At 47.9% G+C, this 72,089-nt stretch overlaps 5 protein-coding genes across 7 annotated transcripts in view; 3 read left to right on the plus strand and 2 right to left on the minus strand.

Moving 5' to 3' along the window:
- LOC109941094 (protein FAR1-RELATED SEQUENCE 3-like) overlaps positions 1-1,498 on the plus strand; it is a 2,038-nt gene extending 540 nt beyond the window's left edge. The window contains exons 2-6 of the mRNA XM_020541585.2: positions 1-146; positions 245-310; positions 407-487; positions 591-662; positions 1,442-1,498. The exon at positions 1-146 is cut by the window's left edge and continues 189 nt beyond it. Of these exons, the coding sequence (XP_020397174.1) occupies positions 1-146; positions 245-310; positions 407-487; positions 591-662; positions 1,442-1,498 (422 nt within the window). The remainder of the gene's footprint in view (positions 147-244; positions 311-406; positions 488-590; positions 663-1,441) is intronic.
- A 9,476-nt stretch (positions 1,499-10,974) lies between these two features.
- LOC103634637 (uncharacterized) lies at positions 10,975-13,835 on the plus strand. The gene is given in 6 exon segments (NM_001301593.1): positions 10,975-11,054; positions 11,201-11,237; positions 11,388-11,598; positions 11,720-11,881; positions 13,054-13,173; positions 13,280-13,835. Coding segments are annotated over 6 exon segments (954 nt in total). The 5' UTR covers positions 10,975-11,020; the 3' UTR covers positions 13,670-13,835.
- A 20,276-nt stretch (positions 13,836-34,111) lies between these two features.
- Positions 34,112-35,033, minus strand: LOC107521950 (uncharacterized). Its single transcript, NM_001321718.1, is given in 2 exon segments — positions 34,112-34,611; positions 34,754-35,033. Coding segments are annotated over 2 exon segments (546 nt in total). The 5' UTR covers positions 34,947-35,033; the 3' UTR covers positions 34,112-34,258.
- Positions 35,034-38,775: 3,742 nt separating this feature from the next.
- Positions 38,776-41,404, plus strand: LOC100278758 (uncharacterized). 3 transcript variants are annotated; one of them, NM_001152038.2, is made up of 2 exons: positions 38,776-38,998; positions 40,841-41,366. In NM_001152038.2, exon 2 carries the CDS (start codon positions 40,853-40,855, stop codon positions 41,129-41,131), a length of 279 nt encoding a protein of 92 aa, NP_001145510.2. In that variant the 5' UTR covers positions 38,776-38,998; positions 40,841-40,852; the 3' UTR covers positions 41,132-41,366. The 3 variants fall into 3 exon arrangements, with proteins under 3 accessions (NP_001145510.2, XP_020405330.1, XP_020405331.1); XM_020549741.3 differs by having other exon boundaries at positions 38,779-39,071; positions 40,841-41,404; XM_020549742.2 differs by lacking the exon at positions 38,776-38,998 and adding an exon at positions 39,083-39,760 and having other exon boundaries at positions 40,841-41,404.
- Positions 41,405-68,736: 27,332 nt separating this feature from the next.
- On the minus strand, positions 68,737-69,753 carry LOC103634644 (phylloplanin). The gene is made up of 2 exons (XM_008657244.2): positions 69,455-69,753; positions 68,737-69,318 (listed from the first exon to the last, which is right to left on the minus strand). The coding sequence occupies exons 1-2, from the start codon at positions 69,651-69,653 to the stop codon at positions 68,978-68,980; spliced, it is 540 nt and encodes a 179-aa protein (XP_008655466.1). The 5' UTR covers positions 69,654-69,753; the 3' UTR covers positions 68,737-68,977.
- Positions 69,754-72,089: the final 2,336 nt, after the last annotated feature.

Consider the following 72,089-nt stretch of genomic DNA (forward strand, 5'->3'; position numbering starts at 1 on the left):
CAATGAAAGTAGTACATCATGCAAGTCTTTCAAAGGCTGGATATGATAGAGCCCTGGAGATGATGGATGAACTGCTTTTGCTACTTTCACGGTTGGAGCCAGATATAGAAGGTGATGATAGTACTAGTGATGGCGAAGGAATACAGGTATTTAATATATTAATTGAAATAGACGTGTATTTTAATTGATATACTAAGTTTTAAGTTTTGGTGAATGGGAAATATGAGAAACTTGCCTGATACAGGGCGACAGGAATGATGTAAGAGACATGATGGGAGATAATCTAACGACAAGAAGGGCGCAGGCTGGTGTATGTGTAATATGTTATATGATATTTACTATGCATAATGGTGTGAACTGTTTGTCATAAACACAACTATTTACTGTCAATTGTATGATTTGTCAGGTAATTCAATTGGTGCCTACTTTACAAGAAGGTGGTGTGTGCGATACCCAATGTGCTATGCCACAACAAATATTGGAACAGGTAATACATGATTATAAAAGAGGAAAAGTTGTTATAATACAAAATAGTAACGATTGGACCTTGATGCTGATTATGAATGATTATCAATGGTATATGTGTGCAGCACGATTATGGACAATTGACCACTAGCACACCACTGATTGATGTGTGTGCTACAGATATGACGATTAAAAAGGTAATGGTGCTATTACAAACACTTGTGCATGGATATTATTTAAAATTACATACAAATAATTGGATTTAAGTACTAATATTTAAAAAATATCATATTTTTTTCTTAATTGTAGAAGCTAGATTTTAATGTGAGTGGAGTAAGCTTGAGAAGACCAGATAACGCGAAGCCAAAGGGTAGAACAATCAGTGATAACGAAAAAAGAGTTATTAAGTTGGGGGCAAAAGGAGACAAGAAAAAGAACAGAAAATGTCAAAGGTGTGGAATTGCTGATGGTCACAATAGTCGCACTTGTCTATCTGTGGAGGAGAATAGGCTTCGGTTGGCCAGCCTTACTGGTCGAAAGAGAGGGCGGCCCATAGGTTCTAGGAACAAGGGTTCATCTAGCGCTCCAAACTGGAATGAGGCATGTACTTCAAAAAAAACATCAAGGAGGTGTCACAGACAATGATTCATCTAGTGGGGAGTAGATGATTTCATATTTTATGACAAATGTAATGTAGTGCCATACTTGTTATTACAACTATGGGTGAATTTATAAATGCTGGAACCAGTCGATATTCACAAAGTATAAGTAATAATGATGTACTGCATGAATTGAAATGTTTTGTAAACTGTATACAAAATATGCGTAAATGTGTTATGAAAACAGCGTAATTCGACGCTGTACAAATCTTGGTGGCAAAAACTGACTAAAAATGTCTTTGTGAAGAAAACAAATGACACAATAAATTGTGATTTAATGTAGTAACATAATTTTTATTACACATGTGTGCGAGTAGACAAATCTGATACCAGTAGTTATTGACAAAAGAATAAGGTTGTACAGATTTGCGTAATTGAGCTAACAAAATAGCGTAATTCGTCTGTAATTAAAATTATTGTAAACTGGGCACAAATTTGCGTAATTGTGCTAACAAAACAGCGTAATTCGTATTAAACAGAAGAATTCGTGACACATACTGGTGAATAATAGATTTGTGAAGAAATCAGAGAATAGCAATAACTAGTGAGTAAATCACTGATAGAAATATGAGCAAATAGTCGAAGTTTGAACTGAATAGCGCATTATACAAGAGATGTTTCATAACTTGTTTAATACACATAGGTCAAATTTTTATCTAAGAACTGCATTAAACATGAGTGTCTTGATAGCTTGGGTGAAAAACATAGAAAGTTTCAATACAGTTACATAGACATGCAACAGGTAGTTTGGCTTCACAAAATTTTGTTCCGTAACAAGGAAGCCACAAAATGATTGTTCCATATCAAACAGTTGCGATTCACAAAAGGTTGATCCAGCGACACAACTAGCGTCCAAACTTGAATCTTTGAATTTCTGGAGGCAACGGGAGGCACTTGTTCTTGCTATGGAAGGTGAGGTAATATAGAGCCAGAGATCGTAGGTCGCCAGAGTTTTCCTGCATAATACACATTATCCCGAGGTGAATATGTTATATCTGAAATGTTGAATGTATAAATACAAACTGCATAACCATAAAATGACTTACTCGTTGTATATATTGCTTGATAGAACCATCCATATAGTCATAGTACTGGATGTATCTCATGACAAAGAAGCCACAGTCATTAGATCCAGCTATCATGGTGGGACACATAGGTGGCATGTCAATTGGGAAATTTCCAAATTTAGGGATGCGTGAATTGGGCCGGACTTGTTGCAAAGATTTGTTCAATCTGTTTATTATAACCCTAGCCCATGGCAGTTTCCTGGAGCATATGTCCTTTTGGGAGTAATGAAACATCTTCCATGAAGTACCACCCAACTCCGGACCATATGGATTTGAATCTAAAATGTGAATACATCGAAACTGGATATTGATGACATACAATGTCCAATGTCCCATATGAAGTATAGGGACCATAATCTGTCAAATATCAGGAGTTAGAGAAACAAAATGATAACATTAGTGTGTAGCTGAGCGATGAATATAATTGCATAACAGGAAAGCGTTGATACAAAGATAAATATTTATACCGTTTTGTAGTCAACAAAGTTGTCCAGCTGGGGCAGTGTCTTGTCCAGATAAGCATCAAGGACAGTTTGATCAAAAATCTAAGGAGAATTACTGTAGCGTTCATGCTCCTCAAAATTGAGGAGAGTCTGCATAATCATAAATACTGTGTCATATAAAATTGTATGTAAACAATTGCAAAAATAGGTAGGTATTAATGAATTGTACATACACCAACATTGACATCCAGTACAAGTCTGTTTTTGTTGATGGACGAGCAATTATTGATCTCGTCATCGCGAAAACACATGATGAAACACTGCATGAACACATTATCCAGACACATCCCGTCTGCAAATGATTGTTGAATATCGAGACAATTTCCAATACATTCAACGAATTCTATGATCTTCCTATATAATAATGAAAAAATGATATGTTATTCATTATATATGTAAGCAACAACCTACATGTTATTTTGACTTAATAGTTAAAGAAAAACCTGTTTGGGTCGGGTTTTGAGGAGCACAAAAAATCACGAAGCGACCGAGCACAGTCCAATTCTGTTAAACGTGGCAGAGAGTGGTCATGTGTAGTGTGCAAGCTATGTGTTTCCTCACCATATGCAACCTGAAACACAATGCAGGTAGAGAGTATAGTAAATTATGAATGAGTTATGAGAAGCAAGCATGCAATAAATGTATAACTGGATTACTTACATGACCACTATGTGTCTGATCAAAAAGGGGGCCCGTGTAAGTTGGAGTGTCATGAGATGCACCAATGTCTCCTCCCTGACCCAAAGAAACAATGATACTATGTTTTAAGCCTCATTCATGTGTCAATTAAATTTAATCCATAATTGAGATTACAATGGAGAAAACAAAGATGAAACATATACATGTTTTTGCGGTGTGGCGTCAAACAACGGCAAGTGGGAAGACGGATATGAGCTCATAGGATTGCAGTCTGGTACATGTCGATGAGACATGTTTATGTCGCTCGGCATATTATTGCCAACATTAAAATGGAAATCATGTATACATTAATATGGTTTTGTCTAATATTTTGGATGAAAATTGGAAATTAACATGTAATGTAGCCATGATGAGACTGCATAAAATACCTGCTTTTCCGCATTTGGGTTTGTGTTCGTCTCCAAATCGTCAGGGCAGCCCTCAAATGCACGACGCATTTGTTGTTGCTTTTCGTGTATTTCTTCAAACTGGGTACCTGTCAACTCCGTATTCGGTTGTGAATATGGCATAGTCAGGTCCTGGGTATTTTGGGTACCCTTATGGATGTGTGCCTCTGTAATTAAAAAGTTGTAGTATTTAAACAGCAAGAACTGATAAATGCATAGAGTTAAGTACATGAATTGAATAAATGACAATGAGGGAAGGTAACCTGACGACATATGCTGAGATATATCTGGAGGTTTATCTGTTTGAGGCGCTTCTGCAACATTGTCTGGGTCGCCAGACTCCGCGCGAAGGACATCATCAATTAACTCAGCAAATGTGTCCGCTAGTTCATACTGCTTCACAACCATCTTGGTAAGAGTACTTATTATGATGGAACACGCTTTGCCAACTTCAGAATCATACTCAACAAACTTTTCAATGAATTTTGGTCGGTCACGTGGTTGGAGCTGCTTGATCTTACTTGAAAGCATATCCTTGATCAATGGGAGCTGGATATGAATAGTATGATGACCACAAGGATCGGGACGAGGGACATCAAAAATGTTTGTCCTGTCCCTATGCTGTGATGTAATGAATGATAATGCATCATAATTAATTCTTAGAAACATATGGATATAATATTACATAAAACATCTGTAATGTACATATGGTATTTATGCACACATATGGCATGTATGTTTTGCCATAGACTGACCTCTGATTGAAACTGCACACTAGGGACAGCAGAATAGCAAGTTTCAGAAAAGCTTCGGAACTGAAAAAAACATTTGTAATATAATTAAATACATGAAAGATAACCATAAATAAATTGTGTTACCCACTGAAAAATGAAGTATATGGTGTCTATTACGAGTTTATTCGGAATGGTACGAAAACTAATAGAGATGCTACATGCATAAACATTCACATAATAACAGAAAATGCATATTTATGCAAGGTAATGCATTCCTATTGTTTTATGTACAGATGACATACCTCACAATGGCCAAAAGGTTCACCGCTTTGGCGTGTCTTCCTCTTATCAGCTTTTGTCAGAGCTTGGATAATATTTTTATCAAAGAATTTTATGCGGGGTGTGCCACGTTTATTGGGGGGCTGCAGCATCATGCAAGTGGTCCAAATAGTACAACTACAAAAAACAATAATTAATTTATACTATCATGGATGGTAATTGAGCAAGTAAAATAGATTCCATTCGATATGAAAAAAATGAACAGTCCAATGTTATTTACTTACTAGTATGACAACTGAGCATCCATATATCGTCGTGGACACATTAGAAGTGCTTCTTGTATGCCACTTTTGTGCAGCTTCACATAGGTCGTTAAAAATTAAGTGGCACCAGTCTGTCACATGGAAACGGTCCATTTCTTCCGTCAATAACACTTCATGGTTAGATATGCCCCAGCTAGAAGTGGGGAACAACAATCTATTGAACAATATCAAAAAGAAGCATCTGATAGAGAGGTCATCATCGTTTCCTTTTCACAATCGGTCCTGAAGAGATGCAACAACGAACTCATCCTTATACAATCCAAGTTCAGCCCTCAAGTTATTGCCCGCCACTGCTTCATCGATTCCTAGTGGCTTACCACCGCCAGCATTCGGAAGGCCTAGTATAAGGTGGACAGTTTCTTTCGTAATCTTTAGTTCCTTGCCAACTCCAGGGCGAATAGTCATATCCTTGTGGTCCAACTTATCCATCAACCAACGAAGATGAGAACGGCTACCCAGTGCATCAAGTGTCATGTCAAGAATATTAGAAAATCCTTTTCTAGCAACGGCTTGTCGTTGCCTCTCATTCAATATCTTAATAGTTATAATCACATCCTGAGGGTTGCATCTAACATTGAGTTTCTGAAATAATGTATGTTAAATGTTATGAAAACAATGAAATAAATGTGGCATGAGCCATAAAATTAGCACTCATAATGTAAGGGGTGCAACTAAAATAACATAATACCTAGTTAAATAAACTAAACTGCATTGTCTGTACACAATAAAAAAGTGGCCAAAGGTTGTAAAATAAATATGATATTATAAATGCAATTCAGAACTTGGAACCTAACGTGAAATTTCGAGTGAAATTTCGACTAGATTCATCCTTACTGTATACTACTAAATAATATCTAATATGTTGTATCAGCTCATGACTATTGTATACTAATTAGTATTTAATATATATGAAAACATAAGTATAACATATAACCTGACGTGGAGTTTCTACTACTTTCGGCCTCTTTGTGCATGTCTTCCGTAAGATATTCATATGACTTCCAGCAGCATTACGCTTCTTTGTAGGTGTCATGAAGTCATCGTCGTCATCGCCAGATCCAGTTTGTTCATTGGCTTCATAAATAACAGATGGTTTCTCGACAGGTGCAGGACGATGATCAGAATGCTTTGTGTTTGGAGGAACTCCAATAGAGGCCGGACGTGGTATCTCAACACTAAAGAATTCTTGGCTTGACTCAATGGTTATGCGTTTGGGATTAGCGGGAGGACGATCAACAGACTTCATTTTTTGGGGTAGAACACACTAAGTAAATGAAAAAGAACATCAGGAAATAATACTATACCATACATAATAATTGAATAAATATAACATTATGAAACTGTTGGGGTATGTATAGTGTGTATATTGTGCATAACAACAGATGTAGACAACGTAAATGAGAAGAAGGAATGCATAACAACAGATATGTGAAAACTCACATTTAAATAAAACAGTACATAGTGTGCATAAACAAATTATGCAATATAATTCATAAAATTATATGTAGTATAACTATCAGAAACAACAATAATAACACAGTACAATAACATCACTAATCTATTGATTGCTACTGTAAAAAAAATATATTATGTTTATAAACAACACTCAGTACCTATATAAAAATGAACAGAATGTAACAAATATGCAATTGAAAAAATTGGAAGCCATTATCGGATACTACATATAATGAGGCGATTCAATTAATTTCGAATCAATTAAAGGGATGTAGAAGGGGCGGGGCGAACCTGATGGACATTAGCGACAGAACTATGTAAAAGAATGGGGGGAACTCGAAAGAATGAGAGGGGAAACAAACCAGGGAAGGAGAACGACGGCGGTGAATCGATGAAGCGCGGAGATTACGACGGTGGAAGAGGTGGGGGCGGTCGTCGATGGCGATCGCAGGAGCGAATGACGGCGACGGGGAGGAACTGATTATTTTAGGGTTTGGGTGGACCCGAGCTGAATTAATTGAAAGGGGTATGATTTGTCTGGCTCGTTGACCATATTAGCTCGGTTGGCCCGCGGGGGAGCGGCGAGGGACTGTGGGTCCACTAGTCAGCGCACAGTCAGTGTGAAGGTTTGGTTACTGCGTGTTCATAATAAGCATAAATAGCTGTGCAAAGTATCGTAAACAGTTTACAAAAAAGAATTAATCAAGACCCACGCCAAAGTACGTAATATAATAAATCCCAATTGATATGTAGTTGTTAACATCGAATTATACAATGATAAATCCCAAATACTACACCACACCGACCAGGCCGCATCGACGTGTCAATTTATGTAACCGTTGGAGTCATAATATGCAAGTATAAACGCGGTCAATTCCAACGCGGGACGTGACCACGACTCCGGAGAACCCGCGTGGAACGAGCAGACTCACCGTGGTAGTTACGCGTTTATGCATACAGAATTCGAGTGAAACGGATGCATAAATGGTAATAGAGGGTGCGCACGTACGACCCACCTTCACTCGGTACATGTGCGCGGTACTCCGACCACCTGCCACGTCGACCCGCGCCCGGCACACCTAGCCTGGCAGGGGCTCCCTGCATTGATGGAAGCCCAGGGCTCCTAATACTATAACTATATATATATATTGTATATTAGGAGCCATGGGCTTCCAATAACTAAAGGAAGCCCGGGCCAGACAGTGCAATCCGGTTGAGCCGGACCACATCCGGACGTCTATAAAACAGGACCCGGAGTGCTAGGGTTCAGTTTTTCACGCCCCATCTCGATTCATTAGCGACGGCGGTTGCCCGATAGCGCGCGCGACGGTGGACCCCGGCCAGTGGCTGCGGTGGCCGTGGCTCCCCGACCTCGACATGCGGTGGCGGCGGTTCCCAGACTGGCGGTGGCGGCCCCCGATCTAGAGGGCGAGCGGCGGCGGCGGATCCCAGGTCGGTGGCCGCAACTCCATTACCTCGACGCGCGGTGGCGGAGGTTCCTCGATCCGCAGCGAGGCCCTTGTGCGGGCAAGCGGCGGCGTCCCCGAAGCCCCGAGGAGGCGGCACTTCCAAGGCCGACGAGCAAGCGACGCCCGTCGACGTGCGAGTAGCGACGGCGACGCATGAGGCGCGATGTTCGAGCGAGCGACGTCACGGAAGGGGCGAGATGCGCGCAGCGATGATCGCGCGTGACATCCTCCGATCCGACGCATTTTTCTTTTCGTTTATTGTGTTTTATGCCTACCACATGTATTATTTACGCTAAAAATTGTACGATATTATGCTTTAACACAGAGTTCGTATATCAGTTTACTGCATGCACATTGGAAAGACAATTCCTTGATTTATGCTGTTTGTAATTTGCACGCATGCAATGAAAACTCCCACGATTTTGCCATAATTTTTGGATCTGTATAAAAATAGAAACCGCATGCATGCGGCTGCCATGTTTTTCGGATCTGTCATAAAAATAGGATCGTAATAACAACCTACTAAAGCTATCAACCTCTAATTGACTCGGTATTTACGCTTATAATTGAGGGATTTTATGCTCAAAACTTAAGGTTTTTACGCTCCACCCGGAGATGCGTCCACCAGTGAACAACATGCCAGATTTTTTACGCAGTGTAAGGAATTGCATAAATATCTACACCGTGTAGTATAGTTTGTTTCAGTATACATCATAAACTAGTTCTAATGCGTTTAGCTGCATGGCTGTTGGAGGGATCCTATATTTATGAAGGAAATAAAATATTAAATGCGATTTTTTGTTTCTATGCATGCAATTTATTTCCTTTCATTGCATATTCTTTCCATCATAAATTTGTGTGCATGCAGCTGGTAGCAGAATTTTACGCAGTATACCGAATTGCATAATTATCTACACAGTGTAGCATATTTAGTATCAGTATATAGCATAAAATGGTCATTACGAGTTTTAGTTGCATGTCTGTTGCAGCGATCCTAAATTTATGGAGGAAATAAAGCATTTAAAATAGAAACCGCCACACATATCTTTCCAAAATTTACGCGCATGCAAGGGAACATGTTTGACTCATGCATGCATTTTGCCATAATTTTAGGATCTGTATAAAAATATAAACTGCATTCATGCAGCTGCCATATTTTTCGAATCTGCCATAAAAATAGGATCGTAATAACAACCTACCAGAGCTATCAACCTCTCACATTGGCCAGGTATTTACACTTATAATTGAGAGATTTTATGTTTAAAACTTAAGGTTTTTACGCTCCAACCTGGAGATGCGTCCACCAGTGAACAACATGCTAGATTTTTTTACGCAGTGTACCGAATTGCATAAATACCTACACCGTGTAGTATAATTAGTATAAGTATAAATCATAAACTAGTTCTAATGTGTTTAGCTACATGGTTGTTGGAGGGATACTATATTTATGAAGCAAAATAATCATTAAATACGATTTTTTTCTATGCATGCAATTCATTTCCTTTCATTGCACATTATTTTCATCATAAATTCGTGCGCATGCAGCTGGTAACAGATTTTTACGCAGTATACCAAATTGCATAATTATCTACACAGTGTAGCATATTTAGTCTCAGTATATATCATAAAATGGTCCTTACGTGTCTAGCTGCATGGCTGTTGCAGCGATCCTAAATTTATGGAGGAAATAAAGCATTTAAAAATAGAAACTGCCACACATTTTTTCCTAAATTTACGCGCATGCATTGGATCGTGTTTGACTCGTGCATGCATTCCTTTTTTTTGCGCTAACAGATGTGGGGCAGGTGACGCACCCGACAGGCTGGTTGGGCGCTTGGGTTGAACCAGTTTGTAGGAGTAGTCGGCCTGGGCTTCCTTTAACTATTGAAAGCCCAGGGCTCCGTTAAACCTACTATATATATATATATATATATATATATATATATATATATATATATATATATATATATATATATATATATATATATATATATATATATGTGAATGAGTGCGATCGATTAAGAACGACTAGACACATTTCAATCGAAACAATTTAATTTCTTTACTATTTCTGTCCTAACTCCTAGTTGTAGCTTTTTGCTAATCGACTGTATGTCGTCTAGATATATACCTTATCCACCTCCGCATCTAATGACGTGGGATGGATGTTGGCTCACATCATCTCGCTTTCTTCCCGATCTCCGGAATATATCTGGTTCTTTATGCGCGCTGCCGGCAGCACGCGGACTCGCGTCCGACCATCCGCGTCACCCCAGCGCCGCGACGTGTCAGGCTCTAGAACGTTTCGTCATGGGGGCCGGACCTGCATGTCCTTTTGTCCCCCTCACTTCCCACGCGCCCGCCGGACGTCAGCGTAAACCTTCCACTGCCTTTCGGTGAGCTTCCGCGCGCCGTTCAACTCGCGGCCTCACTAGTCTTTGGATTCTACTGCCCATCCACCGCGGAGAGCGGACTATCTCGGACGACGCACCCCCTGCTACCTGCTACCTGCTCCTGCTGAACCGGAGCAAGTAGTGGTTGGTGCGCCATCAGCTGCTGGTGCTGACACGTATACCCATGTCGCCAATGAACGAGCGCGCGGCCGTGATTCCCCGGTTTGCTACGCTTACCACGCGCAACGGAATTTTGTAGCATATATAGAGTGGGGTATCAAGCAAGGTGTTCGAGACGGGTTTCGCCGCGTGCTCTGTATGTAGCGCGCACGCGCACGCGCACCGCGCGGCCGGTGACCGGCCGGCCGTGTGCTCTGGTTCGTCCATTGTGTAATAGGTAGATAGACAGATAGGTAGAATCTGGGCCTGATGAGGCGTGCGTGCGCTCGTGTTTCCCAGAAACGATACAGCAGCACTAGCCAATGCAAACACCTTTTTCCCTGCGCTTATATATAGCGCTCTCCAGTCCTAGTGTCCGCGTCCTCGTAATCTCTCCTGCGTCCATCCTCTCCTCGCGGCGGGGGAAGAATGGCCGACCCGAGCTTCCTCGTCGGGATCGTAGGTCAGTCAGTGTTCTGTTCATCCTGGCCGGAGGCGGCTATCCATGCATGTCTCCTTGCCCCTTTTTCCCCCCTTGTTATTATCTTGGCATCATCAGCCAACCAACCAGTTCCCCGCTTGATGATCTGATCCTCTGCCTCACGCCAGGGAACGTAATCTCCATCCTCGTCTTCGCGTCGCCGATGTGAGTTCCATTCCATCCTCGTCTTTCACGCAGTATATATATCTCAGTTGTACGTAGTATGCAGCTTTAGAGAGAGAGAGAGAGAGAGAGAGAGAGAGAGAGGCACAGAGCTCTCTGCTTTTTGTTTAATTTCCATGGAACCCGGCCCAGAGCGACGTTCCGGCGCATCGTGAGGAGCAGGAGCACGGAGGACTTCAGGTGGCTGCCGTACGTCACCACCCTGCTCAGCACCAGCCTCTGGACCTTCTACGGCCTCCTCAAGCCCGGCGGCCTCCTCGTCGTCACCGTCAACGGCGCCGGCGCCGCGCTCGAGGCCGCCTACGTCGCGCTCTACCTCGTCTACGCGCCAAGGGAGACCAAGGTTCGAGTTACAGTAAACATATCCCCGCTCGCTTGGTCGACTGATGGCGACCGACTGCATGCAAGATGCATCGATCGGCAACGGAGTCCTGATCCGATCGAGTGCTTGCTGTGGTCCTCAGGCGAAGATGGCCAAGGTGGTGGTGGCCGTGAACGTCGCCTTCCTTGCCGCGGTCGTCGCGGTGGCGCTGCTGGCGCTGCACGGCGGCGCCCGCCTGTTCGCGGTGGGCCTGCTGTGCGCCGCGCTCACGGTCGGGATGTACGCGGCACCGCTCGGCGCGATGGTCAGTATACTCTATACTCCCCAGTAGGCAGTATCTCACTTCCTGTGCTAGCTGTGGCCGTTCTTCAGGGAACAAAACCTAGTTTCTGGCTCACGAACACGCCCGGCCAGTGCTAGCTGCTGCACGTACGTATGGATTTTGTTTCGCACTTTTGGTAGTAACTTGCTTCGGTGTCTCTGTTTCTCTGGCGTGTGGCGAGACACCATACGCTCCTTTTTCTAGAGTGTGCCTACCTGGCTACACCTTATAATGCTAAGAGCAAAAAAACCGCTCGCATCTACTCTACTGACCGGTCATTGAGTGTTTGGTCTGATGTCATTTTCTCGGACTTATAGCGCACCACAAGCGTTAATGCATGTCTGTCTAGCACGAACTCAGATGCCTATGAAGGTTTAATTTGTACTCCCTCCGTTTCTTTTTAGTTGTCGTTAGATAGTTCAATTTTGCACTATTCAGCGACAACTAAAACGAAACGGAGGGAATACCTAATAACCACACTTACTTAAATCTCTTCATATAGTAGAGGGCTAATTTGTTGTAGCTCTCACTCTCCGGTCGGTCACACCGAAGCAATGTACATATCAGACACCGAGATACCCCGTTAAAATCCATCTTTTTTGTTAGGCTACGAGGAGATTTTAGGGGCTGTTTCGTTCGTGACTAAATGTGTCACACTTTGTCTAAGGTTAGTCGTTCGAATTGAAGAACTAACCTTAGTCATAAAAGTTAGGCAAAGTGTGGCAAGTTAGCCATCAAACCAAACAGGCCCTTAGTCTTCACCAGTATAGATTAAGGAAAATTCTTCCCCGTTGGATATGGTAGGTGCGGACATGGGGAAGCAGAATCCGAACTCATTTATCCATGTGTAATATTCACTTAATAAAATTAGATGTGTACCGTCTTTAGCAGTTCACCTATATATTCACCTAAAACTTTGTTTTGCACTGTATATATTGTACGTAGAATAAAGATTGAATATAGTGATGTGGGTAGAAAAGCTGCTCGAGATAGTAGGCTGAGTAGTATACTTAAAATAATGCATTATATATATATTGTCTATGTACCACAGATTAATTCTAGTTGGTATAAAAATATATATGACCAGCAACTGACATTTACAATAGAGCACTAGTAATCTGGGGTGATACATACATCAAACTCCATGCATGCAGCGGACGGTGGTGAAGACCCGGAGCGTGGAGTACATGCCCTTCTCCCTCTCCTTCTTCCTCTTCCTCAACGGCGGCGTCTGGAGCATCTACTCCCTGCTCGTCAAGGACTACTTCATCGGGGTGCGTACAGCGTCCGCGTTGCTTCACACCCTCTCCATTTCCTGATCTACTCGCAAGCACACACACATATCACATATGTACACGTATAATACCACCACGCACACAGGTCCCCAACGCCATCGGCCTCGTCCTGGGCACGGCGCAGCTGCTGCTGTACCTGGCGTACCGGAAGGCGCCGGCGAGCAAGGACGACGACGAGGAGGCGGCCGCTGCTGCGTCGGGGGACGACGGCGACGACGAGGAGGAGGAGGAAGGGCTGACGCACCTGATGGGGCAGCAGGTGGAGATGGCGCAGCGCGGCCGCCTGCGCCTGCACAAGGGGCAGAGCCTGCCCAAGCCGCCGCCGGGCGGGCCGCTGTCGTCGCCGCGCCACGGGTTCGGGAGCATCATCAAGTCCCTGTCCGCCACCCCCGTCGAGCTGCACTCCGTCCTGTACCAGCACGCCCGGTTCCAGCCCGTCAAGAAGGACGACGACGACGTGGAGGCCAACGACTGACTGATATGATGCATTAATTGATGCTGCTATTGTTCGACCGACGTGGTAGCGGTACAGAGGCGCCCTTTTAGTATTCAGGCCAGGGTAGCGTTCCAATGGACAGGGTTTGAGTGTGTTCTTCACATATTTGCAGGTTCGAAACCCAGATGAATTAATATGTTTGAGTTAGATCGATAGGTGAAAATTTGTCCACCAACTGCGTTTGTTTTTCTCTCTCCGAATTGCACAAGGCAGTGAAGGCACACACATAAATCTTACGTACACCTATAATCATAATGTTGTTAAATTCTAAAATATTTGCTTTTATAAAAAACAATAAACAAGGCTAAGATTTAAAAATACTTGTTATAAGAGTAAGTATAATAAGGTTGACTAGGCGGAGTCCAAATAGTTCCATGTCATCAAAAAATCCTACTCGACAATATTGGAACACACGAGAGAGAAGAAAGTAGTGCTTCGTGAGGAGTCCGGTCTCAGCGCATTCTATAAGAATAAAGTGCCTGCTTGTAGCCTGCCGTGGAAGGACTGACTCTTTGTTTTTCTAGTCGATCTAATTCATCTCTTTCCAAACATTTAATGTTTTCAACTTTAATTCAATCAACTGAGAGTAATCTAAAAATAAGTTTACTATATGTATTGATTTTATTGTTGATTCTTAGGGGTGTTTGAGATGGCTTCAGATTCTAGCTTTATTGTGTAGTTGTAGTTTATAATATCAATTTAAATATTTTTAAAAATATTTTAAATCTAAATAATAAACAAAATGACTTATCTAAATGTCTTCTAAAAGTTTACAACTTCAGCTACACGATTTTCTAGAGTATCTAATGACCTGTTTCATTAACTCTACCAAATTTTCTGGAGCTAAAGTTATCTCAAAGACTTAGGGCCCGTTTGGCACAGCTCCAGCTCCTGATTCTAAGCGAGGATCTGGAGGAGCCGTGCCAAACAGGTATTTTTTTAAACTGATTCTCGTGAGGAGCCGAAAGATTGAGAGTCGTTTTTGTGAAGAAAGGTGGGATCTAAAAAACCTGCTCCACCCTCCCTTAAAACAGCTCCTCAACCAACCAAATATGGACCTCCCTTAAAGTTTGATCGAAATTACCCGCAATTGCCATTGGACAAAAACATAACGAGTCAATTTATGGATTAAACATTTGAGACCATTTTATACACTACTATGATGGGAATATTTTATATGTTATTGTTTCATAATTTTTTTTCGTATATGCATCCTACTTATTGGTTTGTAATAAAGTTGAGCCGCAAAGAGTAAAACAGACAATCGTCATAGACCACTAACTCTCAGCAGACAAGAATCAGTTTACTTGCCAAACGGTTTTAAAAATGATTCTGATTCTTTAGGAGAATCAGGAGGATCAGCTCCTCACGAGGATCAAGATCTGGAGCTAAAGAAGCAAGAGCTGGAGCTTTGCCAAACGGGCCCTTAGGGGGTGTTTGGTTTGTAGGGACTAATGTTTAGTCCCTAGATTTTATTCCATTTTAGTGTATAAATTGCTAAATATAGAAACTAAAATAAAGTTTTAGTTTCTATATTTGACAATTTTGAAACTAAAATGAAATAAAATCTAGGGACTAAACATTAGTCCCTAGAAACCAAACACCCCCTTAGTCGGTTGTTTTATAAGGGCATGTACAGTGGTGTTTAATGTGGGGGCTCTTAAGGTGTTTTAGGGGGTTATTTGCAAAAAAATCTTAGAGCCGTCTCTCCGTGAAGAGACGCCTCTGGCTCGTAAACCAAGTAACAACAGACGCCTCACTTCCCACTGTACGAATTTGTCGTCTGTTCTACGATCTGATGCTATACAAATACATTTAATTCTGTATTTATTAATAGACTATGTTTATAGACACTCCATTGTACAATAGAGTCTCTTAGTTGTCTCCTGTGCTTGGAGAACCGTTTTAGTGTCTCTCCACTGTACATGCCCTACGCCTCGCTCTAACCATCAAGATACGCACTATTTGGCAGCTGCATTTGTTTTGGGACTTTTGGCGGCTGTCGGCTCATGAAGTCGATCGGCCGCTCCCTGTTGGCCTTGCCCCCTCTTCGTATATTACTCGCGCGGTTGGCCAGGCGTCAGGCCGCGCGTTGCTCCGTTCCGGCCTTTGGAACGTCGTAGCCCGAAAGCCCAGGAGTGGGGCGCTGATTGACAGGCCGTTGCGTGTATTGAGGCCTTCAGTCCACGGAGAGGTGCTCAAAAATCATTTCGGCACGACCTGTCAAGACAGGATTGGAAGGAAATTTTAATGGGCAGTTGGACAATAACCAACAGGAAAATAGTACTCGCATAACAGGATGATGATATAAACACTTCACATTTCCTCCACAAGGAGGGTGTTGGGGCGAAGGCAAAGACGCTACCCTTCGCTCGAGGCCTTCGCTGCAGTTGCTGGTCTGACAGAGACAAAACGGGTAGGGACACCCTTCGCTCGATTCGGCACCAGACGAAGGCCTGCGACGGCGTCATCCCACAGAGCAGCCTCGCCCAGCTCAGAGGCCCACGTGCGATCCGGCCCATTGTAGCGGGCCCTGCGTGGCCGCCGCGTGTTACAGGCCTAATTTGTAAAGGCATCCCTGTAATTACAGTCTGTAACCCTGCTTTAGGGGAATATTCTGGGGGTAACCTAGGTAGCTGAGGGCACATGCGTCCTTAACACAAGGCGCTGGGCACTCAGGTACCTATAAATACCCCCGCACAGTGCCCGTGAGAGGTCAGATTAATAGAGCTATTGCCCACACGCGCGAGAGCACTGCTTACGTCATTGTTCACCCTTGTTGGATCCCCTTGCAACTGAGAGCGAGTTCCAACAGAGGACCTAGCTTGATCCAAGTGACGATTCTCAGACACCTCTTAGATTCAGTTCCTTGATATAAATGTCATCTCTAGTGAAATAGGATTATTCTTTTCAAATTGTTTGGTTGGCTGGCAGGATCTTTGATTCCTGGAATGGTGGCGAAAATCATTGTTTTAGTGCTAGTTTGGAAACCTCATTTTCTAATAGATTTTCATTTTCTCAAGTGAAATTAATTCATTTTTCCTTAGAAAATAGAAATCTCTTAAGCAAATAGAGTTTCTAAACTAGTCCTTACATGAAAATTCATAAGCATACACAGATTTTGCAAAAGCAAGGTGCATAACACTTCAGAAGTAGCCCACATTTTTAACTAGATTTACTTGCTGAGGCAATGTAAACATTTCTAGGTTAGGAAGGAGGTTGGAATGCAAGAATCAAAATTAATAGAAAACTGTCATTAGAGGTGCATCCTTATCTCTAGTATAAAAAGTAGAACCAATAGAAACGTTTATAGCTACAACCGGTCGTGCCTTTAACCGTTTGACAGGTTTCTATAGTGGTCCTAAAGAGAATTCAAACCAATTCACATATTCAAAACGTGCCCTTAACTGCACAAACATTGTGGATAGGTATCAGTATTCAGTGGCAGTGGGTAAACCCAAATTAGGAGAGGCAAATTGGAAAATCTATCATTGTAGCTTTATCTTTTCTCTGCCTCCCTCCACCAAATCTAAGCCAGAGCCTTTTAAGTTGTTGAGATTTTGGCGTGTCGGTGCATGCTCAAGGTATGCCACACACGATGCTGCTTTGAGAAGAGCTACTGCTTTGATAAATTAGCATGTGGATGCAACAGGTAACACATGGGACTACGGTTATTATACATCACAACAACTTGAATTAGAGGAAGGGGCGAAGGCCTAGTTTCTCCTCCATGAGCATCCACATTATTGGAAATTGACTTGTTTGCCGAGTGCACTAGGCACATGGCAAAGGACTAATCACACTCGGTAACGGCTTTGTCGAGTGAAAGCGCCACACTCGTTAAATAGTCTCCGTGAAACAAACATCGACACTGGTCTCTTTGCCGAGTACTTTCTGTCGGCACTTGACAAAGTGTCAACATGTACTCGGCAAAGAAAAGGTGTCGTGACGGTGGACATCGCGGTGACGAAGTCTTTGTCGAGTGCCTCGTCCATGTCACTCGGCAAAGAAAGGTTCTGGGGTCAGGCAATTCATGTGCCGAGTGTCTGGGGATGGGCACTCGCAAATCCGTTGGATTTGCCAAGCATTGTGGCCAAGACACTTGTCAAATCCACCAACTTTGCTGAGTGTAGTGGCCATAGCACCCAACAATACCAGTTTTTTCAGGTGGCCAAGTATGGTGCCTTTGTCGAGTGTAATGGTTATAGCACTCGACAAAGTTGCAAAAAACTGTATTTTTAATTTATTTTTTGAATTCCGTCCAAACAAACACAATATATATTACCAACATCATATATACATCACAGAACCATCACATGTATTACCAACACCACATATCTCACAAGTTTCTTCACAGACATCTCAAAAGTCACATGTCTCACAAAATAGTTCACAAAACTCACAAGTAGTCTCATAAATAAGTTCTCAAACATCAATGTATGTTACAAACATGTCTCATTAATAAGTTCATAAGAGCATCAACAAAGTAGCCAATTAGATTGATTCGATAAAGGATTGGGCGGGGGAGAAGCGAGAGCTAGGGTTGCTCGCACAGGGAGCGACGGGAAGCGGTTTCCACCTGCGCACGATAGGAAATGCAGGGAATGGGAAAAAAGGCAGAATATCAGAATAGGAAATGACAATCTACCCCTTAACTTCTTCATAGTAGTAGAGATTTTTGCTAAATTGTACAGGCAGCAATTATTTCTAAATCTGAAAAACAAAATAAAATTACTGTGGATCGGGAGTAGGAAGTGGTCCCACTCTCTGCCATCTAAAATGTGGCACTGTACTGCCAGTCGTTTTTATTAAGTTGCATGCACCAACCAGTTCAACCCAAAAGCTTAAACTGATAGAAGGAGGTGGACAATTCACTTATATTATATTCTAACACTCCCCCCTCACGTCGAGCCTTTTTTGGGTCTCTGACGTGTAATATAGGAGCGAGCAACAATTATTTTATTTAATTGTGCTAATTAGAATTCGAACTCGAAACCTCTGGCTCTGATACCATATTAAGTTGCATGCATCAACCAGTTCAACCCAAAAGATTAAGTTGATAGAAGGAGTTATGCAATTCACTTATATTATATTCTAACAATTTTCATATTCTTTCATCCACGATGTTCCGAGAGACGACCGTGATTCCTGCCAAGCACACGATGCATCCAGCACCGGTAGAGTGGAGAGCTCAATCGCTAGCCGGTGAATACAATGCATAGCGATGCATGGAGCTCCGCAGTCCACAGTTCCACACCGACCCATCCACCTGTGAAACGATGCAAGTTGCCGGATCCTGGAGGCCTGCCCTCGTCTCGACCCATCGCTTTCTCGTTCGTTTTTTTCTCGTCCGAAACAGCCGCGCGCATGCATCGGGAGGCCCAGATGGTCCATGCATCCACAATATCGTCACAGTTCAGAGGCGAAAGCGAGCGCCTTGTCTGTATTTTCATGGCAGTGGCGCGGCACCCCATCACAACTCACAAGCTGCCGAGATCGGTTAGCTATAGCTCGCATGCCTGCGCGGCCGGGGAGTGGAACGAACCACCAGCCCATCTCACCCACGGCCAGTCGTCCATGTCTGTGCATGCGTGCGCTGCCGTGCTTCGTGCCACTCGCGCATGTATCACGGGCGAGCACACCAGCGTCACGCATGGAGGGCGTCTTTATTAATTTGTCCCCGCCTGCGGCAGTGCACATGCATATTTGCAACAGTATACAGGCTGCGGGAGTGGTGTTCGTACCGGTTGGTTCAAGTCGCGCCATATCAGCTATCAACAGTACTACTACCGATCTTCTTGCTATCGATTTTCGCCATCCCTTATCTAACCAGCGCTCTAATACATAATCTTTAGCTTTAGTCTATACCCATCTTAACATCACATTAGTTTTTTTAGACTTTTAGTTGACAAGAAACATGCGATTTTACTAAAATAAAAAAGTATCCAATTACATAATTAAGCAAATAAAACTATATAACTTAAACATGAAAACAAAAAGTACATAATTCATAAATATAACTAATAAACTACCGCTCTTACTCCATCTTCCTCTACCACCTCTTTGATCGTTTCTCCCTTCTCTAATTTAAGCTGCTTTGTCAACTTTTTCAAGGCTAATTTGTAGGTTCTTTTTGTGTCTTCGTCCATATCGGCAAGTGAAACGATCCAACAATTTATTAAATTACTTAAATAATTTAGTTTGAGCATTTATCTCACTAGACTTGTAGTGCTTCTTCTCTACATTCCTTCTACGTAGATGAAGACTCGTTACTACTTGTTGTTGGGCCATTCTCTTTCCATTGAGCTCTTGTCCTATCGTCATCAATAGGATGTGGTGAGTCTACACTTTTATGTGACACTAGGCTATGATCACCGTCCATTTTGAGACAAGATCTTTTCCTTAGATTACTTGTCATCGCTATCGTGCTTCACACATCACTTAAGCTGATAGCGAAGAGCGCGTCACATGTGCTCGAGCTTGAACTCAGATTTTTAGGCTTGTTGAAGAAACTATATTTGGCCGCTTTAAGTAGCATAGCATCATCTGCTCCACTCGACCAGGTCATGTACAAGTGGTTGTAGATGCAGTTAAGGAGGATGATCTTTCGGTTGCTCGTCGACCACCATTTTTTCAATTGCTTGGGGTACGATGGTGAGAAGCTTCTGTGAAGGAGTTGTATCTATTGACTATTTGCCCCTGGAATGATGATCCCTCCTTATCATTGCCATCAATGGGATCCACCAATTATAGTAGCCACACATGCATCTAAAAAATATGAACCTAAAAACTATTATGGACCTAAAACATATGTGGACTTTCAAAAATATGTGTACTTACCAGCCTTTCATTCTTCACTCTTTGTGCAATCCCTTCATAGCTAAAATTATGGAGTGCCAGAGTAAGCATACTAGTTCAAAGCGACATCACTGCATATGTTTGGTGACATTGTCGTGGCTATTGGAGGACGAGCACTGTACGAAGTAGGAGCACCAAACGAGAGAGGGAATTGCGGATGAGAACCATATGGAATAACATATGTAGGAGGAGCCCCATAATCCATATGGAGGAGCACAATATGGATATCCATATGGATATGGAGGATGGTATGGGTAAGGAAATTGTGGTGGCTGCTCCATATGTTATCGATTGGTCAGTACCAATCCAGATCGACCATGTGTAACCGGTCGGTCAGTACCAATCCGACCGTCCAACGGACCGATTGTTATTATAGGTCGATACCAAACAAAACATGGTCTGTACTGATCCGACCGTCCAACAGAACGATTGTTATTATAGGTCGATACCAAACTAAACATGGTTTGTACTGATAAGACTGACCGGTCGATAGCCCCACCAGCCATTTAGCTGAACCAATCGGCGCCGAGGCCGACACGGTCGGTACCAGTACCCACTGCGCCCCGGTTGGAACCATATTTGTGTGTACTTGTGGACAGTACCAAATTCTTCATGCGTGCTTCAACTATACTGCGGTAGTTTGCTAGAAGGCCTCCATTGATCTGTTATGGCTGCAGCCCAAGGTTGTACAGTGTCTGAAGAACATAAAGATTGAACAAGCTATCGTTGAAGAAAATGAGCGGCCACTATAGTCCATCTAACAATAGTCCGACAATAGATCTCATATATTGAGAGAAGATCGAGCGTTTGCGCCTATGGGCCACAGTAGGCTCTGCTTGATCCTAGGTCATAGTTGTAGTTGTGCTGTCGGACATTCTCCTGGTTTGGCCAATATAAATCAAGAGAAAACATGACGTGGTGTAGAGCGAACGTCATGTAAACATTTCGAAAAAGCCATGCGGACTTTGATGGGGATCAAATGCATGTTCACCTACCTTTATCCTTGGAAGCTCAGGCAGAAGCCCGTTTACTTATGTTTTCTCATATGAATCTCCTGTCTCCCGCTACTGGAGATATTATTTGCGTGCCAACCCAAGAAATACTTATCGGACTTTATGTATTAACGATTGGAACCGTCTAGGTATTTTTGCAAATAGATATAACACTTGTGGAAACCATCCAAATAAAAAAGTAAGCTACAATAATTATTATTATTATAAGTATATGAAAGATAAAAAAAACCCATTTTTCTAGTTCCTATGATGCACTGGGAGCTTATAGACAAAAATGAATCGATTTAAACAGTCCATTGTGGCTCCGATGGAAACTAGATCAATATATCGTTGGGTCAAGAGAAGTCCCGATTGAAGTTTAATATGAATCTTTTGGGACTTATCATGAGATATATGGCCACTATATAGTAGTGGGAAATAAAAAAATAATATGTTCTATATACATTCGATCCACTCTTGATCATATTTATTTTTATAGAGAAATAGAGGAAGCCATACAAGGATTTAGTCGGGCATATTCATACAATATCTAAACAAGGAAGTTAGATTCAACGATGCCGCTTTAGGGGGCATTCCGATTTTGCTAGTACCATCTTTTTGCAGATTGAGATTGAGGAAAGGGAGTAAATTAAGTTTTTGAATCATTGACTTAGACCCATTGTCGAATCCTACTCAGCCAAAAAAGGGGGTACTTATGAATGGCAGAACGGGCCAACCTGGTCTCTCATAATAAAGAGATAAACGGAACTGCTAAGAAATGACTTATTAGTAGATTCATAGATCATTTCGGAATGTGATATACATCCCATATACTGGACCAAATAAAGACTCTAGGCTTCCATCAAGCCACTACTACATCGATTTCTTTAGGAATTGAGGATCTTTTAACAATACACTCTAAAGGATGGTTAGTCCAAGACACGGAACAACAAAGTTTTCTTTTTGGAGAAACACTATTATTATGGAGCTATACACACGGTAGAAAAATTACGCATATCCGTTGAGATATGGTATGCTACAACTGAATATTTGAAACAAGAAATGAATTTGAATTTTCGAATAACAGATCCTTCTAATCCAGTCTATCTAATGTCTTTTTCAGGGGCCATAGGAAATGCATCTCAGGTCCACCAATTAGTAGGTATGAGAGTTAATGGAGGATTCTCAAGGACAAATGATTGATTTACCTATTCAAAGCAATTTACGCGCGGGACTTTCTTTGATAGAATATATAATTTAATGCTACGGAGCCCGAAATGGGGTTGTAGATAATGTTGTGCGAACAACAGATGCTGGCTATCTTACACGTAGACTTGTTGAAGTAGTTCAACATATTATTGTGCGTAGAAGAGATTGTGGTACTATCGAAGGTATTTCCGTGAGTCCTCAAAATGGGATGACGAGAAACTTTTTGTCCAAACACTAATTTGTCGTGTATTTGCAGACGATATATATATTGGTTCATGATGCATTGCTCCTCGAAATTAACATATTGGAATTGGATTAGTCAATCGATTCATAACTGACTTCCGAGCACAACCAATATATATTAGAACCCCTTTACTTGCCGGAGCACATCTTGGTTGTGTTAATTATGTTATTGGCAGAGTCCCACTCATGGAGATCTGGTCGAATTAGATGAAGTTGTAGGTATTATTGTGGGTCAATCAATTGGGGAGCCAGGGACTCAATTAACATTTAGAACTTTTCATACTGGTGGATTATTCATAGGGGTACTGCCGACCTTATACGATCGCCCTCGAATGAAAAAAAAATCCAATTCAATGAGGATTTGGTTCACCCCACACGTACCCATCATGGGCAGCCTGCTTTTATATGCTATATAGACTTGCATGTAACTATTTAGAGTTAGGATATTCTACATAGTGTGAATATTCAATTAAAAAGCTAGATTCTAGTACAAAATGACCAATATGTAGAATCTGAACAAGTAGTTGCGGAGATTCGTGCCGGAACATCACTTTGCATTTTAAAGAAAAGGTACAAAAGCATATTTATTCTGAATTGGATAGGGAAATGCATTGGAGTATTGATGTTTACCATGCGCCCCGAATATCAATATGGTAATCTTCGTCGATTACCAAAAACAAGCCATTTGTGGATATTGTGAGTACGTATGTGTAGATTTAGTATAGCATCTTCTTTGCTGCACAAGGATCAAGATCAAATGAATACTTATTCTTTTTCTGTTGATGGAAGATATATCTTTGGCTTCTCAATGGCTAATGAACAAGTAAGCCATAGATTGTTGGATACTTTTGGTAAAAAAAGATAGAGAAATTCTTAATTATTTAACGCCAGATCGAATCGTGTTCAACGACCATTGGAATTGTTCCTATCCTTCCATTCTTCAAGATAATTCAGATGTGTTGGCGAAAAAGCGAAGAAATAGGCACATCGTTCCACATTACAATTTTATCAAGAACAAGAAAAAGAGCGAATATCATGTTTGGGTATTTCAATGGAAATACCCTTTTATGGGTATTTTATATAGAAATATTATTTTATTTATTTTGACGATCCACGATACAGAAAAGATAAAAGAGGTTCAGGAAAATTGTTAAATTTAGATATAGAACCTTGAAAGGGAATTAGGCTTACACCTAGTTCCTATATAATTTTGGTGGTTGAATTGCCCAACACAAATCTTTGGACTAACTAGTTTGCCCAAGTGTATAGATTATACAGGTGTAAAAGGTTCACACTCAGCCAATAAAAAGACCAAGTTTTGGATTCAATAAAGGAGCAAAGGGGCAACCGAGGGCACCCCTGGTCTGGCGCACCGGACTGTCCGGTGTGCCACCGGACAGTGAACAGTACCTGTCCGGTGCACCAGGGGACTCGGACTCCAACTCTTCACTCTCGGGAATTCTCGGAAGCCGGCGCGCTATAATTCACCGGACTGTCCGGTGTGCACCGGACATGTCCGGTGCTCCAAGGAAGCTCGGCCTCCTGAACTCGCCAGCCTCGGGTTCGCGCGGCAGCCGCTCCGCTATAATTCACCGGACTGTCCGGTGTGCACCGGACTGTCCGGTGTGCCAGCGGAGCAACGGCTCCCTGCGGCGCCAACGGCTCCCTGCGGTGCATTAAATGCGCGCGCAGCGCGCGCAGAAGTCAGAATCGCCCATACCGGTGCACCGGACATCAAACAGTACATGTCCGGTGTGCACCGGACACCCAGGCGGGCCCACAAGTCAGAAGCTCCAACGGCTAGAATCCAACGGCAGTGATGACGTGGCAGGGGCACCGGACTGTCCGGTGTGCACCGGACTGTCCGGTGCGCCATCGAACAGAAGCCTCCAGCCAACGGTCAAGTTTGGTGGTTGAGGCTATAAATACCCCAACCACCCCACCATTCATTGCATCCAAGTTTTCCAACTTCTAACCACTTACAAGAGCTAGGCATTCAATTCTAGACACATACAAAGAGATCAAATCCTCTCCAATTCCACTCAAGCCTTTAGTGACTAGCGAGAGAGATTTGCCGTGTTCTTTTGAGCTCTTGCGCTTGGATCGCATTCTTTCTTTCTCTTTTGCTCTTGTGATCAACACTCAATTGTAACCAAGGCAAGAGGCACCGATTGTGTGGTGGCCCTTGCGGGGAAGTTTTGTTCCCGGTTGATTGAGAAGAAGGAAAGCTCACTCGGTCCGAGGGACCGTTTGAGAGAGGGAAGGGTTGAAAGAGACCCGGCCTTTGTGGCCTCCTCAACGGGGAGTAGGTTTGCAAGAACCGAACCTCGGTAAAACAAATCCACGTGTCACTCTCCTTATTTGCTTGCGATTTGTTTTGCGCCCTCTCTTGCGGACTCATTTATTATTACTAACGCTAACCCCGACTTGTAGTTGTGATTATTTTTGTAAATTTCAGTTTCGCCCTATTCACCCCCCCCTCTAGGCGACTATCAATTGGTATCAGAGCCCGGTGCTTCATTAGAGCCTAACCGCTCGAAGTGATGTCGGGAGATCACGCCAAGAAGGAGATGGAGACCGGCGACAAGCCCACTACAAGCCAAGGGAGCACCTCATCGGAAGAGTCCCGCACCAAGAAAAGGGAGAAGAAGAAGAACTCCTCCAAACGGAAGGAGAAAAGATCTTCCTCTTCTCACCACAAGGAGAAGAGGGAAAAATCTTCTTCTCACAAGCCGCATCGGAGTGGGGACAAGCACAAGAGGATGAGGAAGGTGGTCTACTACGAGACCGACACTTCATCGACATCTACCTCCGGCTCCGACGCGGCATCCGTCACTTCTAAACGCCAAGAGCGTAAGAAGTATAGTAAGATTCCCCTACGCTATCCTCGTGTTCCTAAACATACACCTCTACTTTCCGTCCCATTAGGTAAACCACCAACTTTTAATGGTGAAGATTATGCTATGTGGAGTAATTTAATGCGATTTCATCTAACCTCTCTCCACAAGAGTATATGGGATGTTGTTGAGTATGGTGTACAGGTACCATCTATAGGGGATGAGGACTATGACACAGACGAAGTGGCCCAAATCGAGCACTTCAACTCCCAAGCCGCAACCATCCTCCTTGCCTCCCTAAGCAAGGAGGAATACAACAAAGTACAAGGATTGAAGAACGCCAAGGAGATTTGGGACCTACTCAAGACGGCGCACGAGGGTGATGAACTCACCAAGATCACCAAGCGGGAAACGATCGAGGGGGAGCTCGGTCGCTTCCGCCTTCGCCAGGGGGAGGAGCCACAAGACATGTACAACCGGCTCAAGACCTTGGTGAACCAAGTGCGCAACCTCGGGAGCACAAAATGGGATGACCACGAAGTGGTTAAGGTTATTCTAAGAGCTCTTATTTTCCTTAACCCCACTCAAGTACAATTAATTCGTGGGAATCCTAGATATCCACTAATGACCCCCGAGGAAGTTATCGGGAATTTTGTGAGTTTTGAATGCATGATTAAGGGCTCCAAGAAGATCAACGAGCTTGACGAGCCTTCCACCTCCGAGGCGCAACCGGTGGCCTTCAAGGCAACGGAGGAGAAGAAGGAGGAGTCTACACCAAATAGACAACCAATTGACGCCTCCAAGCTCGACAACGAGGAGATGGCCCTAATCATCAAAAGCTTTCGGCAAATTCTCAAGCAACGGAAGGGGAAGGACTACAAACCCCGTTCCAAGAAGGTTTGCTACAAGTGTGGTAAGCCCGGTCACTTCATTGCAAAATGTCCTATGTCTAGTGACAGTGACAGGGGCGACGACAAGAAGGGAAGAAGAAAGGAGAAGAAGAAATACTACAAGAAGAAGGGCGGCGATGCCCATGTTTGTCGGGAGTGGGACTCCGACGAAAGCTCAAGCGACTCCTCCTCCGACGAGGACGCCGCCAACATCGCCGTCACCAAGGGCCTTCTCTTCCCCAACGTCGGCCACAAGTGTCTCATGGCCAAGGACGGCAAAAAGAAGGTAAAATCAAGGTCCTCCACTAAATATGAAACATCTAGTGATGAGGATGATGATAAAAATGAGGAGGATAACTTGCGCATTCTCTTTGCTAACCTTAACATGGAACAAAAGGAAAAATTAAATGAACTAATTAGTGCCATCCATGAAAAGGATGATCTCTTGGACTCCCAAGAGGACTTCCTAATCAAGGAGAATAAGAAACATGTTAAGGTTAAAAATGCTTACGCTCTACAAGTTGAAAAATGTGAAAAACTGTCTAGTGAGCTAAGCACTTGCCGTGAGATGATTGACAACCTTAGAAATGAAAATGCTACTTTAAATGCTAAGGTTGATTCACATGTTTGTAATGTTTCAATTACCAATCTTAGAGATGATAACGTTGACTTGCTTGCTAAGATTGATGAATTGAATGCATCTCTTGCTAGCCTTAGATTAGAGAATGAAAATTTAATTGCTAAGGCTAAAGATTTTAATGTTTGCAATGCTACTATTTCCGACCTTAGAACTAAGAATGAAATGTTGCATGCTAAGGTTGTAGAACTTAAATCTTGCAAACCCTCTACATCTAATGTTGAGCATGTTTCTATTTGCACTAGATGTAGAGATATTAATGTTGATGCTATCCATGATCACCTAGCCTTAATTAAAAAACAAAATGATCATATAGCTAAACTAAATGCTAAAATTGCCGAGCACAACTTAGAAAATGAGAAATTTAAATTTGCTCGTAGCATGCTTTATAATGGGAGACGCCCTGGCATCAAGGATGGCATTGGCTTCCAAAGGGGAGACAATGTCAAACTTAATGCCCCTCCTAAGAACTTGTCTAACTTTGTTAAGGGCAAAGCTCCCATGCCTCAGGATAACGAGGGTTACATTTTATACCCTGCAGGCTATCCTGAGAGCAAAATTAGGAAGATTCATTCTAGGAAGTCTCACTCTGGCCCTAACCATGCTTTCATGTATAAGGGTGAGACATCTAGTTCTAGGCAACCAACCCGTGCCAAGTTGCCTAAGAAGAAAATTCCTAATGCATCAAATGATCATGCCATTTCATTTAAAACTTTTGATGCATCTTATGTGCTTACTAGCAAATCCGGCAAAGTAGTTGCCAAATTTGTTGGGGGCAAACACAAGCATTCCAAGACTTGTGTTTGGGTACCCAAAGTTCTTGTATCTAATGCCAAAGGACCCAAAACAGTTTGGGTACCTAAAGTCAAGAACTAAATTTGTTTTGTAGGTTTATGCATCCGGGGGCTCAAGTTGGATACTCGACAGCGGGTGCACAAACCACATGACCGGGGAGAAAAGGATGTTCTCCTCATATGAGAAAAACAAAGATCCCCAACGAGCTATCACATTTGGGGATGGAAATCAAGGGTTGGTCAAAGGTTTGGGTAAAATTGCTATTTCACCTGACCATTCCATTTCCAATGTTTTTCTTGTTGATTCATTAGATTACAACTTGCTTTCTGTTTCCCAATTATGTCAAATGGGCTACAACTGTCTTTTTACTGATATAGGTGTCACTGTCTTTAGAAGAAGTGATGATTCAATAGCATTTAAGGGTGTGTTAGAGGGTCAGCTATACTTAGTAGATTTTGATAGAGCTGAGCTCGACACATGTTTAATTGCTAAGACTAACATAGGTTGGCTCTGGCACCGCCGACTAGCCCATGTTGGGATGAAGAATCTTCATAAGCTTCTAAAGGGAGAGCACATTTTAGGACTAACCAATGTTCATTTTGAGAAAGACAGGATTTGTAGCGCATGCCAAGCAGGGAAGCAAGTTGGCACTCATCATCCACACAAGAACATAATGACGACTGACAGGCCACTGGAGCTCCTACACATGGATCTATTCGGCCCGATCGCTTACATAAGCATCGGCGGGAGTAAGTACTGTCTAGTTATTGTGGATGATTATTCTCGCTTCACTTGGGTATTCTTTTTACAGGAAAAATCTCAAACCCAAGAGACCTTAAAGGGATTCTTGAGACGAGCTCAAAATGAGTTCGGCTTAAGGATCAAGAAAATAAGAAGCGACAATGGGACGGAGTTCAAGAACTCTCAAATTGAAAGCTTCCTTGAGGAGGAGGGCATCAAGCATGAGTTCTCTTCTCCCTACACGCCACAACAAAACGGTGTAGTGGAGAGGAAGAATCGAACTCTACTGGACATGGCAAGAACCATGCTTGATGAGTACAAGACACCGGACCGGTTTTGGGCCGAAGCGGTCAACACCGCCTGTTACGCCATCAACCGGTTATATCTTCACCGAATCCTCAAGAAGACATCATATGAACTCCTAACCGGTAAAAAGCCCAACATTTCATATTTTAGAGTTTTTGGTAGCAAATGCTTCATTCTTATTAAAAGAGGTAGAAAATCAAAATTTGCTCCTGAAACTGTAGAAGGCTTTTTACTTGGTTATGATTCAAACACAAGGGCATATAGGGTCTTTAACAAGTCCACTGGACTAGTTGAAGTCTCTTGTGACGTTGTGTTTGATGAAACTAACGGCTCTCAAGTAGAGCAAGTTGATCTTGATGAGATAGGTGAAGAACAGGCTCCATGCATCGCACTAAGGAACATGTCCATCGGGGATGTGTGTCCTAAGGAATCCGAAGAGCCTCCAAGTACACAAGATCAACCATCCTCCTCCATGCAAGCATCTCCACCAACTCAAAATGAGGATGAGGCTCAAAATGATGAAGAGCAAAATCAAGAAGACGAGCCACCTCAAGATGATAGCAATGATCAAGGGGGAGATACAAATGATCAAGAAAAGGAGGATGAGGAAGAACCAAGACCACCACACCCAAGAGTCCACCAAGCAATCCAACGAGATCACCCCGTCGACACCATCCTCGGCGACATTCATAAGGGGGTAACTACTCGATCTCGGGTTGCTCATTTTTGTGAACATTACTCTTTTGTTTCCTCTATTGAGCCACACAGGGTAGAGGAAGCTCTCCAAGATTCGGATTGGGTGGTGGCGATGCAAGAGGAGCTCAACAATTTCACGAGGAACGAGGTATGGCATTTAGTTCCACGTCCTAACCAAAATGTTGTAGGAACCAAATGGGTCTTCCGCAACAAGCAAGATGAGCATGGTGTGGTGACAAGGAACAAAGCTCGACTCGTGGCCAAAGGGTATTCACAAGTCGAAGGTTTGGATTTTGGTGAAACCTATGCACCCGTAGCTAGGCTTGAGTCAATTCGCATATTATTGGCCTATGCTACTTACCATGGCTTTAAGCTCTATCAAATGGACGTGAAAAGTGCCTTCCTCAACGGACCAATCAAGGAAGAGGTCTATGTTGAGCAACCTCCCGGCTTTGAAGACAGTGAGTACCCTAACCATGTCTATAGGCTCTCTAAGGCGCTTTATGGGCTCAAGCAAGCCCCAAGAGCATGGTATGAATGCCTAAGAGATTTCCTTATTGCTAATGGCTTCAAAGTTGGCAAGGCCGATCCTACACTCTTTACTAAAACTCTTGAAAATGACTTGTTTGTATGCCAAATTTATGTTGATGATATTATATTTGGGTCTACTAACGAGTCTACATGTGAAGAGTTTAGTAGGATCATGACACAGAAATTCGAGATGTCGATGATGGGGGAGTTGAAGTATTTTCTAGGATTCCAAGTCAAGCAACTCCAAGAGGGCACCTTCATTTGCCAAACAAAGTACACTCAAGACATTCTAACCAAGTTTGGGATGAAGGATGCCAAACCCATCAAGACACCCATGGGAACTAATGGGCATCTCGACCTCGACACGGGAGGTAAATCCGTGGATCAAAAGGTATACCGGTCGATGATTGGTTCATTGCTTTATTTATGTGCATCTCGACCGGACATTATGCTTTCCGTTTGCATGTGTGCAAGATTCCAATCCGACCCTAAGGAATCCCACCTTACGGCCGTAAAACGAATCTTGAGATATTTAGCCTATACCCCTAAGTTTGGGCTTTGGTACCCTCGGGGATCCACATTTGATTTACTTGGTTATTCGGATGCCGATTGGGCAGGGTGCAAAATCAATAGGAAGAGCACATCGGGGACTTGCCAGTTCTTGGGAAGATCCTTGGTGTCTTGGGCTTCAAAGAAGCAAAATTCGGTCGCTCTTTCCACCGCCGAAGCCGAGTACATTGCTGCAGGACATTGTTGCGCGCAATTGCTTTGGATGAGGCAAACCCTGCGGGACTACGGCTACAAATTAACCAAAGTCCCTTTGCTATGTGATAATGAGAGTGCAATTAAAATGGCCGACAATCCCGTCGAGCATAGCCGCACTAAGCACATAGCCATTCGGTATCATTTTCTTAGGGATCACCAACAAAAGGGGGATATCGAGATTTCTTACATTAATACTAAAGATCAATTAGCCGATATCTTTACCAAGCCACTTGATGAACAATCTTTCACCAGACTTAGGCATGAGCTCAATATTCTTGATTCTAGAAATTTCTTTTGCTAGCTTGCACACATAGCTCATTTGAATACCTTTGATCATATCTCTTCTATATGCTATGACTAATGTGTTTTCAAGTCTATTTCAAACCAAGTCATAGGTATATTGAAAGGGAATTAGAGTCTTCGGCGAAGACAAAGGCTTCCACTCCGTAACTCATGCTTCGCCATCACTCCGAGCAACTCTCTATTCCTTGGGGAGAAATGAGCATCAAAGAAAAGGACTTCATCCTTCGAGGAGAGAGTAAAAGCTCAAAAGCAAAAGGACCGGATTTCGTCTTTGGTATAATCTTAACTCATTTACTTATGACCAAAGGGGAAGAACTTACTTCGAGGGCTCTAATGGTTCCGTTTTTGGCGATTCATGCCAAAAAGGGGGAGAAATGAGCCCAAAGCAAAAGGACCGCACCACCACCGCCAAATTCAAAAACTTAGTGCTTTCCAAAAGTCTTTATCATTTGGTATCCTATTATGTTCAAAAGGGGGAGAAAGTAGTATTTCAAAAATGGTATATCAAAACCCTCTTGAACACTAAGAGGTGGATCTCTTTTAGGGGGAGTTTTGTTTAGTCAAAGGAAAAGCATTTGAAACAGGGGGAGGAAATTTCAAATCTTGAAAATGCTTTTGCAAACTCTTATTTATTTACCTTTGACTATTTGCAAAAGATCTATGAAATGGATTTACAAAAAGAATTTGCAAAAACAAAACATGTGGTGCAAACGTGGTCCAAAATGTTAAATAAGAAAGAAACATTCCATGCATATCTTGTAAGTAGTTTTATTGGCTCAATTCCAAGCAACCTTTACACTTACATTATGCAAACTAGTTCAATTATGCACTTCTATATTTGCTTTGGTTTGTGTTGGCATCAATCACCAAAAAGGGGGAGATTGAAAGGGAATTAGGCTTACACCTAGTTCCTATATAATTTTGGTGGTTGAATTGCCCAACACAAATCTTTGGACTAACTAGTTTGCCCAAGTGTATAGATTATACAGGTGTAAAAGGTTCACACTCAGCCAATAAAAAGACCAAGTTTTGGATTCAATAAAGGAGCAAAGGGGCAACCGAGGGCACCCCTGGTCTGGCGCACCGGACTGTCCGGTGTGCCACCGAACAGTGAACAGTACCTGTCCGGTGCACCAGGGGACTCGGACTCCAACTCTTCACTCTCGGGAATTCTCGGAAGCCGGCGCGCTATAATTCACCGGACTGTCCGGTGTGCACCGGACATGTCCGGTGCTCCAAGGAAGCTCGGCCTCCTGAACTCGCCAGCCTCGGGTTCGCGCGGCAGCCGCTCCGCTATAATTCACCGGACTGTCCGGTGTGCACCGGACTGTCCGGTGTGCCAGCGGAGCAACGGCTCCCTGCGGCGCCAACGGCTCCCTGCGGTGCATTAAATGCGCGCGCAGCGCGCGCAGAAGTCAGAATCGCCCATACCGGTGCACCGGACATCAAACAGTACATGTCCGGTGTGCACCGGACACCCAGGCGGGCCCACAAGTCAGAAGCTCCAACGGCTAGAATCCAACGGCAGTGATGACGTGGCAGGGGCACCGGACTGTCCGGTGTGCACCGGACTGTCCGGTGCGCCATCGAACAGAAGCCTCCAGCCAACGGTCAAGTTTGGTGGTTGAGGCTATAAATACCCCAACCACCCCACCATTCATTGCATCCAAGTTTTCCAACTTCTAACCACTTACAAGAGCTAGGCATTCAATTCTAGACACATACAAAGAGATCAAATCCTCTCCAATTCCACTCAAGCCTTTAGTGACTAGCGAGAGAGATTTGCCGTGTTCTTTTGAGCTCTTGCGCTTGGATCGCATTCTTTCTTTCTCTTTTGCTCTTGTGATCAACACTCAATTGTAACCAAGGCAAGAGGCACCGATTGTGTGGTGGCCCTTGCGGGGAAGTTTTGTTCCCGGTTGATTGAGAAGAAGGAAAGCTCACTCGGTCCGAGGGACCGTTTGAGAGAGGGAAGGGTTGAAAGAGACCCGGCCTTTGTGGCCTCCTCAACGGGGAGTAGGTTTGCAAGAACCGAACCTCGGTAAAACAAATCCACGTGTCACTCTCCTTATTTGCTTGCGATTTGTTTTGCGCCCTCTCTTGCGGACTCATTTATTATTACTAACGCTAACCCCGGCTTGTAGTTGTGATTATTTTTGTAAATTTCAGTTTCGCCCTATTCACCCCCCCTCTAGGCGACTATCAAACCTAGAGGAAGAATATCGAACCCAAGAGGAAGTATAGGATTGGAGAGGAAGAATATCGAACCCGATAGGAAGGGTATATGAGTAAGAGTCAGAAGACTAATATAAGTGCCCATTGAACAAATTGTCGTGAACAAGAACGGTCCGAGAAGTAGCTAGATATAGCAAGCAGTCGCACCACGCGTTTCTCTAAAAAACTTGATCACCTACATATCTGGCATGTGATGCAGTGAAACGGTGGTTTTAAAGGCATGTTCTCCAAACAAGTGTAAGCATAAATATAGGAGTGACACAAAATGCATATACTTGCATGCATGGTATAGAAGTAATATATATATGTAATACAAGGTACATTGTACAGTTTATATTACGTCGTAACACATGTGAGATGTGGCACACAAAGTGACTAAGAAAGCAGCCCGGCCGCTACACGTATTGACTGATGCTTAATTATTTTTTATAATAACAAACATGATTCGTTGGCGTCGTCGATAGATTCACAGCTTGTGGAGCGCGCAGCAGCCCTTGTAGGTCCGACGATCCACGCCTGACGACGAGAGCTCAGACGAAGGAGAAGGGCATGGTGCTGAGGTTGAGGATGCCGCCGACGATCGCCCCGATGAGACCGACGATCCCGCCAATGAGGCCGCCGAGGCCGCCCAGGTCGCTGCCGCTGCCGCTGCCGGTGGTGATGCCTACGAGCTTCAGCGGCGCCGACAGCGTCCCGGCGGCTGCGGCCAGGGACCTGTCGCACGCGCCCAGCGGGGTGACCACGACCACCCTGCACAGGTTGTGCATGGCGGCGGCGACCAGGTCCCTGCTGGCGCTGCTCTGGCTGAAGACGAAGGCACCGGCGCTGTCCGCCGTCGCGCTGCCCACGACCTTGCCGCCGCACACGAGCTGCACGAGGGCGTCTGGGCCAACGACCCCAGATGGCGGGGAAACATATGTAAGGTCCTCCGATCCATATATGCACGTACGTCCTCGAAAGTTGCTTATGAACAGATGATAAATGATGTATATATTCAGATGACGACCGCGCGTCCTTATCCTTACTAGGGAACGCCGGGACCGTGGCCGGGTCAATGGAGTTCCCGGTGGCGCATGGCACGGTTCCGGAGACGATGAGGCTGGTGTTGGTGTTGGTGCTGGGGCTCGCCTCCAACGCCGTCGCACCGCGGGGCAGCTGGCAGGCGGAGACGACGACGGCGAGTAGGGCGGCGACGACAAGCAGGCTCTTCGGCGCCATTGTACTGTATCGCTGCTCGATCGCTAGCTAGTTAGTATTGTTTTTTTTAAAAAAAATATTATCAGCTCCGCTTCGTCTCTCTCTCGGTCTTTTGCACGTAGCAGGTTGTGCTGAGCTGAGTTAGTTCATGCTGCTGTGCTGCATTGATCTGCTACTTATAGGCGCGCGGCGTGTGCGAGGCCAATAATGCAAGTTGCTAGCATGCTCGCACGGGTCGGCTTCAGTTCAGTGCGCGCGCGTGCTTGCAGTGTTGGAACGCCTCACGCTGTTGTCTCTGTCCGCGTCGGGCGTGCACGTAAGCAGCCAACTTGACGGGCGGGGGCAGCCGACGGAGCTACACATCTCTTTTGTTTCGCAGTGCTGCATTGATGACTGCCGAGCCAAGTAGTCAGTACAGTACTACTAATATAATGGGTGGGTGGTCATAAATTAACACGCTGATGATTATAGTCTGATAATGGGTGGTCATGCGTGGAGCTGCTGATGATAGGATGGTGCTGCCCTGGAAACCTATAGTAGAGGCGTGTGGTCACAAGCCGTACAACGCCAAGAAAATGGAAGCAAAAGAGATTGATGTCGTTCTTGTCTCAACAGTCACGCACCATGATCGGTAATGTCATATTATGGATCTATCAAGGTTTGTCCATCAAATTGAAGAACCAACATTAAAAAGGAAAAAAATAGATAAATTATGACAAGTTGGACAACGACCCAAACAGTCCTACGATGGAATGTCTATCTAGGGTTTGGCTTAAATAAAAAATTCTAAAAATTCTTAAGAAAACTTAGAGATTCATTTAGAGCAAGTTTAACGGTATAGTCGCAGTGGCTATAAGCATCTTTACAGCTTGTCATTTAGGCTATTTATACACTATCGAAATCTGACACTTTATTGAGTGTCAAGCGCTTTGTCGAGTGTCATTCTCGACACAGACCCTCTTTGCCGAGATTCAAACACTCGACAACGTCAAGCTCTCGACGAAACGTGAATCTTGGCAAAAGGCAATCAACGGTCGTCTATAGTTGACGATCGTTAACTATGCTAAGTGTCAGGAGTTGACACCCGACAAAATAACTTCTTTGTCAAGTGTCGTCTCGTAGACACTCAGTCAATTAATTATTCGCCGAGTGTATTTCTCTGACACTCGGCAAAATATATTTTTAATTTTTTACCAAACTTTTTATACTATATTCCTACACTATATAGACCTACATGTTTCATTTTGGCACAATTATCAAAGTCTTTGCTATAACTGTTAGATTTAGTTCGTTTATTTGAATTTCTTCGAATAATTCAGATTTAAACTGCAAGTCACTCGAAAAATAGAAAACAGTGAATGTAAAAATGGTATTCATATTATTTAGCACAAGTTATGGTCTATTTCAGGAACAGACCGGAATTTTCGAACACCATACTAACGAAACATGACTGTGAACTTGCGATCCAGTTGTTTTAAAATTGTATAAAACACAAACAAAATCAAAAAATTATAAAACTTGCTGAGATGTAATGATATTATAAGTAGAGATACTGATAAATTTAAATAAACTTTGTCGAGTGCTTACTAGGGGGTTGCCGAGTGTCAGATCTAGGACACTCGGCAAAAAATATTTTTAAACTTTTAAAAAAACTTTACCGAGTGCCAGTCACGGGTACTCGGTAAAGTTGGTGTACATATCCCTAACCGAGCGGGTTTTCTTCCGCGGCTTGCTGTTACTTTAATCCGATTGTGATTGTGACTTCTACAGTTTTTTGTCTTTATAGATTACAGCTGTAGCAACCGTACCGCATGATAGACGACCAATTCACTTGTTTTTTTCGTTCTCTCACTCTATCTCTCACCTCTCCACACCGCCGGCGCCGGCGCCGTTTAATGCACAATCTATACCTATTAGCCATAACTGCAACCCCGTGATTCACCGTCGTCTCCTATGATCTCACCACTTAATGCACATACGTATTCTAGCGTCACTTTTACCATTATTGATTCGATGACACTATCCCTTCCTACTTATTGACTATCCTTAACTGTCTCCAGCAACGTTCTCTAAATCTATCATTTATATATGTTCTTTATAGTCTTATTTGAAAAAAATTCTCTATTCTATATTTTTTTCTTCTCCAACAATGTTTTCTATATCTCGTTCTTTATACGTAATAAATACTTATATTATAGACATATTTTACTTTTAATTTTTATACGCACGTATTTGTCGTATCCTCAAATATATTTTACATATTTTAGTTTTACTAAATATGTTATTTTAAATATTAAAATGGATAGAGAAGAGTAGAGAGAAACTTTATATATAGTTGCGTCATCTATATTTAGATGACAGTTTAGAGGACGCTGCTGGAGATATAAAGGAGGGAAATCCTCTCTAAAACTTAAAGTACATGACGTTTTAGAGGACGTGCAGGAGAGAGTCTTAGACTAGCTCCAACAAGGAGCTCTAAAGGGTTCTGTATCCTAAATTTAGAGGACGAGGACGTCATCTACTCCCTCCAGCAGCGTCTTCTAAACGGTCCTCTAAATTTAGAGGACGTTGTTGGATCCTCTATATATAGAGTTTCTCTAAACGGTTCTCTATCTATTTGAATATTTTAAACAACTAGTTTAGTAAAACTAAAATATGTACAATATATTTAAGAGTATGACAAATACGTATGTACAAAAAATAAAAAATAAAAAATGTCTTTAATATAGGTATTTACATATAGAGGATGTTGTTGGAGAGAAAGTAGATATAGGAGATAGAATTTTTTGGAGAAGACTGTAAAGGACGGATATAGAGGATATATATAGAGGACGTTGCTGGAGACAGTTAACTACGTTATTGGCCTAATGTCATGAGATTGTCTTCCACGCCTGGTTCTTTTTAAGTGAAATCTACTAGTATTATGACTATAGAAATCACTGTAATTTGTCGAGGGACACAAAATCTGTTGATTATTTTAATTTCATTAAATTCTATAGAATAGAAAACATTTCTGGTAAGAAACATCTATATAAGGATGCGTTTGGTAGATATTCTCTTAGCTTTAGCTTCAACACTGTAAGAGACACTAAAGATGCACTATTGCATGCGAGAGACAAAGCCAAAGAAGGTTAGTTCATTTGGTGCCTATGGGTCTGGAACATCGTCATGCTATAGTGCAAAACTGTGATGGTACCAAACAAGCATTAAAGTTATTTCCAGTGGATAATTTTGTTACATTGTTTCTAAAGATGCCACATCAGTTTTTATGTATGAAACCATGTATCCTAATTTTTCATCTAGATAAAACTCTCTCTACTTATTAAATTCTTGCCATGTCATCATCCTTGCTCATGTGGCGAAGTTTTTAATGAAAATAAAATACAAATGAAACCCCCACACTTGGAATAGCATAATACCTCGTTTCGTGTAGATATTGGAGCACAGAATTAGAAATTAGAATTGGATTTCCAGAATTCTATTTTTGGTTGCATATGGCATTGAGATTTAGAATCAGAGACTCAATTCTCTGGAATTGGACTATAACTAGAAACTCTTTCTCATGATACAGAACTTCATTCCTGTATTGAATGTAATTAGACCACACAATTCCAACTCTAATCCAGTGACATCCAAACAATAGAATTAAAATTACATCTCATTTCAGTATCATGACTAATTTAATATTGAACCTAATTCAATTCCATGCCCTACAACATCAACCTCCAAACGGAGCAGTTAGAGTCACATAAAAATAACCAGGGCAGGAAAATTAGAAAATTTTAAAAATGAACACATAATTAGAAGTTCAGTTATATACAAAAGTGACCTGGGCTGGGCCTGAGCCTGGGGCTTGCTGGATCAGACCGAAACAACATCCAGGTCTGCTGGAGGCGCCATACAGTCCCGGATCCCGGTGGTTTACCCCTGCGGCCTCCGCCGCTCCGCGGCTCTGCCTCTTCCTCCGCTTCTCCTTGCCCCGCGTGCGCGACCGACGCCGCCGCCGCCTCCGCCCTAAGAGTCTTCGTAGGACACTCCGTCAGGAATTCTTCGGGACCCTTCGCCGGCGACGAGTACATCCACCCCTTCCCTTCATGCTATGCTGAAACCAATCACTCAAACCCTAACTTCAGCTATTTGTATTCGGTTCGAATCTAATTACCAGCATGTACATGTATTATGCCTACCAACATCGATTTTGTTTTGCAAATTTTATTGGGTGTACATGTCTTTTACTGGGTCCGCGCCTTGACTCGATTTGAGTCTGTATATGGTCTTGGTGGCTAATTAGCCAACCACATACCGCAGCCAGACCATGGCAGCAACCCCTGTGTGGATTGGTCAGTAAGCACACCTATATTAACTCGTGTTGTGCCAATCGAAGGTGTCACCCTGCCTAGTGTGGTTCCTTATCTGACACCAACTCACAACTCGGCATGAAACAACTGATTTTTATAGTTTCCTGTAGATCAATATGAAAGTGTTTTCCTCGCAAAAGGGGAAAAAAGAAGAGATACTGAAATTTAGTGCCTATAGTGTTCTTCTGGACCCAGACCCTAGACCACCCCACTCAGGTTGGAGCCTCCGGCACTGGCTCTGCCTTTTTTTACTGTTCTTTTAGACCTGATGCTGAATGACTAATTGACTATTCTCGTTTTGATATTCTGTAACGTCTTCGCGTTTTATCTTGAGGTTTGTGGATACAGAGAAGCATGGTGACTCATTAGCCACTTGCATGCTTCACCTAGATATGATTTTCGCGGCTGTCTTATATAATGGTCTCATGGGTTGGAGACAGTGCTGTCTTATTGCATATTCACGGAAGAGTCTGAACAGTTAAGGGGTACCATTTAACTGCTTCTTCTTTTCAGCTCAATACTAGTAATTTTTTCGCTATTAATCTGAGATATCCTCAGTCCTAACTTTAATCTAGTACTGTTGATATCATGCATTGCCCTTATTCTTTGAAACTTTGAAAAATAATGAGGGACTATATGTTTCACAATTCTTGCATACACCTAGGGGTGATAATGGGCTCTAAATTTCACACTACGAATTTTAAGGATCGTATCATTTTAGGATCAGACTCTATTTCAATTCATTTTTAAACTAAAATTAATTAAGAGTTCAAACGAATCGTGAAGAAACATTTGGATCGTAATCCATTACCACCCCTACATACACCGGTCCCTTTCATAGTTTTTGTGTCTTGACAATGAAAACGAGAGGATCTTTTGGTGCACTATTTTCTATGTTTGTGTGTTAACAATGAAATGAGCATCTGATGCACTATGTTTCAATGCTATATTTTATCTTAGCACCAGTATTCAATTATGCCTAGAGCCCTCGACATTTTATGACCTGTCAATGTTGAGTGGGCATAATATCTCCTGACAGACAATGTTATGATGTCATACTTTTACTCATGATGGTTGGTTGGAATATGCATTTTTGCTTATTCTAAATTTTATAAATACTCTAATCATTGAGATATAGTACCGATGTGGTTCCTGAAAGCCTAGTCCTTGTATGGTTGCACTGCACTCTGTCAAGCCCCAGTGACAAACATATTTTTAAACAAGTCACTTAGGGTGTTTAAAGCGAGTTTCAGTTCCCTTTGGGAGTACTGCATGTTTGGCATTTTTCTGTGTGTTTCTTTTGGGTGATGTAGCTTTCATACTTTTATTCGTACGTGAATGGTTGATTGGAATATGCATTTTTTATTATTCTAAATTTGAGAAATACTCCAATCATTAGGATACAATACCAATGTGACTCCTGAAAGCCTAGTTCTTGTATGATTGTATTGCACTCTGCCAAACCCAATTGAGAAGTAGTTTTGTAAACAACTAACCTTTGGGTGATGAACTGGTTTCTCTCGTGCTATGGCTTACATCTGTTTGCATCATTTGCAGTCTGACGTGACGATGTCTGGTCATACCCAACCTGAAGGACCACACCAACTTGATTCAAAACATGCTGCAAATTCATGCCGAAAGAATGTACCCGGTACATCGTTCGTCTCAGATTTGAGGGATCACATCCACGAGTTCATCAATGCCTCTGCAGATGAACACCGGACATGCTTCACAAAGACTCTCAAAAGGATGTTCGATATGTCAAAGACTGTCACTGATAGATCCTCTGAAGCAGAGGAAGCTGGACCCGAAAGTGTCTTGCCACTTCAGACCACAGTGTCGCGGTAGAAGTTTCGCCACTTCATATTGCCTCCGTAGAAATAGGATAAAGCTAGAAAGCCTCGCCCTCCGCGGATGGAGAAATTTGTTATTTTGTCACTCTCAATTTTGACTCTATTAGGTCTATAACTGGTCGGATCATCTGTGTCTATGATTTGTGGGTCTGATTACATATTGACAAAGCCCACAGATAATAATAGCAAAATTATCAATCGCTCCCGCTGAGGAGGCCAGTTGCCCAGACTAATACGTTTGTACATTGAATGCAATAATTTTAGATTATATGGCTTCTGGATTTTGATTTTCAATGACTAATGAAACACAATATCTCTGGAACAAGAGTCAACAGGATTAAATTATTAGGAAAAATTAAAAAAAACTAGTATTCAACTGCTTCCATAAATCTGTCTCAACTTTTTGATAGCCCCAAAACCCCCCCTAATTTGTAGTTACAGATAGTGCGATTTTCCCTCTTATAAAGGCTAGTTTAGAAATACTATTTTACCAAGGGATTTACATTTTCCTAAAAACATTTAGTTTATTTTTTCTTGGAAAAATTGAGATTTCCAAACTAGCCCTAATACTATTTTCCATTGCCACATGATCACGAATCCCACTGCCACATTGTCAATTTTGTTTCCCGTCATCCCATCGTCACTTTAAGGGACTGTTGCATCAATTGGTGTAACCGGTTATTCTTTGCCTTGGAATCTAATTGGTTATTGGAGAGGCAAAATTGTTATAGATGTAACCGAAACTATTCGGTAACAAAGACTTCTTAAAGCCTTGTTTGGTTAAAACTAGATTGAGCGAGATTAAATCCCTCCCCATTCAATTTTAAATAGGAACAAATTTAATCATCCTCAATCCCTTCAAACAAACATGCCCTTAGTAGAATTATCACGTGAAATTGTTAGCGTGGACAATAATGCATTGGCTACCAGCACTGCACAATATATTCCCCTTTTTTTCTTGACAATACACCTTACATATGCGCTTACACTAGAATATTCAAGATTCTGCAAGAGGTAAATATTTAGGAATGATGCAATTAACCTTCCACCATTTTTTCTTGATTATGCATGAGGTGGAAGTTTGGGAATGATCTCAAATATTATATTAACCTATCACCTGCATTCCTGCAAAAATAACCTAGCTCACAGCGTTGTAGATAACGGAGACATCCGGCCCTAGAGTCACTGTCACATGATCTCGCACTACTACATACACTATTCGAAAATTCAAAGCATTGTACATGAGATTTATTGCCCCCCCCCCCCCCCCCCCCCGGTTATGTCCCTATTGTCTATTGAAGAGAACCGGGTTTATTTCAACGCTTTTATTTTCAAAAGTGAAGTAGATATGAATGGCAATGTTGTCCAATAGACATGTAGCTATCTTGCACATGTAAACCAATGTAAATAACAAAGGGAAAAAATTAGTCATTTAATCAATCTTCTTAATCTATTTGAGAAATGTCAAAACTAGCAATACTCTAGTATGAAATAACTTCTTTTCATATGGGTTTGAGTGGTGACAATTTTCATACTAAGGGCTAGTTTGGAACCTCATTTTTTCAAGAGATTTTCATTTTCACAAGGGAAATTAGTTCATTTGCTCTTGGGACAATTAGAATCCCTTGGAAAAAAGGTGTTTCCAAACTAGCCCTAATTATAGGTTCTGGCAGGACCTACAATTCTATATAAACAAAAACATATTGGTTTAAAGCATGATTTCAATATAGCCTTCTATAGCATACACATCACATGGCATTGTCGTTATAACTGCGTCGGTTTGCTACGTGTATTGCCCGTGAAAAAAGTGAGGCAATACTAAAAAAAAATCATATCATATACTTATCTAGCAGCATGAGAGGAGGTTTAATTTCTAGAAGCGCTATTCTCTTATAAATAGAACAGATAGATCACTGGATGTTGGTGTGGGACAGTTGTAGTATTTCCGCCGTAACAAATTCACTACCGGAAACAATCGCTTTGCCGAGTGCCTGAAGCACTCGGCGAAGCCTTAGAAACACTCGGCAAAGGCTTTGTCGAGTGCGACACTCGGCAAAGAAGGCTCGGCAAACAGTGCATCGGCAAAGCCTTCTTTGCCGAGTACTTTTTCTCGGGCACTTGACAAAGAGGTTTGCCGAGTGCCAGAGAGCACTCGGCAAAGAAAAGCAGCCGTTACAGCGCCGGGTGACGGAGACGGCGGCTTTGCCGAGTGTCCCTGGTGACACTCGGCAAAGGAGTTATCTTTGCCGAGTGTCTGCCCGGCAGCACTCGGCAAAGAATCCATCTTTGCTGAGTGCCACTTGGGACACTCGGCAAAGAGCCCGCCAGGGAGGGTCCCCATGTCAGGCTCTTTGCCGAGTGTTCTGTGCGGCACTCGGCAAAGCCGACCTCTTTGCCGAGTGCCAGCGACATAACACTCGGCAAAGACCCTAAACCGGTGCCCAGGTCTGTGCTCTTTGCTGAGTGTTATGACCCTGACACTCGGCAAAGCACCTCTTTGCCGAGTGTAACACTCGGCAAAGTGACCAGTATATACCTTTTTTATTTGTTTTTTGTATTCCATCCACACAAACAAAAGATATCACATATTGTCGGGGACCATAATTAGGGGTACCCTCAAGACGCCTAATTCTCAGCTGGTAACCCCCATCAGCATAAAGCTGCAGAGGCCTGATGGGTACGATTAAGTCAGGGATCAGTCCATACGAGCGACTCGATCACGCCTCGCCCGAGCCTAGCCTCGGACAAGGGCAGCCGACCCCGAGGGATTTCCGTCTCGCCCGAGGCCCCCCTCCAACGGCGGACACATCTCCGGCTCGCCCGAGGCCTTGCCTTCGCTAAGAAGCAACCCTGACTAAATCGCCGCGCCGACCGACCGAGTCGCAGGAGCATTTAACGCAAAGGTGGCCTGACACCTTTATCCTGACGCGCGCCCCCCGGCAGAGCCGAAGTGACCGCCGTCACTTCGCCGCTCCACTGACCGGTCTGACGGAAGGACAGCGCCACCTGCGCCACTCCGACTGCAGTGTCACTTGACAGAGTGAGACTGACAGGCAGTCAGGCCCTGCCAAAGGCACCATAGGAAACTCCGCTCCGCCCGACCCAGGGCTCGGACTCGGGCTAAACCCCGGAAGACGGCGAACTCCGCTCCGCCCGACCCAGGGCTCGGACTCGGGCTAAGCCCCGGAAGACGGCGAACTCCGCTCCGCCCGACCCAGGGCTCGGACTCGGGCTAAGCCCCGGAAGACGGCGAACTCCGCTCCGCCCGACTCAGGGCTCGGACTCGGGCTAAGTCCCGGAAGACGGCGAACTCCGCTCTGCCTGACCCAGGGCTCGGACTCGGGCTAAGTCCCGGAAGACGGCGAACTCCGCTCCGCCCGACCCAGGGCTCGAACTCGGGCTAAGTCCCGGAAGACGGCGAACTCCGCTCCGCCCTATCCAGGGCTCGGACTCGGGCTCAGCCCCAGAAGACGACGAACTCCGCTTCACCCGACCCCAGGGCTCGGACTCCGCCCTGGCCTCTGTCGAACGACCTCCGCCTCGCCCGACCCAGGGGCTCGGACTCGGCCTCGGCCACGAAAGACAGACTCGACCCCGGCTTCGGAGGAGCCTCCACGACGCCCAACCTAGGGCGCAGGCCAGCCACGTCAGCAGGAAGCGCCATCATCACTCTACCTCGAGCCGACTCGGGCCGCAGAGAACAAGACTGATGTGCCATCTGGCTAGCTCTGCCAGATAGGCAATGATGGCGCCCCGCAAGCTCTGTGACGACGGTGGCTCTCAGCTCTCTTACAGAAGCAGGGGGACGTCAGCAAGGACTCAACCGCTCCAACAGCTGTCCCTCCGCCAGGCTCCGCCGCTACTCCGACAGCCACGACACCACACCAGCTGGGTGCCAAGATCTCTCCGGCTGCCACATTGGCATGTACTTAGGGCGCTAGCTCTCCCCCGCTAGACACGTAGCACTCTGCTACACCCCCATTGTACACCTGGATCCTCTCCTTACGCCTATAAAAGGAAGGACCAGGGCCTTCTTAGAGAAGGTTGGTCGCGCGGGGACGAGGACGAGACAGGCGCTCTCTTGGGGCCGCTCGCTTCCCTCACCCGCGTGGACGCTTGTAACCCCATACTGCAAGCGCACCCGACCTGGGCGCGGGACGAACATGAAGGCCGCGGGATTTCCACCTCTCTCACGCCCGTCTCCGGCCACCTCGCTTCCCCCCTTCGCGCTCGCCCACGCGCTCGACCCATCTGGGCTGGGGCACGCGGCACATTCACTCGTCGGCTTAGGGACCCCCGGTCTCAAAACGCCGACAGTTGGCGCGCCAAGTAGGGGCCTGCTGCGTGTTGACGAACAGCTTCCCGTCAGGCTCCAGATGGGCAGTCTCCAGCAACCTCTCCGGCCCGGGACGGTGCTCCGTTTCGGGAGTCTTGAGTTCATGTCCTTCGACGGCAGCTACGACATGATACTCCTTTCACCGCCGCGCGACAACGGCAATGGCGGCTGACAACCCGTCCACCGGCGGCGGAATCGACGACATCTTCCCCGCGTGGTGGAAGAACAACATTCGAGCTCGCCCCGTCCTCTCCCCCGCCAACGGAGGAGGAGGCGGGGCAACCAAGGCCAAGCGGGAGGCCGCGCTTCGTCGGCTGTCGAGCGAATCGACGTCCCCAGCGCCCCAACGGGGGGCGCGTCGGGCGTCGACCTCGCGTTTGAGACGAAGGCGAGCGCCGTCCCCCCGCGACACGCCAATCCCGAGCAAGTGGACGACGCCAGCGCGCTCGCGGAGAGCTTGCTGGACGTCGCCCTCGTAGCTGAGACGACGGTGCAATCAGTCCCCGACGTGACTATGTCGCTGCTCGTCGACCAAAAGGTACCGACCGATTCCCATCCTACGTCATTTCGACTCAGCCTCAACCTGCCTAGCGACCTCGCTTTGGCGGGCGCTCTCGTTGAGGCGAGTGCAACCCCTCTGGGGTTTCGTATGCGTTCGCCTTGGGACCGATTGATGGACGTCTCGACCTACGGGCCCTCTGGGTCCGAGGAAGATGACGATCCCAGCATCTGTTGGGATTTCTCTGGATTTGGCAACCCCAGTGCCATGCGGGACTTTATGACCGCATGTGACTACTGCCTCTTCGACTGTTTCGACGGTAGCCGCAGCCTCGACGACGAGGACTGCGGCCCAAGCCGCGAATGTTTCCACGTCGAGCTAGGGGATCCCTCCAAAGGCAACCATCTCGGCATGCCAGAGGACAGTGATCTCCCTAGGCCGGTGCCTCGCGCTGACATCCCGCGGGAGCTAGCTGTGGTCCCCGTTCCGGCGGGGGGTCACGACCCACATCTCAAGCAAGTCCGCGGGGCGCAGGCCAGGCTCGACGAGGGAGCAGGAGCGCTTGAGTCGATCCGCCGGGACGTCGGGCAGGTATGGGCGGGCCAACCCCCGGCCGGAGAAATACGTCACCTGCCCCAGGGTTTCCAGCACCGCATCGCCAACGACGTCAGGGTCAGGCCGCCACCCGCATCCAGTGGGGTCGGTCAGAACCTGGCAGCCGCAGCGATGCTCCTCCGCGCGATGCCGGAGCCATCAACCACCGAGGGTCGGCGAATCCAGGGAGAGCTCAAGAATCTCCTGGAGGGCGCCGCGGTCCGACGGGCCGAAAGCTCTGCCTCCCGAAGGCAAGGATACCCCTCGGAACCTCACGCCGCGACTTCCCGATTCGTGCGGGAAGCCTCGGTCTACACCGGGCGCACGCGCAACACCGCGCCTGCGGCCCCGGGCCACCTCGGCAACGAGCACCATCGTCGCGACCGTTGGGCCCGCCTCGACGAAAGGGTGCGCCGAGGCTACCACCCCAGGCGTGGGGGACGCTACGACAGCGGAGAGGATCGGAGTCCCTCGCCCGAACCACCCGGTCCGCAGGCCTTCAGTCGGGCCATCCGACGGGCGCCGTTCCCGACCCGGTTCCGACCCCCGACTACTATCACAAAGTACTCGGGGGAAACGAGACCGGAACTGTGGCTCGCGGACTACCGCCTGGCCTGCCAACTGGGTGGAACGGACGACGACAACCTCATCATCCGCAACCTCCCCTTGTTCCTCTCCGACACTGCTCGCGCCTGGTTGGAGCATCTGCCTCCGGGGCAGATCTCCAACTGGGATGACTTGGTCCAAGCCTTCGCCGGCAATTTCCAGGGCACGTACGTGCGCCCCGGGAATTCCTGGGACCTCCGAAGCTGCCGGCAGCAGCCGGGAGAGTCTCTCCGGGACTACATCCGGCGATTCTCGAAGCAGCGCACCGAGCTGCTCAACATCACCGACTCGGATGTCATCGGCGCGTTCCTTGCCGGCACCACCTGCCGCAACCTGGTGAGCAAGTTGGGTCGCAAGACCCCCACCAGGGCGAGCGAGCTGATGGACATCGCCACCAAGTTCGCCTCTGGCCAGGAGGCGGTCGAAGCTATCTTCCGAAAGGACAAGCAGCCCCAGGGCCGCCCATCGGATGATGCTCCCGAGGCGTCTACTCCGCGCGGCGCCAAGAAGAAAGGCAAGAAGAAGTCGCAAGCGAAACGCGACGCCGCCGACGCGGACCTTGTCGCCGCTACCGAGTACAAGAACCCTCGGAAGCCCCCCGGAGGTGCCAACCTCTTCGACAAGATGCTCAAGGAGCCATGCCCCTATCATCAGGGGCCCGTCAAGCACACCCTCGAGGAGTGCGTCATGCTTCGGCGCCACTTCCACAGGGTCGGGCCACCCGCAGAGGGTGGCAGGGCCCGCGACGACGACAAGAAGGAAGATCACCAAGCAGGAGAGTTCCCCGAGGTCCGCGACTGCTTCATGATCTACGGTGGGCATGTGGCGAATGCCTCGGCTCGGCATCGCAAGCAAGAGCGCCGGGAGGTCTGCTCGGTGAAGGTGGCGGCGCCAGTCTACCTAGACTGGTCCGACAAGCCCATCACCTTCGACCAAGCTAACCACCCCGACCACGTGCCGAGCCCGGGGAAATACCCGCTCGTCGTCGACCCCATCGTCGGCGACGTCAGGCTCACCAAGGTCCTGATGGACGGGGGCAGCTGCCTCAACATCATCTACACCGAGACCCTCAGGCTCCTGCGCGTCGATCTGTCCTCCGTCCGAGCAGGCGTTGCGCCCTTCCACGGGATCATTCCCGGGAAGCGCGTCCAGCCCCTCAGATGACTCGACCTTCCTGTCTGCTTCGGAACGCCCTCCAACTTCCGAAGGGAGACTGTGACGTTCGAGGTGGTCGGGTTCCGAGGAACCTACCATGCGGTACTGGGGAGGCCATGCTACGCGAAGTTCATGGCCGTCCCCAACTACACCTACCTGAAGCTCAAGATGCCGGGCCCCAACGGGGTCATCACCGTCGGCCCCACGTACGAACACGCGTTCGAATGCGACGTGGAGTTTGTGGAGTACGCCGAGGCCCTCGCCGAGTCCGAGGCCCTCATCGCCGACCGGGAAAGCCTCTCTAAAGAGGTGCCAGACGTGAAGCGTCATGCCGGCAACTTCGAGCCAGTGGAGACGGTCAAGGTCGTCCCTCTCGACCCCAGTGGCGACACCTCCAAGCAGATCCGGATCGGTTCCGGGCTCGACCCCAAATAGGAAGCAGTGCTCGTCGACTTTCTCCGCGCAAACGCCGACGTCTTTGCGTGGAGTCCCTCGGACATGCCCGACATACCGAGGGATGTCGCCGAGCACTCGCTGGATATTCGGGCCGGAGCCCGACCCGTCAGGCAGCCTCTGCGCCGATTCGACGAGGAGAAGCGCAGAGTGATAGGCGAGGAGATCCACAAGCTAATGGCAGCAGGGTTCATCAAAGAGGTATTCCATCCCGAATGGCTTGCCAACCCTGTGCTTGTGAGAAAGAAAGGGGGGAAATGGCGGATGTGTGTAGACTATACTGGTCTCAACAAAGCATGTCCGAAGGTTCCCTACCCTCTGCCTCGCATCGATCAAATCGTGGATTCCACTGCTGGGTGCGAAACCCTGTCCTTCCTCGATGCCTACTCAGGGTATCACCAAATCAGGATGAAAGAGTCCGACCAGCTCGCGACTTCTTTCATCACACCCTTCGGCATGTACTGCTATGTCACCATGCCGTTCGGTTTGAGGAATGCAGGCGCGACGTACCAGCGGTGCATGAACCATGTGTTCGGCGAACACATCGGTCGCACAGTCGAGGCCTACGTCGATGACATCGTAGTCAAGACAAGGAAGGCCTCCGACCTCCTCTCCGACCTTGAAGTGACATTCCGATGTCTCAAAGCGAAAGGCGTCAAGCTCAATCCTGAGAAGTGTGTCTTCGGGGTGCCCCGGGGCATGCTCTTGGGGTTCATCGTCTCCGAGCGGGGCATCGAAGCCAACCCGGAGAAGATCGCAGCTATCACCAGCATGGGGCCCATCAAGGACTTAAAAGGCGTACAGAGGGTCATGGGATGTCTCGCGGCCCTGAGCCGCTTCATCTCACGCCTCGGCGAAAGAGGTCTGCCTCTGTACCGCCTCTTGAGGAAGGCCGAGTGTTTCGCTTGGACCCCTGAGGCCGAGGAAGCTCTCGGGAACCTGAAGGCGCTCCTCACAAAGGCGCCTATCTTGGTGCCCCCAGCTGATGGAGAAGCCCTCTTGGTCTACGTCGCCGCGACCACTCAGGTGGTTAGCGCCGCGATTGTGGTCGAGAGGCAAGAAGAGGGGCATGCATTGCCCGTTCAGAGGCCAGTCTACTTCGTCAGCGAGGTACTCTCCGAGACCAAGATTCGCTACCCACAAGTCCAGAAGCTGCTGTATGCAGTGATCCTGACGAGGCGGAAGTTGCGACACTACTTCGAGTCTCATCCGGTAACTGTGGTGTCATCCTTCCCCCTGGGGAGATCATCCAGTGCCGAGAGGCCTCGGGCAGGATTGCAAAGTGGGCGGTGGAAATCATGGGCGAGACAATCTCGTTCGCCCCTCGGAAGGCCATCAAGTCCCAGGTATTGGCGGACTTCGTAGCTGAATGGGTCGACACCCAGCTACCGATGGCTCCGATCCAACCGGAGCTCTGGACCATGTTTTTCGATGGGTCGCTGATGAAGACGGGAGCCGGCGCGGGCCTGCTCTTCATCTCATCCCTTGGGAAACACCTACGCTACGTGCTACGCCTCCATTTCCCGGCGTCCAACAATGTGGCTGAGTACGAGGCTCTGGTCAACGGGTTGCGGATCGCCATCGAGCTAGGGGTCAGACGCCTCGACGCCCGCGGTGACTCGTAGCTCGTCATCGACCAAGTCATGAAGAACTCCCACTGCCGCGACCCGAAGATGGAGGCCTACTGCGATGAGGTTCGGCGCCTGGAAGACAAGTTCTACGGGCTCGAGCTTAACCACATCGCTCGGCGCTACAACGAGACTGCGGACGAGCTGGCAAAAATAGCCTCGGGGCGAACGACGGTTCCCCCGGACGTCTTCTCCCGGGATCTGCATCAACCGTCCGTCAAGATCGACGACACGCCCGAGCCCGAGGCACCCTCGGTCCAGCCCAAGGTACCCTCGGCTCAGCCCGAGGCACCCTCAGCTCGGCCCGAGGCGCCCTCGGTTCAGCCCGAGGTACCCTCGGCCCCCGAGGGCGAGGCACTGCACGTCGAGGAGGAGCAGAGCGGGGCCACGCCTGATCGAAATTGGCAGACCCCGTACCTGCAATATCTCCGCCAAGGAGAGCTACCCCTCGACCAAGCCGAGGCTCGGCGGGTAGCGCGACGCGCCAAGTCGTTCGTCTTGCTGGGCGATGAGAAGGAGCTCTACCACCGCAGCCCCTCGGGCATCCTCCAGCGATGCATCTCCATCGCCGAAGGTCAGGAACTTCTGCAAGAGATACACTCGGGAGCTTGCGGCCATCACGCAGCGCCTCGAGCCTTAGTCGGGAATGCTTTCCGGCAAGGCTTCTACTGGCCAACGGCGGTGGCTGACGCCACTAGAATTGTCCGCACCTGCGAAGGGTGCCAATTCTATGCGAAGCAGACCCACCTGCCCGCTCAGGCTCTGCAGACGATACCCATCACCTGGCCCTTTGCTGTGTGGGGTCTGGACCTCGTCGGTCCCTTGCAGAAGGCGCCCGGGGGCTACACGCACCTGCTGGTCGCCATTGACAAATTCTCCAAGTGGATCGAGGTCCGACCTCTGAACAGCATCAGGTCCGAGCAGGCGGTGGCGTTCTTCACCAACATCATCCATCGCTTCGGGGTCCCAAACTCCATCATCACCGACAACGGCACCCAGTTCACCGGCAGAAAATTCTTGGACTTCTGCGAGGATCACCACATCCGGGTGGACTGGGCCGCCGTGGCTCATCCCATGTCGAATGGGCAAGTAGAGCGTGCCAACATCATGATTCTACAAGGGCTCAAGCCTCGGATTTACAACGGCCTCAACAAGTTCGGCAAGCGATGGATGAAGGAACTCCCCTCGGTGGTCTGGAGCCTGAGGACAACGCCGAGCCGAGCCACGGGTTTCACGCCGTTCTTCCTGCTCTATGGGGCCGAGGCTGTCTTGCCCACTGACCTGGAATACGGCTCCCCGAGGACGAGGGCCTACAACGGTCAAAGCAACCAAGTTAGCCGAGAAGACTCGCTGGACCAGCTGGAAGAAGCTCGGGATAAGGCCTTACTACACTCGGCGCGGTACCAGCAGTCCCTGCGACGCTACCACGCCTGAGGGGTCCGGCCCCGAGACCTCCAGGTGGGCGACCTGGTGCTTCGGCTGCGGCAAGACGCCCGAGGGAGGCACAAGCTCACGCCCCCCTGGGAGGGGCCATTCGTCATCGCCAAAGTTCTGAAGCCCGGAACGTACAAGCTGGCCAACAGTCAAGGCGAGGTCTACGACAACGCTTGGAACATCCAACAGCTACGTCGCTTCTACCCTTAAGATGTTTTCAAGTTGTTCATATACCTCGCACCCACGCAAAGTTTAGTCATCAATGAAGGGTCGGCCTCGCCTCGGCAAAGCCCGACCCTCCCTCGGGGGCTAAAAGGGGGGAAACCCCCTCTGCGTCGAAATTTTCCTCGAAAAAAGATCTCTTCTGCCAGAATGTCTTTCGTGCTTTCTGACTACTTCGAAAAGTGGATCCTGAAAACGACGGAGTACACGTAAGCAGCCAAGGCTGACCGAGCCGAGGGACTCCTACGCCTCCAGGATACGGATACCTCACTCATCACCTTCTGCGATAAGTAACTCGCGTTCGGATAAAGTGATTCCGCGGATCGAACAAGTCTTTACGTTCGGAAGCTCTTCTGCCGAAGCGATCCTTCGAGCCTTCTCGACTGAGTCGGTGACAGGGCCTCATGGACGGGTGAAAGTACGCGTAAGCGGCAAGGCCGACCGAGCCGAGGGACTCCCACGCCTCCGGGATACGGATACCTCACTCATCACCTTCCGCGAGAAGCAACTCTCGCTCGCACAAACATCCCTGTTACCGATAAAAAAGTCCAGATACTCGAAACAAGAGGAAAAGAGACGCAGCTTTACAACGCAGCGAGGGTGTGTGTTCTGGCCTCGACGGCCGCAGAAGGCACACGCTACAAGACAATCTGATCCTGCAGGCTCGGGTCTTCACACTGGAAGGGGGCTGTAGCACCCTCGGCATCGACGACACCTTCAGCAAGGTCCGACCCAGCCTCGGACGGTGACGTGGTCCAGGGACTTCTCCGGGAATCCGGCCCGAGCAGGCGGCTCGGCCGGTTACCCCTGGGGCCTCAGCCAACCATCTTCCAAGGGCGCCAGCCCGATCCGAGGCCTCGGCTGATCAACTCCGGCGTCGGTCCCGATGACGGGCAACCCGGCTAGGCTCTGGCCAACCAGGTTTTCATTTTCGAGCCAGCTCCGCCTCTGTTCGTGCTGATATCGCTACCCCTGGCCTCGGCTCGTCGAAGAGCGGCCAAGGGGTCTCTTTAACTAAGCTAGAGGAGCCTCAGACAACAAGGCCGATCGAGCCGAGGGACTCCTACGCCTCCGGGATACGGATACCTCACTCGTCACCTTGACACGGGGCGACTCATGCTTGGTGAAGCGGTTCAGATAATCAACAGGCGAGTCTTAGTGCTCGAAAATGAGGAAAAAACACGGCTCCGTGCCAAAATTACATACATGTTCAGGCCTCGACAGCCACGATGAACAAAAAACACTGGCATTCAAAGTGCCATTACAAACAGAACTCCGGTTCCCCCTCCGCAGGTACGAACAACCCCACTCCATGGGGGAAGGCCTGCGGAGCAACAGAAGACTGACGAGCGGCTCGCCGCCGCCCGCTCTGACTACGACGACAACGACCCCCGCTCCGGATGGTCGAGCTGCAGCAGCGCAGGCCTCAGGGTGGGCGCTGCTGCAATCTTGCCCTCGCCTACACCGACGCTCGAGGGGCGAGGACAAGTACGAAGAACCGGAGGCCCGAAGCGCGGATGGTGGCGGTGATCCCATCGGTGACGGGGACTTCTCGAGCCGCCTCCGCCTCGGCACCGACGGCAGGGGCCATCGGCCCCCCGGCAGATCCCCACTCAAATCCTCCCGGGCGAGTGGGGCACCGACCTCCGCGTGAGGGCGCCATCCCGGTGCAAAGGCAGGACCACCCCAGAACACGAACGCCGCCCTAGCAGCGCGCGGCATCTTGGGTGGTCCTCCCGTGCACACGGCGCGGCAGCCGCCCTCCGGCAGGAGGGGCCGCCGGGAGCCAAGCCGACGAGCCCGACACGCTGGAGGTGACGGCGCCCACCGTCGACCAGCCCCGCGTTGTCGAAGTCCGGGCCGCCCGCAGGGCCAGTGAGCGCCCTCTCCCTCGAACGCCGCGGGAAAGGGTGACCCACGAACCCGCGCGGGAGGTAGAGCGCCGGCTCAGCCCGGCCCCCACCCCAGCGAGGATGATGAACATCCTTGAAGCTGAGGGTGGGACCAAGATCGCAGTCCGGCTTGCTTCTCCCCACCCAGGAACTGGCGGTCACCGTCTTGGGTGACCACCGGCGGGGGGGGGGGGGGGGTACAGCCGGGCTGGCTGATGAAAATCCTTGAAGCCGAACGATGGCTGAAAGGTACCAACTCCCACGGAGTTGCGTTCCTCCAACGATGAGGCGAAAAGACGGCGGGTATCCCCCATCCGGGGGCTTGAGAGGTGGAAAGACGCGATGCATAAGGGAGGGAGAAGACATGGTCGCCTTCCGAAAGGGGTCGCCCTCCTTTTAAAGGCAACTCTCCCTACGTGCGCCGCCAAACGTCACGGGCTGAGTCTTCTCCAACACGCTCCAAGGCCCTCCCCTGCGGCGCGGGGGCTGGGTCCCGCATGTCATGCAAACCGGCTCAGAGCAGAAGAAGCCAAACCGCCGCGCGTGGTGCACACAACCGCCCAGCGGTTACAAGCGACCCCCCACTTTTGCCCAGACCAACGGGCGGAAGGGGCGGGCAGCCATGCAGGCGGCATGCAACCGCGCCAGGTGGACGCGCTTCTCCGACTCCCAACACGCCGGCATGGAGGCCCAGGCCCACGCGTCACGCAACCGGCGCGCCGGATGCTGCATGCAAGCAACTGCACCGCCACTTGCGCCACCACTGCGCCTCTTCGGCTGCGGAACCAATGCCGCGACTCGAGGCGACCCAGCGCACGACCCAGCAGCGCCAACATGGCGCGACGGTCAATGCAGCCGAAAGTGGGCCGACAGTAATGACGATGGCAGGTAGGCGGGAGCAACGGTCACGTCGTCGGCCAGGCTCACGTCCCATCCGGGGGCAGCAAGAGAACTCCCTCTCACGGCGTGAAGACAGGGCGCCCATGATCCGTTCCTCGAACGGCTCGCGCACGCGCAACGGCCGCCCCGCCAACCACTCGCCCCGTCGCATTAACTCCGCGGCAGGACAGGCGGCGTTTCTGGCAGGAGAAGCGGGCGACGCTTCACCTTCGCCGTAATAACCGCGCCAAAAAAGGTACGCCGCGTCGTTCGATTTCGTATCCTTTTCCTTTTCTCCTTTTTCTCTATCTCTTGCAACAGGGACAGGGAAAAGGGGATACCCCGAAAAGGATCCTTCCCCGTGAAGGAACCAGGCTCTGAGCCTCCTTACTGATCAGAGGTTCGAAGGCTGGCCCCCCGAAGGGTTCAACAGCCGCCTCAGATCGCGTGGGCCCTACACCCACTACTGGTCAGAGGTTCGAAGGCCGGCCCCCCGAAGGGTTCCACGGCCGCCTCAGGCTACTCGGGCTCCGCGCCCATTACTGATCAGGGGTTCGAAGGCTGGCCCCTGAAGGGTTCACAGTCGCCTCAGACGCCGAGCGAGGGATGACCAGGGGTACGTTCGATACATAGCCGAGGCTCGGGCTGCGCTCCCGAGGTACCCTAGGACATTTCCGAGACCAGCGGGAGCGATCTTGTAACGGAATCCCATCAGAGGGAGGCATCGAGCCCTCGGACCCCGTCGCCAGGGGACCGGGTCCGGCAGATCACCCGCAGGTACTTTTGGGCGTGCCTCTGGGCCCCTAGCCGACCCCTAACGAACGGGGCACGGACGTCCACTCGGATTACCCGCTTGCAGCTCACCGGAGACACCATGTTCGGTGCCCATCGAGGGTAACATGGCGCTCTCCCCCCCTCCTCCTTGCGGAAAGGCGACGTAGGGGCGTATGTAAAAAAGCCGAGTCTGTCCCTGACCGTCCTCTCGCCCTGTGCGGAGGCTCCGGGGCTGCTCTCGCAAACCCGGCTCCGGCCGAACCGTTGACAGCGTCAACATACCAGCCCGAGAACTTGGGCCCCGACCGTACACCCGGGCTATGGCCAGTTCGCATGAGGGAACAACCAGACCAGCCGACGCATTACGCAAGGCATTAAGACCTCGGAGGAGTGAAACCACTCCTCCGAGGCCTCGGGGGCTACACCCGGCGGGTGCGCTCGCGCGCACCCACCGGAACAAAATGCAACCGAGGAAGGTTGGTCCCCTTGCAAAAAAGTGCGACGAAAGCCTCCAAGCGAGTGCTAACACTCCCTTCGAGGCTCGGGGGCTACTGTCGGGGACCATAATTAGGGGTACCCTCAAGACGCCTAATTCTCAGCTGGTAACCCCCATCAGCATAAAGCTGCAGAGGCCTGATGGGTACGATTAAGTCAGGGATCAGTCCATACGAGCGACTCGATCACGCCTCGCCCGAGCCTAGCCTCGGACAAGGGCAGCCGACCCCGAGGGATTTCCGTCTCGCCCGAGGCCCCCCTCCAACGGCGGACACATCTCCGGCTCGCCCGAGGCCTTGCCTTCGCTAAGAAGCAACCCTGACTAAATCGCCGCGCCGACCGACCGAGTCGCAGGAGCATTTAACGCAAAGGTGGCCTGACACCTTTATCCTGACGCGCGCCCCCCGGCAGAGCCGAAGTGACCGCCGTCACTTCGTCGCTCCACTGACCGGTCTAACGGAAGGACAGCGCCGCCTGCGCCACTCCAACTGCAGTGTCACTTGACAGAGTGAGACTGACAGGCAATCAGGCCCTGCCAAAGGCACCATAGGAAACTCCGCTCCGCCCGACCCAGGGCTCGGACTCGGGCTAAGCCCCGGAAGACGGCGAACTCCGCTCCGCCCGACCCAGGGCTCGGACTCGGGCTAAGCCCCGGAAGACGGCGAACTCCTCTCCGCCCGACCCAGGGCTCGGACTCGGGCTAAGTCCCGGAAGACGACGAACTCCGCTCCGCCCGACCCAGGGCTCGGACTCGGGCTAAGTCCCGGAAGACGGCGAACTCCGCTCCGCCCGACCCAGGGCTCGGACTCGGGCTAAGTCCCGGAAGACGGCGAACTCCGCTCCGCCCTATCCAGGGCTCGGACTCGGGCTCAGCCCCAGAAGACGACGAACTCCGCTTCACCCGACCCCAGGGCTCGGACTCCGCCCTGGCCTCTGCCGAACGACCTCCGCCTCGCCCGACCCAGGGGCTCGGACTCGGCCTCGGCCACGGAAGACAGACTCGACCCCGGCTTCGGAGGAGCCTCCACGACGCCCAACCTAGGGCGCAGGCCAGCCACGTCAGCAGGAAGCGCCATCATCACTCTACCCCGAGCCGACTCGGGCCGCAGAGAACAAGACTGATGTGCCATCTGGCTAGCTCTGCCAGATAGGCAATGGTGGCGCCCCGCAAGCTCTGTGACGACGGCGGCTCTCAGCTCTCTTACGGAAGCAGGGGGACGTCAGCAAGGACTCAACCACTTCGACAGCTGTCCCTCCGCCAGGCTCCGCCGCTCCTCCGACAGCCACGACACCACACCAGCTGGGTGCCAAGATCTCTCCGGCTGCCACATTGGCATGTACTTAGGGCGCTAGCTCTCCCCCGCTAGACACGTAGCACTCTGCTACACCCCCATTGTACACCTGGATCCTCTCCTTACGCCTATAAAAGGAAGGACCAGGGCCTTCTTAGAGAAGGTTGGCCGCGCGGGGACGAGGACGAGACAGGCGCTCTCTTGGGGCTGCTCGCTTCCCTCACCCGCGTGGACGCTTGTAACCCCCTACTGCAAGCGCACCCGACCTGGGCGCGGGACGAACACGAAGGCCGCGGGATTTCCACCTCTCTCACGCCCGTCTCCGGCCACCTCGCTTCCCCCCTTCGCGCTCGCCCACGCGCTCGACCCATCTGGGCTGGGGCACGCGACACATTCACTCGTCGGCTTAGGGACCCCCCGGTCTCGAAACGCCGACACATATATATCACATATATACATCACAGATATCATCACAAACATAAATAGCCAACACAAACATAAAACCGTCACCACAATCATAAATATCCATCACAAACATAAGTGTTCAACACAAGTATCAAACACAAACATATGTCTCAAACGTCGCAAGCTCTCACATAAGTATCAAACATAGACATAAGTATTATACATAAGTTCTGAAGTCTAAAACAACGAAAACACAACACTCATGGAGGTGGGCTGTTTGACCGGGGCTGGGTTGGGCTGAACCCTTCCGGAGGGTTGTTGGATGCCGCCCCAGATTGGCCCTGCACAGAGAAGAGATTGCATGTGTTATACCAGATGCATTACAAACATCTAACTACAATTTTGATACTCACAGGAGTGTGGAAGAGAGCAGGGTCAACTGGAGGGAACAATGGAGGTGGTGGAGCGATGCCCTATGCGGCGCCAAGGCTCTGCATGTACTGGAACATCTCCGCCATCCTCTGATGATCTGCCCGGTGCTCCGCCTCCCGCTCCGCCATCATCCTCGTCTCCATCTCGTGACGTTCCCTCCTCTCTTCTTCTTGTTGGGTCTGTAATATTACAAGCCAACGTTATAGTAACTCAAAGAGTAGGTATATAACTCAAGGAAGGACGAGTTACAGAAGCACTAACCTCGAGTTGTTGTATGTGATGCTGTGAGCTGTCGTGCCGAGGTCATATGGCTGGACTCGAGCTCGTGCTCCTTGCTATCACCTGAGACAGAGTGGGAGTGGAGGACGAGTCGATTGCCCTGTCGGCAATCCAGTACCGCCCATGTCTCTTGCATCCTCCGACCCTCATGAGCACATCGGGGTCGATCGGCTTGGTGCTCGGATTATAGTCTGGGCCATGGACCTCCTGTGCCATGGCGGTGTAGTCATGGAGGCGGCTGTAGATGGCGGGGTTGGTGTAGGCCTCGGGCCTGTCATCCGGGTTGTAGGTGACGTCGGACGTCGCCTTACACTTATGGGCTATAGCATAGGCCGAGAAGGTGGAGCAAGGCCGACCACCATGTGACGCCGACTGCAACGAAAACCAACAAGATAGTTAGAAATAATATCTAACTTAGTGCTATATATCTAAATAAAAAGGTGGCATACACACGCTTCGGCATATTGGCCCAGGCTCCGGCTGCCTTGGTGGTGGGAGGGGCCTTGCATCATCAAACGCCGTTCCCGGCTAGCGGTGTGCGCCTCGTCCCACTCAGCCGAACACCACCTATCCACCATCTGCTCCTAGCATAGAGGATGTGCGGTGCACCAATGTGGAATCATCTACAAAGTAAACACGTAAAGTGCATATCAGAAGATAAAATAAAATTCATGCATGGAGTACTGGTACCAAACATGCATGACTTTACCTGCAGGTACTGCTCCCTGGTCAACGACATGGTTCGGGCTTGAGGTTTGGTCACCCTCTCCCCAAGGATGGAGCTGTGGTAGGTGATGATGGCCTGGATGCGGGCCTCATAGTGCATGTCCACGACGAGCTTCTTACAGCTCGTGGTGGCCACCACATCCGCCCTAGTCTCGTATCCAGCGTCGCATACAAAAACGATGTATCCATACATTATTTCAAGAATTTGCAACGAATGCGACATATTTTACATTATACTAAGACTTACCCACAGCTCTTGCTTCACCCGCTCCGCCTTGTTATTGAATTCCCTGCCGTCCCGGTCTACTGCATCGGGGGCGACGGCGTAGTGGTCGAATGTGAAGGCTGGGCCCGTCACTCCGGCGTACTCCACAAGTCCAGGGAAGTGTTCCCTGCACAGCAGACCGAGGATGCCATTGGGGGGCGACGATGACCCCCAACATAATCCAAAACCGTCCAAGACCTGCCCAAGTGATAAATAAAAAGTATTAGTTTATATTATGATTTTGAACACATAATATGAACAAGAATGAAGAACATAAAGTTACATACCTCTCCCCTTTCGGCCGAATCAGCGGCCGCCTGTCCCGAAGTATGGGACGCTGAGGGAGACTCGCGGGGCCTCGCAGGTAGATGCTCCTCGAACTAGAGCCGCCTGAACCTGAGGCGTCCTGCTGCTGGTCGTCGTCGTCCTGCTGCTGGTCGTCGTCGTCCTGAGGCGCCGCCTGCTGCTGTGCTGCCTGCTCTGCCTCGTCCGCCGTCCTACGCCTCCTCCCCCTCCTCCTACTCAGCCAACCGCCCACCATATTTGTCCAACAACCTGCAATTAAGAGTAAACAAATAAGCACATATAAAAAGATGTATTTAAAAATAGGTGCGAAATAAAAAGTCATATAGCATTACATCGATTAAAAATAATCTTCATATGTGTCGGGGTTAGCCGGATCATAACTCTCATCATCACTATCAAGCATTTCAATCTCAACACCATAGGAAGACGCAACATCGTCATTAATGTCATTGCCTTCAAGGATTACTAAGTCATTATCATTTTGCACCTCATCATCCTCCTCATCAACAACCATTTCAATATCTACGTCCATTCCGATAGCTTCAGTTAAGTCTATCTCAAATCGCCCTTCTAGCCCATCTTCTTGGAAGAACTCTCCATCATATGTGTCTGGGTCTAAGTTGTAATCTTCATCGTTAGGAACAGGTAACCTCCCGTGCGGCGATACATTATACACAACATCCCAACCCTTAAGATGTTCTTTCGTTTGACACGCATATGGGAGATAATACACTTGTGTGGCCTATTGGGCCACGATATAGACATCGTCTCCTGCTAAGGTGGAATCTTGTCGAATTTCGACTATCCCAAGATTAGAATGTGTCCGTCTTGTCACTTGAGGGTCAAACCAATGACATTTGAATATCACTGGAGTAAGAGGTTTGGAACCATAAAATTGAGCTCATATATTTCTTCGATTCGTCCAAAATAATCGACATTATCAAGGCCCGGCGTAAAGACTCCAGAACACGTTGTTTTCTGATTGGGCCGACTTTTGTCGTAGAGTGTTGTGCGAAAACGGTATCCATTGACGTCATACCCAGAATATTTCTTGACCCTATAAGCAAAGTCGTTGGCTACTTGTCTCAACTCGGCACTCATAGACGGATCTCTTTGGCCCTGCAAGTATTCGCAAGTTAAAAGACGCTAAATTGAGTTCAAAGACGTATCTCTTTTACAAACTAAGCACATACCTTACGTTTGAACCAGGAAATGAAATCGGGCAACCCATTTCTCGCACCCTTTCTAAGAAGAGCGTCATATTCCTGTGGAGTGGGGTCCCTTGATCGACGCCAGAATTCATGAAGAAATTGTTCCATGTATGGCATCACCTCTTCAAGGTTGGCCAATACGTATAGCATGATATGCCGCCACTCTTTATGTGTCAGGGTCTTGGTGGTCGAGCCACTTGCGCTTCCGAGTTGGCCTCGAAATATGCTAAGGTTCGATTCATTGTCGCCATCATTGTAACGAGGGGGTGGATTATGCACGCTCGACAGTTTGTCACCATAATAAGTTGTTGTGAAGTTTGAGACCTCCTCTAGAATGTATGCCTCTGCAATGGAAGCCTCGATTTTGCATTTATTTCTATATTTCTTTCGAATAGTCTTTAGACATCTCTCGATTGGATAGCACCAACGTCCCTGCACGGGCCCCCCATTCGTGCCTCATAGGGGAGATGAAGAATCAAATGCTGCATTGGATTGAAGAAGCCGGGTGGAAATATCTTCTCAAGCTTGCACAGTAACACGGGGGCCAATCTTTCCAAGTCTATAACCACGGTCCGAGATAACTCTTTTGCACGAAGCTGACGGAAGAAATAGCTCAACTCTGAAAGCGCTAGCCAGACATGCTCAGGGACATAGCCTCGAACCATCGCAGGAAGAATCCGTTCAATCCATATGTGGAAGTCATGACTCTTCATCCCTAAGACTCACATAGTAGATAAGTTCACCCCCTACTCAGGTTAGCTGCATACCCATCAGGGAACATCAACATCTTGATCCACTGAAGTACTTCCTTCCTCTAGGCCCTGCTTAGGACGAAATCGGCCTTAGGCCTTCTCCACGTCTTTCCACCACTTGGCGGCTTTATCTCTAGTTTTGGTCTATCACATAACGCTGCCAGATCCACTCTTGCCTTCACATTATCCTTTGACTTATCAGGAATGTCCATAATTGTTGCCCACAGTGCCTCGACAACATTGTTTTTAGTGTGCATCACGTCAATGTTGTGTGGAAGGAGCAGATCGTCATAATAGGGGAGCCGAGTCAAGCCAGACTTATGTGTCCACATATGCTGCTCACCATATCCCACAAAACCACCTTCTGTATTGGCCACGAGCCCATCTATCTGTTGACAAATTTCGGCACCAGTCATCGTTGCAGGTGGGCGGTCTGTCACTATGACACCTTTCTTAAAGTTCTTGATGTCTAGGCGGAATGGATGGTCAGCAAGAAGAAATTGTCGATGTTTATCGAAGGACAAATATTTGCCACCCTTTTTCAACCAAATGAACCTGAGAGCTTCCTTGCAAACTGGGCATGGGAACTTACCGTGAACACACTAGGCACAGAATATCCCATACGCCGGTAAGTCATGCATGGAGTACTGGTACCAAATATGCATTCTGAAGTTTGTCTTCGTAGCTCGGTCATACGTCCATACCCCTTCCTCCCAGGCACGTACCAATTCATCGATCAAAGGCTCCATGTACACGCCCATTTTGTTCCCCGGGTGTCCAGGAATTATCAACGACACGAATATATTCTGCCTTTGAAAGCACACACCAGGGGGGGAGATTGATTGGGATAACAAACACGGGCCAACATGTGTATGGGGCAGCGCTCATTCCATAGGGATTGAACCCATCTGTGGCCAACGCAACACGTACATTACGAGCCTCTTCGGCTTTCTCACGGTGAATGTCATCAAAGTGTTTCCATGCTTCACCATCGGATGTGTGCACCATCATGTCAGGATTGTATCGTTTTCCATTTTTGTGCCATGTCATCTGTTTCGCGAATTCCTCTGTCATGTAAAGACGCTGGATCCTCGGTATGAACGGAAGGTGCCGTAGGATTGTCAAGGGGATGTCGAGCTGCCTCTTATGTCCATCACCAGAGTCTACCTCCATGAACCTAGACGAATTACACTTGGGACAAAACTTTGCCTCCGTGTATTCTTTCCTAAATAGCACGCAGCCCTTCGGACAAGCATGAATCTGCTCATACGTCATCTTGAGTGCACGAAGGAGTTTTTGTGCCTCGTACATGCTCTTTGGCAGAACGTGATCATCCGGAAGCAGACTCCCAATAACCGTCAACAAGCCATCGAATGTGTCTCTACTCATGTTGTACTGCGACTTGAACGTCATTACACGCCCAATGGCATCCAGTTGAGAAACCTTTGTCTGGCCGTGAAGGGGCTTCTGTGCCGCATAGAACATGTCGTAGAACGCCTTTGCAGTCGACTCTGGCTCGTCATCCATACATCCTCCCGTGTACTATGCCTCCTGATAGTCGTTCAACATATCCGCTACCCCCGCATCCGCGTCATAATCCTCGACATGTTGTCTCCACACCTCCTCTCTCGTACGATGCGCTTCACCATGAAATATCCACCGAGTATAGCTCGGCGTAAATCCATTCTTCCAAATATGTTCTACCATGGCCTTCTTTGGTTTTCTTTTCCGGTTGGCACATTTGCTGCACGGGCATGGGACTAGACTCGCTCCTTTAGTAGCTTCGCCATATGCCCGTTCCACGAAATCATCGGTCTTTCTAATCTATTCAGTGGTGACATCGTTCCTTCCTCTACGGCCCGTGTACATCTAGTCACGGTCCTCCATCCTCTAACAGAAGCCTAGCAACAGAAAATTTCGGCAGCACCTCCCCTGCACGGGGAGGTTTCAAAATCCTGCAAATAAAACTATCAGCACGATGGCTGACATCCACACATAATTCAACGGCACGATAGCCGGCAATCAATAATACTACATATTAACCTAATCATACACGTATATAATTAACTAAATATTAAAACTAATCATTTAATATAAATCATACACGTAGAACATAAATCAAGCAATCACCTTGGAGGTTTGGGCGCGGACGAGACGACGGGTCGCGGGCTAGACGACGGATCGCGGGCGAGGGCACGGCGGGGAAACAACGAGGAGCGCGGCGGGGGAACGGCGGGGGCGGTGGGCGGGGGCACGGCGGGGGAACGGCAGGGGCGGTGGGCGGGGGCACGGCGAGGAGCGCGACGGGGGCACGTCGAGGGGCACGGGCGAGGGCGAGGGGCACAGCGAGGGGCACGACGGCCGCGGGCGAGGGCACGACAAGCGTGGGCACAACGACGGGCTGCGGGCACGGGCACGGCGAGCGCGGGCACGACGAGCTGCGGGCACGGCGGCGCGGGCGCGGTGGACGAGGGGCACGGCGGGCGCGGGCACAACGGCGGGCGAGAGGCACGGCGGGCGAGGGGCACTTAGTGGCGGTGAAGCGAATTCTTAGATATTTAGTTGCTACGCCTTGCTTTGGGATCTGGTATCCAAAGGGGTCTACCTTTGACTTGATTGGATATTCAGATTCCGACTATGCTGGATGTAAGGTCGATAGGAAGAGTACATCGGGGACGTGCCAATTCTTAGGAAGGTCCCTAGTGTCATGGAACTCTAAGAAACAAACTTCTGTTGCCCTATCCACCGCTGAGGCCGAGTACGTTGCCGCAGGACAGTGTTGCGTGCAACTACTTTGGATGAGGCAAACCCTCAGGGACTTTGGCTACAATCTGAGCAAAGTCCCACTCCTATGTGATAATGAGAGTGCTATCCGCATGGCGGAAAATCCTGTTGAACACAGCCGCACAAAGCACATTGACATCCGGCATCACTTTTTGAGAGACCACCAGCAAAAGGGAGATATCGAAGTGTTCCATGTTAGCTCCGAGAACCAGCTAGCCGATATCTTTAACAAGCATCTAGATGAGCAGACCTTTTGCAGGTTGCGTAGTGAGCTAAATATCTTAGATTCGCGGAACTTGGATTGAATTGTAGCATACATGTGTTTATGCCTTTGATCATGTTCATTATGCATTTTGTTGTATGGTGCTCAAGTTGTAAGAGCACTCCCCGGACCTCACAAGTCCTTGTGCAAGTGATGCACGTATTTAGGGGGAGATGTGTTACAACTGGACCCTTTGAGACTAACCATATGCTTTGAGTTTGTTTGATTTAGTCTCAAAGGAGAATTGAAAGGGAAAAGGTGAACTTGGACCATGCAAGACTTCCACTTGACTTCGATGAGAGGGTAACTTATTCCAAGTTCATCTCTATGATCTTATTGCCTTTGTACTCTTATTTGAAGATTTTGGTGAGGCAATGGGGGTTAAAGGGCCAAGATTAATCCCGTTTTGGTGCTTGATGCCAAAGGGGGAGAAAATAAAGGCCAAAGCAATAAATGGATCAGCTACCACTTGAGAAATTTTGAAAAAGTAGAATAGAGTTTTTGGTTTGTCAAAACTCTTTTATTGTCTCTTTTGTCAAAAGTTGGCCTCTTGTGGGGAGAAGTGTTGATTATGGGAAAAAGGGGGAGTTTTTGAAATCCTCGATCAAATCCTTTTGAGATAGCTCTCTTTATGTTTCAACATGTGCGTTTGACTTAGAGATAGGAATTTGAGTTTGATTTGCAAAAACAAACCAAGTGGTGGCAAAGGATGATTCATATATGACAAATTTGAGTTCTTATTTGAATTGATTTTGTACTTGTTCTACTTGCTTTATATTGTGTTGGCATAAATCACCAAAAAGGGGGAGATTGAAAGGGAAATGTGCCTTTGGGCCATTTCTAAGTATTTTGGTGATTTAGTGTCCAACACAAGTGCCTAAGTGTAAAATGGTGGACAAAGTACAAATCAAGATTAAAGGTATGTTTCTCAGACTTAGTACATTGTTTTATGTACTAATGTATTGTGTCTAAGTGCTGGAAACAGGAAAAATCCAATTGGAAATGTCTTGGCTCGAGCAACCAAAAATCTGCTCAGTCTGGGAGCACCGGACTGTCCGGTGGTGCACCGGACAGTGTCCGATGCGCCAGGCTGGTTCGTGCGAAGTGGCCGCTCTCGGGAATTCTCCGGCTTCGTACGACTATAATTCACCGGACTGTCCGGTGAGCCAACGGTCGGTCGGGCCAACGGTCGGCCGCACGATCTGCGCGGGACACGTGGCCGAGCCAACGGCTAGAAGGGGGCACCAGACTGTCCGGTGTGCACCGGACATGTCCGGTGCGCCAACGGCTCTCTGGCTGCCAACGGTCGGCTTCGCCATTTAAGGAAGGAAATCGGGCACCGGACAGTGTCCGGTGTGCACTGGACTGTCCGGTGCGCCAGACGGCAGAAGGCAAGAATTGCCTTCCCAGATTGCTCTCAACGGCTCCTAGCTGCCTTGGGGCTATAAAAGGGACCCCTAGGCGCATGGAGGAGGACACCAAGCATCCTTTGAGCACTATTGATCACTCATACATCATTCTTGCGCACTTGTTCAACATTCTAGTGATTTGAGCTCCGTTCTAGTGTGATAGTCATTTGAACTTAAGTCTGGGTTCTGTGTGTGCGTATTTGCCGTGATCTTTGTGTGTTGTGTGAGTTGCTAATCCCTTCCTTGCTCCGTGCTTCTTTGTGAACTTCAAGTGTAAGGGCGAGAGGCTCCAAGTTGTGGAGATTCCTCGCAAACGGGATTAAGAAAAGCAAAGCAAAATACCGTGGTATTCAAGTGGGTCTTTGGACCGCTTGAGAGGGGTTGATTGCAACCCTCGTCCGTTGGGACGCCACAACGTGGAATAGGCAAGCGTTGGTCTTGGCCGAACCACGGGATAAACCACTGTGCCATCTCTGTGATTGATCTTTTGTGGTTATTGTGTTTTGTTGAGACTCTACTATAGCCACTTGGCAATTATTGTGCTAACGCTTAATCAAGTTTTTGTGGCTATAAGTTTAAGTTTTACAGGATCACCTATTCACCCCCCTCTAGGTGCTCTCAGGCGGCGGCGAGGGCGCGGCACGGCGACGGTGAGGGCGCGGCGGCGGTGGTTGAGAGTGAGTGAGAGAGTGAGGAAGAAAGCACTGTCGTTGGTATGTACGCGTGCTTTGCCGAGTGCCCGTGATCTGGCACTCGGCAAAGTTTTTTTTAATTTTAAAATACACTTTGACGAGTGCCAGATCGCTGGCACTCGGCAAAGCTGTCTTTGCCGAGTGTCCCCTGGGCGACACTCGGCAAAGACTCTTTCCCTATTCTTTGCCGAGTGCCACCCAGCTGACACTCGGCAAAGCTGTCTTTGCCGAGTGTCTTCTTTAGACACTCGGCAAAGTATATTTTTATTTTTTTTATTTTGTCTCCCAAACTTTTTGTGGTATGTTCCTACACTATGTAGACCTACATGTATCATTTGTGGACAATTATAACAAAGTTTTCAATCGTTAGTAGATTTAGTTCGTTTATTTGAAATTCTTCGGAAAATTCAGATTTGAACTGCAGGTCACTCGAAACTTGGAAAACCGTGCATGAAAAAATGATATTCATGTTACTTAGCATAAGTTACGACCGATTTCAGAAGCGTACCGGAAACATCGAGCAACATGCTCACTAAACATGGTCGTGAACTTGCCATCCACATGTTTAAAAATTGTATAAAACACAAACAAAGTCAGAAAATCATGAAACTTGTCCACGTGTCATGATATCATATGTAGAGGCCGTGATAAAAATTTTAGAATGTTTGGAGAAAGTTGTGAGACACTATGTGTAGAAACCTAAGAGGACTACACATGAAATCATAGAGTTTCAATGTAGATCTCTTAGTTTTCTACACATAGTGTCTCACAACTTTCTCCAAACATTCTAAAATTTTTATCACAGCCTGTACATATGATATCATGACACGTGGACAAGTTTCATGATTTTCTGACTTTGTTTGTGTTTTATTAAATTTTTAAACATGTGGATGACAAGTTCACAACCATGTTTAGTGAGCATGTTGCTCGAAGTTTCCGGTACGCTTCTGGAATCGGTCGTAACTTATGCTAAGTAACATGAATATCATTTTTTCATGCACGGTTTTCCAAGTTTCGAGTGACCTGCAGTTCAAATTTGAATTTTCCGAAGAAATTCAAATAAATGAACTAAATCTACTAACGATTGAAACTCTGTTATAATTGTCCACAAATGATACATGTAGGTCTACATAGTGTAGGAACATACCACAAAAAGTTTGGGAGACAAAATAAAAAAAATAAAAATATAATTTGCCGAGTGTCTAAAGAAGACACTCGGCAAAGACAGCTTTGCCGAGTGCCAATTAGTGGGCACTCGGCAAAGAAGACTCTTTGTCGAGTGCCAACCATTGGCTCTCGGCAAAGACTGACGGCCGTCAGCTTTGGGACGGCCGCTGACGACCCTTTGCCGAGTGTTTGATGCTCGGCAAACTTGTCTTTGCCGAGTGGGATCCTGTGCCGAGTGTCCAGTACTCGGTAAAGAGGCTCTTTGTCGAGAGCCTAACTTTACCGAGTGCGGCTCTCGGCAAAGCCTTATTTGACGAGTGCCCGACAAAAGGCACTCGGCAAAGAGGCCGACACTCGGCAAAGCCTCGGATTCCGGTAGTGATTATAATCCGCTTGACTTTTTTTACCAAGTTTGCTCGATTTGTCTTATTCATTTTTTTTTAAAAAATAAAGTCATACTTAAAGTATATTATGTGCTACACAATATTACAATAAACAATAATTATGATTTTTTAATAAGATGAGTCAATCAAATTTAAGATAAAAAGGTAAAATAAATTATAAATTGAAACAGGGGAGTAGACAGGAAACACCATGAACCTATCATGATTTCATCATTCCTTCATCACTTCAGAATAAGTTCAAACGAGATATATAACCACAACAGGCAAGACTTCATTTATATATACCCACACATATATTACATATATGAGCTTAGCTTAGTAACAAGTACACGGGATGTGTCGCTAGAAAGGAAAGCATGGTAACTTGATCATTAGATCCGAATTGCTGGATGCCGATTTATTCGTATTTTATATAAAGTTCCTTGTCGTCGCGGATCAACACACACCACCAGATAGATGAAGCTAGCTCTTGTTACCAGCCGATCGACCTAAGCTAAGGAGGAGAGCCCCGTGGTGAAAATGATCATTTCGTTGATGATTGTGAAGGGCTGGCCAGCAATGGTCGCGATGATTGTGCTGCTGCCACCGCCGGCGATGCCGGTGCCGGAGCCAAGGAGCTGTAGAGGCGCGGTGAGCGTCCCAGTGGCGCCGGCCAGGGACGCGTTGCAGGCGACCAGGGGTGTGGTCACCACCACATTGCACTGGCCGCCCAACATGGAGCTGAAGAGACCAAGAGTAGCGTTTACCGGGGTGAGGATGAAGGATCCTGTGATGCTTGTCGTCGCGTTGGCCACCACGGTGCCGCCGCACATCAGCTGCACGTTGGCGTCTGGCGGGACCGAAACAAGAGAAACATATAATATAAGGGAACGGCAAGTAACTGGCAATATGCATGCATCCAAAGACGTACGTGAATGCATGCAAGCGCAGCAGAAGTAGCCAGTTATAGTCAGTCCAGTCCTTACTAGGGAACCCTGGCACCAGCGCCGGGTTGATGGAGCTCCCGATGCTGCACGGCACTACACCGGCGACGACGGGAATGGGATTCAGCATGCTGCCAAGACCAGGAATATTGAACCCCTCCGCAGCGCGAGGCGTCTGGCCGACGGCGGCGACGACGGTGAGGAGAGCGGCGAGGAGGACATGGCTCTTGGTGGGCGCCATCGATCAGTTTGTCGTGTGGACTATGGCTAGGCTAACAAGTGATGAGGCTGTAGTAGGCTAGCTAGTAGCTTGCTGCTTGTTGTGTCTCAGGGTGCTGCTGGAGCCCGGTATTTATAGGCGTGCAACGGCAACGCCCGCCCAGCAAGCTGCATATATACCGCGCCTTTTCTTCAACTATGTATGATAGATTTTTTTTGGTCACATACTCCGCGTGCTGATGGAATGGAATTAGTGCGCTCGTGCTTTCATTCCGAGTGCGGATGCACCAAAGCAACTTGGTACGGCCGGCGCTGTGTGTGATCCATTCCGACTTCCGAGGAATGAACAACCGTTGGATGCAATTAAAGGTGCATGCATGCAGCACTGATACGAGGTGAAGAACTAATAATGATCCATCAGGATGCATCTCTCGCAGCAGGGTGCACTAGGCCACTAGCACCTCGCGCGCGATCGGTGCCTGCCCCGATCGATCCGACAGCGATCTCACTCGTGGAGCCGTCGCGGCATGTGGGGTGTAAACGGATGAGCATCCGATCGTCTATAGAGGCTAATTATTCAACTGTATAATTTTTTCGGATATTCGTAGAATTTTCGAATTTGGATTCGTATATGAGATGACTGATATCCGTCGAATTTCGAATATCCGGCTCGGATACCTGTCCGAATTTCAGTTTTCGAATATCCGGACATCTTACCAGATTTTAGATTTCGGAAATTCGGATAGTTACATATGGAATCACACTAAATATCCAAGTTTCAATATAACCAATACTTCATTTTATCATTTTCATATGAGGATTTGAGGTTATTGTCGGGGACCATAATTAGGGGTACCCCCAAGACTCCTAAACTCGGCTGGTAACCACCATCAGCACAAGCTGCAAAGGCCTGATGGGCGCAATTCAGGTCAAGGCTCCGTCCACTCAAGGGACACGATCTCGCCTCGCCCGAGCCCAGCCTCGAGCAGGAACAGTAGACCCAGGCAGATTCACGCCTCGCCCGAGGGCCTCCTCAAGCAACGGGCACACCTTCGACTCGCCCGAGGCCCAGATCGGGCAGGCTTCGCAGTGAAGCAACCTTGGCCAGATCGCCTCGCCAACCGACCGTATCGCAGGAGCATTCAATGCAAGGATCGCCTGACACCTTATCCTGACGCGTGTTCCTCAGTCGGCAGGGCCGAAGTGACCGCAGTCACGTCGCCCCTCCACTGACTGACCTGACAGGAAAACAGCGCTGCCTGCCCTGCTCCGACTGCTGTGCCACCCGCCAGGGTGAGGTTGACAGCAGCCGAGTCCAGCCTCAGGCGCCATAGGAAGCTCCGACTCGCCCGACCCCGGGGCTCGGCCCCCGCCTCGACCTCGGAAGACGGTCTCCGCCTCGCCCGACCCTAGGGCTCGGACTCAACCTCGACCTCGGAAGACGGTCTCCGCCTCGCCCGACCCCAGGGCTCGGACTCAACCTCGACCTCGGAAGACGGTCTCCGCCTCGCCCGACCCTAGGGCTCGGACTCAGCCTCGACCTCGGAGGAGTCACCGCCTCGCCCGACCTTGGACTCGGACCGACCACGTTACAGGGGGTACATCATTACCCTACCCCTAGCTAGCTCAGGCTATGGGGAACAAGACCGACGTCCCATCTGGCTCGCCCCGGTAAACAAGTAATGATGGCACCCCGCGTGCTCCCATGACGACGGCGGTTCTCAGCCCCCTACGGAAGCAATGAGACGTCAGTAAGGACCCCACAGCCCCGATAGCTGTGCTTCTACAAGGCTCAAGCGCTCCTCCGACGACCACGGCATCACATGAACATGACACTAATACCTCTCCGACAGCCACGTCGGCATGTACATAGGGCTCTGACTCCTCTCTGCTAGACACGTTAGCACATTGCTACACCCCCCATTGTACACCTGGGCCCTCTCCTTATATCTATAAAAGGAAGGTCCAGGGCCCTCGTACGAAAGGTGGCCGCGCGGGAGGACGGGCTGACGAACAGGCTCTCTCCCTGTCTCGCGAACGCTTGTAACCCCCTACTGCAAGTGCATCCGCCCTGGGCGCAGGATAACACGAGCCGCGGTTCCCCTTTTTTCTCCCCCTTGTGTTCTATCTTGCGCCGACCCATCTGGGCTGGGACACGCAGTGGCAATTTACTCGTCGGTCCAGGGACCCCCCGGGGTCGAAACGCCGACAGTTATGTTCTTATATAATATTTATTGGTCCTAGTAACCTATTTGCAATTTTCAGTCAATAGTGAAATATTTATAAATTTAATTGCATTTTGATAATTTTCTGTAGAAAAAATAATAATACACAAATAGTCTCAGAAATTCATTAAATTTGGCGTAGGGACAACATATGTTCATATAGCATCCTAAAAATGTTTGAACCATAAAATCCACAAGATATCAACAATTATTTCATTTCATTTCCACTTATT

This window comes from Zea mays, chromosome 1 (assembly GCF_902167145.1).
Source record: "Zea mays cultivar B73 chromosome 1, Zm-B73-REFERENCE-NAM-5.0, whole genome shotgun sequence".
Lineage (NCBI taxonomy): Eukaryota > Viridiplantae > Streptophyta > Magnoliopsida > Poales > Poaceae > Zea > Zea mays.

Excerpts from the sequence above, each read along its gene's own strand:
- LOC100278758 (NM_001152038.2), top strand. The coding sequence starts at position 40,853 with ATGTCTGGTCATACCCAACCTGAAGGACCACACCAACTTGATTCAAAA.
- LOC103634644 (XM_008657244.2), bottom strand. The coding sequence starts at position 69,653 with ATGGCGCCCACCAAGAGCCATGTCCTCCTCGCCGCTCTCCTCACCGTC. Across the intron at positions 69,319-69,454 it reads GCTGGTGCCAGGGTTCCCTA|ACGCCAACGTGCAGCTGATG; the intron begins GTAAGGACTGGA and ends CGGTCCCGCCAG.